Genomic DNA, 65,613 nt, shown 5'->3' with positions numbered 1-65,613 from the left:
GATATCTTCGATATAGAGGTATGCCATTTGAGGCACCGATTTGCACTTGACTTGTTACAAAGGGTCTAAGGATGGAAGAATGTACCCAATAATGTTTGCGAGAGTTCCAAAGGCCCTTGGGAGTTGGAGCTCCTAGGGAATGAGACCTTTACACTAGACCACGAGGAAGTTGTTAATGTTAGCAACGATGGCAATGCAAGTGATGATGGAGACGAGGACGAGGAAGCTCTAAATCAAGTTCGTGTTTCACCACCAGATAGCCAGGATTAAGCTTTAGTTCAACCATAAAACAACCAAGATTTGAATCAGGTTCCATCAGTAAATAATAATGATCAAGTGGTTTATAAAATATTAAGTCAACCTCAAGGTAAGCAAAAGTGAATTTTACAAAATAAAGGTGGTAATACATATTTTTTGCAACAATGATTGTTAGTAGTAATTTCATTCTAGCTCAACGAGATGCTCGTGAAGAGGAGTTGGAGGAACTCTCATTGACAACCTACCATATGACAGTAGCATATTATTTATTGCTTTTTTCATTCACTTAGTTTTTTTATAAGTCCATCCTAGTATTGTGGGTATCTTCATTAGCTCTTATAATAGATTGTTGACATCTGTTATGGAATATGATATCAACATGGATATACAACACTAGTTTAACCGTTGGTGCCAAAAGATATAAAGGCCCTTGCTCCCAGTTGCACACTTCATTCTCTTCAACTTTCCAGATGGTCTTGCAGATATTAATGGGAAAGTTGAGGATTGGAACTTTCTCACACCTGACCACATGCGTGATGCATTCCTCTTGTCTGAAGCACTTATTCTTGAAGTTGGCCATGTCGTCTTCAACCTACCGAACAACCCTAACTGGATGTATGAGCTTATGACATGCACAGCAAAAGTTCATTTCAAGTCATTCTTTTCCATGTGTATCTTGGATCCTATTGGCGTCGATACGAGGGGTGTCCAAGGGAAGCCTGAAAAAGTGAGTATGTATTTTATATTTTTATCTAATTTCTAAACATTTTTATTTTCCAGGTTATGATGTGGACCTATCATGCCTTTTGTAAAAACACACATAATGGGTTTTGTGACAGTGAACGTGCAACACATGTTTTGCCTGGGTACGACAGTTCCACTAACATCATACCCAACCTTGTGGATGAGCAGATCCACAAGACGTTTCCAGAGTACCAATTTTGAACTCTATCAGCGACGCAAGTCTTGCTTGAGCTCTATTGCCCACTAGATGGTGTTGTGATTGATTGCATACCAGATAGTGGTTCTATGGTGGAGGCAACATGTGACTTTGGTAGGTTGGTGTTTGCTATTGAAGAACATTATTTTTTTAAACACTGGCTCAAAGGATTTCGTGAGTTGCCTCCAACCTCAAGGAGGTAAATTATATTTATTAAAATTTCAATAGATGTTTAATTCTATTTTATAGATCACAATCACTTGGAGTTTCTAGAATTAGAGGCTTGGGAAGTCTCCTTGATTATGCAAAAGCCATGGTTCAACATATGCAAGATGAATCTTCCCCATAATACCAATATAGAAGGAAGTATAAAAGAAATCAATATGTTGATGATGAGGCAGAAAAAAGTTAATTGCATCCTTACATAAAATGAAAATTTTGTTATATGTCATATGTCAGTGAAAGTGTCAAATGTCAATTCAGTGTCAAATATTATAATTGCAAACTATCATTCTCACTTGTCACCATCACTTTGTAGCACTTGTATGTTGCCATCTCCTCTTTCAACATTTTGTAAAAAATTGTATATGATATGATAGTACCTTTTAGAACAAAGTATGTTACCTACAACTAATATCATTTTATTATATTTTTTCTTTTAATAGTGATAATATTATAGTATAGTAAAGTAATTCTAAATCTTACATTCCACTATAGGGTGGCCTAAAAACCCCATATTTTGCACTAGCTAATGCAGTGTTTTCCAAGGGGATATTATTCCTCATCACAAAGTGATATTGGGTAGGTATCCATAACTCATTCTTGAATTTATTGTATATTCATACATGCACATTTTCCAGACCCGCCGTTGGGCAATTTCTATAGTGCTCAAGAAAAGTTCATAAACCCATATAACCATTTGTTTTGTCCAAGAAAAAGTAGCATATTAAACACCGAATGTAATAATATTTTGTGCTTTCAAGTAGTCCCACCATGTCAAGAACAAGATCTTGCAAAAACATGTGATATTACTCTTGAAGCGCTAGAGGCAATCTCTCTTTAGTAGAAAGATTTGGAATTTCATATATAAAAAACTCTAATTCAACTTCACTAGAGCCCTTAGTAGAAAAAGGATTATTATATGGAGGTGAAGCTGGAATGTTGGTAAAACTTGGGGATGGAGGTGGAGATTAATATGAAATGCTGAGGGCTAAGTACAAGTAGTAGTGACTTTCTTTCGAGCCATTTCAATACAAACTTCCAAGGAACTCAAGGAGAACCAAAAAATTATAATGACTATAACTTTTCTAGATAGTTTATATATTAAGTTTTAGTCTCAAAATGAGGTTTATTTATTATGACATTGACAATATTCAGATTCTTTAAATGTCAGTTTTGGAAATGGGGCTTCATAATCATAGCTTACTTGTAAACATAAGAGCTTCTAAAATTTTAAATTATCGTGTATACACATACTCTATCATTATAATGAAATCCTACTTTGCTACACATATATTCTTTTCTACACATGCCAAATGTCTAAGGAAATAGACTGCAAGGAAATATAGACCACATTATAGTGGTAGAGCACGTTGGCACACTACTATTCTCTTGTGTGAGATTGTCTTTCAGTCTTGGAAATGTAGATAAAGTTGATTCTTTGATGTGATATTACTTTTGAGTCTTTCAAAAGATTTCGATTTCTTTTATTATTATTCACAAATAACTCCCGAAAACTTTTAATGAGGATTCATTGCAAAAATATACCTTGGTCTTATCATATGAGAGGATTACAATATAGGTAGGCAACAGAGTTTTTAATATGAATTAATATGTAAATTACAAATATCATAGAAAGCTTTATGGAATAAATTTCTTGAGGCTTTCCGCCGTGCTATTCATTTCTTCATTTCTTTTGCTTTGGACTATTGTTTCAGAAGTAATAGGAGCATTTTTATCAATCATGATAGTGGTTTCCACATTCCCAGATAGATCATAAAAACTAGGAGTATAATATAAAAATTGTGGTAGTGAAACAAAATTAACATTCTCACATTCTTTTGCACTACAACTCTTACTCACAAATCTTGTATTTTCCTTGCTTCCCATCTTCTCAAGAACCTTAAAAAATCTTTTGAATGAAAGAATAGTATCTATAGCTCTAAAAGTATTTAAAATATTAAGTAGTCAAATTAAAATATGCCAGCTGTAATAGTAGTCATAATAAAATAATATAATTTTATGAAAGATAGGTTCTCGTGAACTTTGTCTTTTTTAAACAATTCAATCTTATAAAAACTTTTAACTTAGATATTTACGTATTTAAATATTTTAAAGTTTGCTTGAACCTTTATTTGTTCAATTTAGATTTCCTTTGTAAGACTTCTAGTTGACTGTGTTGACTTGAGTTAACTTGTGTTGAATTGAGCTTAACTCGTGAGCTCAACTCAACTTTGGACCATCCCCTAGCAAATTAGTAAATTATTGCATTACACTCATATATCCAAGTGTGTGTTATTCAAATTGGCACAAAACTCTCAATTTTTCAACCATGAAAATAATCTAGAATAGAAAATGCACACATTAGCACGTGTATTAGATAAATAGGCACAAATTAATTACTTACTTACATTCACTCCTCACAATAAACTCATTGCAATAATCACAAAGCTGAAGGTAAGAAATAAAAACCTAAGAAAGTGTTGTTGCTTTGCAGCATGGCTGAGTGTAACAAATTATACAATGCCAAGCTAATGCTTTAAAGTACTTACTCATAACAAAACCACTATACTCAACACTTGAAGCATGATGAAGCTAACTTAAAAAAAGGCTTTGCACCATTGCCTAATGCCTTTACCACAACTAGCACACATTCCAATTGTTCACTCTCACCCACTATATATAATGCTTGAAGCACTATTCAGCCTATATTAGGGTGTGACTATGGTGCCATGCTCCAAACCTCTCAGCTGCTAAGGGAGTGCTAGTATGTGGGAAGTGCAAACACTATTGCACGAGAAATGTGAGTACTCTTACACAAGACTAAGAGTGCTTTTGAAAAGAGAATGGCACAGTTTAACAAGCACAAAGAGAAAATTCACAATCAAGAGATCACAAATCAAAGTGGAAAGAGATAAGAATGAATATTGTGGTGACATCATATTGTTTAAAATGATGTGGCATCAGACTTTGGCATTCTAGGCATGACAAAAATATAATACACACAATCACATTTCAATTGTTTTTTAAGCAATCTAAATATGATTGTCTGCATTATATTTTTGTATGCAATTGAAAATAAAACTATATATCTGCAAATGTGTAAAAAAAAAAGATGCACCTAGATTAGTTGGCATAATTGTTGACTGGAATATAATTTTAAAAATAAAGAGCTACATATTAACACCAATAACACAGAGTATGGCATTGGTTTTATAAAAATGCTTAAGTTAAAAATAATTTGTTACACATTGAGCAATGCTTGGTTTGCTTAATAGTAGTATTATTCATATCTATTAATCCAGTTGATCAAATAAAAGTTTATAATCATAAATATGTTTATAAATTATAAATAAAATATTAATCTAAATGAATAATAACTGCAAATATCTTAGAATATCCAAACATATTCTAAGTATATCTACAGGTTTGGTTAAGCAAACCAAAAATCAAAAATAACAAAAAATACAGTTGTAAAACAACAAAAAAAACAAAACAAACTTCTATAATTAATTAAAAAAGTGGTATACACAGCTATAAAGTACACATAAAACCAAACATGAACACAGACTAAGCATTTTACATAAAAACATGGAAAAATCGCACACTATACTACTATAAAGATTAACCACAGCAACTAATCAAGATGAGGTTGGGGGAGCTTGTAAGGAGCTAGCTATGTCCAAATTCTTGGACATGGTCCCTAGGCTGTTCCTCGCTTTATTTCTATTTTCTAACCACAATCCTATTGTAGCGGATCCCGAGTTTCAAGCAAGACAATATGCATTGAGGTTCGGATATGGTGATTCTCGCCTGATCTCGAGGGCCATTCTAAAGCTCATCCAGTCAATTTCAAGGGAGAACTATTACACTTATGGAAGAAGCTTCACATCAACATTCATGGCTGCATCAAATTTCAACTTCAAGGTGAGTGTTAGGCTGTGGCTGTTTAGCGTGCACGGGAACGATGGAATGTGCTATGTCACACCAGATTCTTCTCAGGTCATAAGTTCCCAGGCACTAGTGAATGCATTCTTGGGTCTCTATAGTGTGACCTCCCAGGAGATTGAGAGCAGAGGCTATGGCCGAATTCTCTGCGTCTGGAAGATGTTTGCCATTGACTATGTATCTTGGTATGGAAGGTCAGAGAACATGGCTTCTTCGTCTCTTGAATTGACAGAAGACCTTCCAGACGAGCCAGTGTTTGATCATTCTCGTGACTTTAACCGCACTCTCTTCGACATTACCACGGATCCCAGCTGGAAAAACTGCTGGCCTTCTCAATCCAACATGATCGGAGGAGCCGACGCTGCCTTGGGCTCATACATTGGCAGGCAAGGCACGCTCGTATCTCACAATGGAAGATACAGGGCAATTATGCAACAAGATTGCAACTTCGTTCTCTATGATTTGCGTAGAGACGTGAACAAGGTGGTGTGGGCAAGTGACACTTTTGAGAAGGCCAAGGGTTGCTACATCAACCTCCAAATGGATGGAAATCTAGTGATGGTTGATTCCACTGGAAAGTGGGTTCTATTTGCTTCGAACAAGTACTGCCCAAATCAGCCAAATTGTGTGGTTACTGCTGGCCTCTCTGTCACAGATGGTGGCTACATCGTCATCTGGGAGACTGACTATCAAACTGAGCTATGGCGGGAACCCAAGTAGAATCCTTCAATCAAATAAAATCAAATAAAAGCCAACAATGTTGAATTCACTGCTGTGTATCTCTTCCTCCGGAAAATTGCCTGTGCTATACTTTTTGAAATCCTTCAATCAAATAAAATAAAATAAAAGCCAACAATGTTGAATTCACTGCTGTGTATCTCTTCCTCCGGAAAATTGCCTGTGCTAATTATCGAGCTGCATGAGTGGATGATAACAAAGTGATAATCGATTTTTGGGCATTTCTTAAAATGTGGTTATGAAGTAGAAGAAATATCTACTACTATAAGGAGCAAACGCCGAACTTTGTGGGCCGCCGGATCTGGCCAATCGGGGCCGTCGGATGTGGGGTAAACTGGTAAATATCAGTTTCTTACCACACGTCCTTTTGAAATATTTTTGTGAGGTTATGGGCTGGCCAGTGGGCACGCGGCATGGCCCCGGCCAGGGGAGGAGGTGTGAGCGACACCCGTCTGCTTGCCTGGTAACGCTCTCTTTTTTTCACCACGGCTCCTCCCAGCCACGGGGTTTCCAGGGGAAGCGAGAGAGGGGGCACTGCTGCCCAGCAGCAACCAAGGACAGGGGATCGCTCGGCATCCCTTTTCCAGCAGAAGGAGCCCAAATCGTCCGAGCAGGATTTTGGCGACGAGCAGCTGCAATGGCGTGGCCGGAGGCATCGACAGGGAAGCAGCGGCCAGGGATTTTGCTGGAATGGATGGCGAGCAGCGTTGCAGAGCCTGGAGGTGTGGACGTGAGGCACAGGAATTCCTATTTTTGATCCAGCAGGGGATTCGCTTTCATCACGTACAAAAGTGTTGACGACCCGAGGAAAGCTATAGATGATCCCAACAAGACAACAGTGGTAAGCTTACCCAAACATACCATGGTTTTTACTGACGAGTCTATTCTTCCAGGGAATGCACGTAATTGTAAAGTGAGCAGCAGATGGTCGGCTCCAGAGCACGCGACGAGCAAGTGGTACATCGTTCCATCACTCACCCACACAACACACACAATAGTGTTGCGATGGGACAGGGAGCACAAACTCACGCAGTAAGCAAAGCATTATCACTTCATTATAACGTTTAAGACACTAACTAGCACAAACATACATATAGCTTTTACAACAGTAATATCAAGAGGCTATAGAGTATCGACATCAAACAAATCTTAATAATCACATTAAACAGCAGTCAATTTCGAATTCCTATTTGCCCTGTTCACCTCAGATTTGCAGCACACTTGCTAGCAATTACCTATATAATGATACATCTGTTTTGACAATGAATATAGGTCCCCTATCATATATTTGTAAGTATTGTCATGCCTCACACTTTGCCAATGAGAACAAGTTTATTTGTTACTAGAGTGGATAGGTCTACCTGCCTCCAATACCTTTTCTGTATTCTGTATATAACTCACACAAACACTCTAATTTCAAGAGTAATATAAGACAATGTAATAGTGTTGCTTTCGCATCTATGGGAGCTAGCATTGATACTTTTACGGGTCATGGTCCATACTGCTATAGAATTCATGGACAAATCTATCACAAAATTATGCCATAACATCCTTCAATACATCAAAATCCAAGTTACAGTCAATTGTACATGCTAGATTCCAATGAGGCTACTGATATTAGAAAACAAAACCCTTTTAACATTAACTGTGATTATAATTTACTGCTTCAACTAGATATGATACTTTGACATATTAATCCATATGCACAAGCTTTTAGAATGATGTATGAATTGGAATGAGAAAATATTTCAAGAACTATTATTTATGGTAGCAATTTACGTGGAGTATATATGCTCATTAAAAATGAAGGCACAGACCATCGTCGATATAATACTCCACAAACTAATGATGTTGCAATAGTTTTCCAAAGTGAAGATGGTATGCCACCTTTTGACTGTGAAATATGCATTCATCCAAAATCATCAAAACCACAACATATATCTATTTTAAATGCTAATTGTGATCTTATGGTTTATCCATTGCTTTTTCCACATGGAGATAGAGCTTGGCATGACAAGCTTTCTTCTAACAAGCATGTAACACTCTTTCAATATTATACATATCGTTTGTCCAAAAGAGATTCAACATTATCAACCTCTACAGTTACATATGACCAAATTTTACATATTGGAAAACTCACCCAACAATATATTATAGATGCCTATGTTAAAATTAAAAGCAACAATTTACAATACTATAGATCTAATCAAAAAAATATAAGAGTTGATTTTTATACAAGTTTAATGGATTATGTTGTTGGCAAAGCTACTAATGCAAATGCTCAATCAGGAAAAATTGTTATTTTACCTTTTACTTTTACAAGAAGCCCAAAAGCTATGCAACAAAATTACCAAGATGCTATGGCAATTGTAACAAAATACTCAAAACCTGATATTTTCATAACTTTCATTTGCAACCTTAAATGGCTTCAAATATTACAAAATTTGCACCCTAATGAAGGACCTGAACACCGACCTGATTTAGTTGCTAGGGTTTTTAACATGAAGCTAAAATATTTTCTTCATGATATTACACAAAATAATATCTTTGGAAGATCTATTGCATTTATATGTGTCATTGAGTTCCAAAAAAAAGGTTTGCCACATTGTCATTTTCTAGGCATATTATACAATGAAAGTAAAATTAAAGACCGTGACACTATTGACCAATATGTATTTGCTCAATTACTTGACCTTTTATCAAAACCCGAATTATTTGAAATAATCACATCACATATGATACATAGTCCATGTGGATTACTAAATCCTCAAAGTCCATGTATGGAAAACAAAAAATGCTCCAAAAACTATCCCAAAAACTTCAATGACGGAACTACATATTGTGTCGATGGGTACCCAGAATATTTTAAGCCAAACAATACCTTCCTTAAAAATGATGTTCCAATTGATAACAGATGGATTGTCCTATATAATAAATATTTATGTAAAAAATACAAAGCCCATATAAATGTAGAAATATGTGCATCAAATAAAAGTATTAAGTATCTTTTTCAATATATTTATAAAGGATATGATTGTGCAACCATTGAAATCCAAACAGCTACTCAATCTGGAAACGTATTAAATTGTGATGAAATCACAAATTTTATAAATACCCGATACATTTCAGCATCGGAAGTTATTTGGAGGATATTTAGATTTAAAATACATGAACGTTCACACCCTATAATACGTCTACCCGTACATCTTCCTGACTTCTAAAATATGTATTTTTTACAGAAGGCTTAGAGCACAATGCCTTGCAAAGAGCAGCACATAATAGAACAATGTTAACAAAATGGTTCGAACTCATTATTCATTATCCGAATGCAAGACAATATACCTTTGTTAAAATACCTTTACATTATGTTTTCAATAAATCTGCTAATGTATGGCAATGTTGAGAAAAAAAAAGGTTATTCCTCGACTATACTCAGTATCTCCTCTAAATATCGAGTTGTACCACTTATGTAATATTCTTCTTCATAAAAGAGGTGCGACATCCTTCGACAATATTAAAATAGTTAATGATATAGCTTACTAAAGCTTTTAACAAGCTGCTATTGCTATGGGTCTTCTTGATGATGATAATGAGTGGTAACTGTTTACAAGAATCATGCAATTTTCAAATGCCTACACAATTGCGTCAACTTTTTACTTTCATATATATTTTTTGCAATTCACAAGACCCATTATATCTTTGGGATATTTTTAAGGATCAGCTCTCTGAAGATTTTGGGAGAATAAATATTGTATGCCAATATAAACTTGCTCTAATAGACATTAAGTCAAGAATGAAAATACATGGTAAAACAAATCAATTATACAACTTACCTATCCCAATCCTAAATACCTTTATTCAACCAATATTAAACTACAACCATTTATATATAAAAATTTACCATCATATTAGAAACTTGAATGTTGAACAATTAGCTATATTTAATTAAATTGTTACCATTGTCAAGTGCCCGACCAATACCAACCATTTTATTTTATTGATAGCCCTAGCGGTATTGACAAAACATATTTATTAAGTACAATGGTAAAGTATTTTGAGTTCTACAATAAAAAAATGGTTTGTATGGCATTGCATATTACTACACAATGGACAAATGTCCCATGCAACCTTTAAGTTACCAATTCTAATTAATGATACATCTGTTTCTGGTTTAACACCTAATAATAGTGCCAGCAGATTTATGAAAGCAATACAAGTGCTTATTTGGGATGAAATTAATATGGTTCATACACTTGCCTTTTCAGCTATTGACCGCTACTTACGAAACTTGAAATGAAACAATTCTCCATTCGATGGCATTGTTATTGTTATAAGTGGTGACTTCTGTCAAACATTACCAATTGTCCCACACAGTCATTAAGCATAAATTGTTTCCACATCTATAAGAATGAATAGTCTATGAAATCTATTTAGAAAGTTCTAATTGCAAACAAATATGCAACTTGGCCCCAAGTTCCCAAACTGGGCAGAATAGCTATTGAAAGTTAGTGATGGAAATAATTACACACAAAACCCTATTTTACCACTTGATTTTATCCTTTTTCCTTTAGAACTAATTAAAAGTACCTTTATTACTAATTTCGTATTCCCATGTATCGAAGACATTTCAAATGTTCAAATTGCAGCAAATAGAGCCATTTTAACACCTCTCAATGATGATACATTTCCAATTAACAACAACATCATCTCTCAATTACCAGGTCCACCTCAAATTTATATTAGCATTGACTTTGTTGATGTTGAACACCTTGAAGATTTCCCAATTGAATTTCTAAACTCTATTACTCCCTCTGGACTACCACCACATAAATTAATACTAAAAGAAGGTTGTATAATTATTCTTCTGAGAAATATGTCTCCAATAATTGGATTATGCCATGGGCAGCTTTATGTTGCACTCTCAAGATGCACATCACCACAACAACTTGCAATTCAAATTGACACAACTCACACAAGGTTGCTTAATTCCATTCAATTCATCAATATTCACCATCAATATTGTATATAAAGAAGCTTTATATTAACTAACTCCTGTCCTACTACACCTTAAAACATAAAAACAAATTATAATAAACTTTGTTTATGTTTTAACTTTCTCTATGGCCCAATGGATAGCAATGGACCAGTGCTAAAGATGGAGGAATCATCTCACAAGGAAATTGTGAAATGTGAGCAAATTCGGTCACAAAGATATTTGTGAGTTTGAGAGGCTTTGCCCAGCATTGGCTGGGCAAATACTAGTGGTGTAATAATTTCCTAGCAATTAATTTCCGCTATCATTGAGTAAACATTCAGTAGACACTATGTTTTGAACAAAAATATTCAAGTGCACGTGGCAAAATACAATTCTTCTGTAAAAGTCAAACACACCAAAGTTAGATTTAGTAAATGCTACTAGGTACAATAACCTTACAATCAATCTCCATTTTTGCAAATGTAATTATAATTAATGGCATTTAGTGTTTTCTCATCCACTCCTCATCCACTCCACCCTAAAGCCTCAACTCCCCCACCCCCATCCCCACACTGGGGATCTTATTGTTGTAGAACACTCACACCAGCCTCACAAAGGAAGAATTTAGAATGAGGTGATCGTGTTTGGGTCTGGAATGGCTGGCGAATCTCTTAAACATGATTATTAAATAATTAATTGTGTTTAAATGTTACAAACATCCCGAAGGAGTTTATCATGCAGAATTCTCAAGCTTCACACTGACAAAGAGAACTCTCGAGGGCTTCATGAAGTAGCCTCTCTGGACCTGCAACATCCAACTTCCATAATCAGAGTAGCAAAAGGCTTACATGAACTCGTCGAGCGGAAGAAGCCTCCGAGTTGAAGCTTCTGAAACTTTGCTTGCCTACGACTGAAGGGACCTCTTCAATCTCTTTGCGGAAACTAAGAGCACGTCATACGGTGTTTCCTCGGACACGTTGATCAGAATCGGGAATTCTTTGCTGAGTACGCTCTGAGTTCCATCGCGTGCCATCGTGTCCGGCTTGTTTCCTGGCTGCCTGCCGATCGAATCTAAGGCCAAGCGCTGCTTCTTCCTGATGCAGTAGCGCAATCTGCACAGGAAACGAGCAAACTTAATACTTCGCACGCTCTGAACAAGATCCAGACAGATTTTTCACCTGCGCTTTGTTCTGCTGGAGGTTGTCCCACAGCGTCGTCATTGCAGGCACAAGGCTAGAGAAAGAACCCGAATGAAGAGTGTAAAAGGAAACAGAAAAACTGCGAGTACCAGAGTTCCATAAGTTTCAAAAGGGACGCCTGGTGTGTCACGCAGTGGTGTGAAGCTGCCAAAGGATGGATTCGCTGCCCCCTAGAGAACCAAGAAGAAAGAAAGAGAGAAACAACTTGTCAAGAAGTTGAGCAGGAATGACTTAACTGTTTGCTTTGATGCATCGCTTTCTCAAACGCAGCCTTTTCTTCGTTAAACACTGTCTGCTGCAAAGAAAGCAGAGGATCGGGAGGAGGATTGGCGAGGTTGAATGTGGACACAGGAACTACTTGCATTGGGATCTCCTTTCGTGAAAAGTCTCCGGAACTGTTTTACGTAGGAAAATTTCAGAACGAGCAGAATGGTATTTACCTCATGTCAAGACTTGAAAGATGCATTGCTTCTTCGATGCCTGGCGAAAGCCGCTGCTCGATTTCATTGCTTGACGAATCCGATATCCTACGAGTATAGTTGATGTCCACAACTGTCTGTAAGAAGAAAAAAGAAAAGAGTTGTGACCCTTTCAACAAATGCTCAAGTACCGAGAGAGACGAGGAGGCTTCATCCACGGAAGACCGTTCCCCGTTGGAACCAAAACCAAAACTGGAGTGCTGAGCGGATGAACTCTGAAAAGATCCCGAAACCTTCCTTTGGCGACCATTGGTAGATTGAAATGCTATGGATTGAACTCGACCGACCTGTTAGAACTGATATGAGGAAAAGGAGCAAAGCAAAAGAAGATGATACCATGTTTGCGTCGTCGTCGAAGCAGGAAAATATGACTCCAATGAACCCAGGATCCAGCATCTGGAAAGACTGCTGTGTTCGAAGATCTACACCAACAACGAAGAACGAAAACTTCTTTTTTTTTTTTCTCATACGCAGGAAGGAGATGAAACTCACCAACATGAGAAGGAAGAACAGTGATGTGCGGATGTGAATGATACCAGCCAATAACTCTGGTCGTGTTTCCAATCGTCCTAGATAATCTGTGCTTCCAGAGTGAAGGAAAAAACACCAAACTGAAAGAAAATAATGTCCTTGAGGATATCTCAGCCAGAGCCATGGTGCTCCGGAGTAGTCTCCACGCGATCCTTGCGTCGATCGGAGCGAGCTTGCGGCACAGCGCCCCAGACGAGAGCATCCACCGTGCCTTTGCTCTTGTCCTGGATGGATCATGGAAGAAATGTCGATCCAGCTCCTGGAGATTGTGAATGGGGAGAATTTCACCTCTTTGATGTCGCCGAGAAGCAGCCCCATCACCTCCTCCGTCTCCGTCGATAGCGCGTGTGTGAGGCAGCTCCTCCAGACCTCATCGCCGATCTTCACGCCCGTGAGCGCCATTCGCGCTAGAACCCTAGATTCTCATTTTATTACAAAAAATAAAAACCAAGAAACGAATATAAAATTAAAATCTTGAGATTTTCCACCAATGGCGGACGTGCCGGAGTGGTTAACGGGTTTGACTCGAAATCAAATGGGCTCTGCCCGCGCAGGTTCGAATCCTGCCGTCCGCGAGACCTAGTTAATAGGTCAAGAATATCCTGGAACATATTTTGATTTTTTTTTTGCGAGGTTTAGGGTTTATCACTGCGCTTGGGATTTTGGCGATGAGCGCGCGCCCTCGCCAATGCTCGCCCTCCGCCGGCCGCTCTCCAGGTTAGCATCGTCCCTGCTCCTCCAGGCGAATGCGGCCAGGCAAGAGGCCTCTTCTAGGGTGATCTGGGCGCCCGTGAGATTCTTCTACAAGGAGGAGCTCCCGAGCTTCTTGCTGCGCGCGGACGATGATCCGGCTTTCTTCCGCCCCAGCAAGCTGGGAGAGATCGGCCTCAGCAACGCCGACTTGATCTCCAAGATTCTCTACGTTGTGAGGCGGCCATACTGGTCCCCAGAAGTGGAGAGGGAGCTCCAGCTCCTGGACATCAGGCCCTCGGAGTTTCACATCAACGAGGTCCTCAAGAACATCCAGGAGCCCGACGTCGCCAATGGATTCTTCCAATGGATTCGCAGGCAAAAGTGGTACGTCCCAAGCACGTATTCGTTCTCCATCCTTCTCAACACCTATGGACGAGGAAAGGATTTCCAGGCCGTCCAGAGGGTGCTGTCCGACCTCAAGGCGGATAAGTGTCCCATGACCACGGTGGCTTACAACACTCTCATCAAAGTCTATGGGAAAGCTCACAAGCTGGACGAGGCCTGGGGATACTACAAGGAGATGCAAGACTCGAGGTGTGTCCCAGATATCTTCACTTTCAACACACTCATGAGCCTCTACTCGTACGCGGGGCAGTCCGAGAAGGTGCTCGAGGTCTACGATGAGATGCAAAAGATTGGCTGCTCGCTGGACAGGGTCGGGTACGAGGTGGTGGTGCCTCACGCCGGGAAAGTTGGAAGGCTCGACCTGGCTTGCATGCTCTTCGAGAGGATGAAGGCCGAGGGGCATCAGCCGAATGCTGTGGCTTACTCGGCTCTCATTGCGGGACAGCTGAAGTCGGGAAGGCTGGAGATCGGGACCAAGTACTTTGAGGAGATGCGGAGCTTGGAGATTCGACCACTTCTGGGAACTTTTGCTTCGCTCATCGAGGCTTACTGCAAGTCGGGCAGGCTGGAGACGGGGCTCAAGTTTTTCAAGGACATGGAGGCTTTCAACTACAAGCCCAATCTGTGTATCTACGCTGCTCTGGTGGATGCTCATGCAAAGGCGGGGATGCTGGACGCGGCTCTAGAGTTTTACGAGAGGATGCGGGGCGTGGGACTGTGGCTTCCGCCGCTCATCTTTGCGGTTCTGATTGAGCAGCACGCTCAAGCGGGAAAGGCCGAGACTGCGGTGAGGCTCTACAGGGAGATGCGTGGGGTTGGACTGAGGCCGTCGCATTTTACTTGCCGGATCGTGGTTGGAGCCGTAGCCAAGGGTGGAAAGTATGACGACGTCGAGAGGATCCTATTTGAGATGCAAGAGATGGGACTTAACGTCGCGGACGCTGTCAACGATAGCATCGTCAAGCTGGTGGACGACAAGAGAATCTCCGATGCCTGGGAGCTCTTTCTCAAGGTCACGGGACATGGATTTACTCCTCACGTCAGCCTCTGCCGGGAGATCCTCCACGGTTTTCTCAGCTGTGGCGACATGGAGCATGCGAGGCAGATGCTCTCCTTTATGCAAAGGCCGGGCTCGGCAGTGGACTTGAGGACGTACTGCATGCTGCTCGAGTTTTTTCTGCGTGGTTCGAGGCTGGAGCACGAAGAAGTGGTCATGAGCTTCATGCGAGAGACGAAGCATCCGGCGCACAGCTTTCTGTGCGGGCTCATGGGAAGCAGCAAGCACCGCAATGGCCAGAGTCTGGCCGACTACATCAAGTCGTTCTACTCGGAGCTGGAAGCCGAGGTGGATTTCAAGACGCGACGCTACCTCACCAACGTGCTGCTCAACTATCTGGTGGTGATGGGGCAGGAGAGGAAAGCTCGCAGCTTCTGGAAGGTGGTCTATCAGATTCACATGTACCCGAACTCCATCGTCCTCCAGGGAGACTTGACGTGGTGCCTCAAGGTGAGGAGCATGTCCATCGGAGCGGCGCTCATCGGGGTGCTGTGCACGCTGGAGAAGTTCCGGGAGAGGATACTCAAGCGCAGGTTCGTTCCTCAGAGGATCAAGATTCTAACAGGGAGCAAGGCGGACTCAGACGCCATCGCCGTCAGGCAAGCTATCGAGGCGATGATGAAGCCGCTGGACTCGCCGTTTATCTTCCAGGACGAGGACCTCGGGTCATTTTGGTGCCGGGGCTCCTTCTTCGTCAAGTGGTTTAGGCAATCTCATGTGAGGGGAATCTTGAGGCAGCAGCTCCCTCCGGAGGAGGAGGAGGCCGCGGAGGCGAGTACTACCACGGCTGGGAAGCTCCTGCTGGTCGGGAGCGATGATATGCCACTGCCAGCGTCTCCGGACCTGCCGTTCCCGGTAGGCGACGAGGATGTTCTTCCGCCGGGGTTCCAGCACGGATCAGCAGCAACAGCAGCGGCGTTTTGAGTTGGAACAGTTCCAGCACTAAGCAGCAGATCAGACAACGCTGCTCAACAGGGAGGAGAAACGAGGAGATTATGTGGCAGCTGGAAAACTAGCTGCTGGTGCTGCTTATTGATTTCATCCTACAAAGGCTACAACTTGGAGGTAAGCGAAAGTGATCAAAAGCGATGCTCATGTTGCTTTCCTTTGTCTTGCTCTAGTATTGGCGTCTTCCGAGGCAGTAGCAGCAGATACCCACGACGATGACGAGAAGAGCCAGGATCGGCAGCGGTATGATCAAGTAGTTGAAGTGCATCGTGACTGCTGCGGAGAGAAATTCGCGAAGAAAACTCTGTTGATGGCTCAGCCGCTCGGTCAGGAACTTGTAAAGCGCCACACTGCCAGATTCTTTCTTGCTGTCCTCGCCACAGTGGTCCCACGAAAGAAACGAGAAGACGCGATAATGCGCATCGCTACAAACTTTTTTTTTTTTTTTTATGACTTTCATCTTTACCTTCTCCAAGAGCAAGTTCTGTGTCTTCAAAGCAAGTTATGTGCTCTTCGTGATCTTCAAAGAAACTCTGATCGAAACTCTTTGTATTGTCACTGAACTTCCACTCCATGCAAGCACGTCCACTCCATGCAATCCGGCTGAAATGGCATGTTGAGGACAAGGTTCTCTGCTAAGGTCGCGAGGCACTGGCTTCTCGCGAGAAGATCGACCATGCAGCAGTAGTGATGCTTGCAGGGTCTTGTGCCGTGATCCACGATCATCGAGAGGAACCATCTTCGTGCAGTGGAGATCTTACCGCTCCGGCTGCAAGTGATGAGCGCTGACTCGAAGAAATGCGAGGAGTCCTCGTTGATCTCTCCGTGCACCAGTGCGACGCTGTGGAAGATCTCAAAGGTGGAAGGATTGAAGAGCTTTGATCTGGCAGTTCCTGCAAGGTAGCCACTCAAGGACGCCTGATCGCTGCCCAGCGGCATTTGATCGAAAAGGGTCTTAGCTCGTTCAAGATCCCCGTTGAGAGCAAATGCTGAGATTAAAGAATTCCAGGAGAAAGTGTTCTTAAGAGGCATTTGAAAGAAGAAAGACTTTGATATTGTCAAGTCTCCAATTTGCAAGATAGCTCCTAGCATTGTGTTCCACGAGACTTGATCCTTCTCAGGCATAGCCTCAAAGACAGATTGACAAGAACAAAGATGCCCACATTCGGCATATGCTGACAGAAGTGTATTCCAGGACACGAGATCACATCTGGGCATTCTAGAAAAGAATATCTCACACAGCACAATATCGGTTGCAATTCCCGCAAGAACAGTGTTGTACGAGAAGAGATCTCTAGCGTACGGGCATCGATCAAACATTTCCTTTGCTTCTTCCATATACCCGTTCAAAGCGAACGCACTGAGCATCGTGTTCCATGCGATGGTGTCGTGCCGCGGCATCCTCTCGTGAAAGATCCACGCCGCCCTGTCCAGATCTCCAATCTCGGCGAAGCTGGCTATCAAAATCGTGCAGGAGACGAGATTGATCTGCGGCATCCGCGAGAAGAAGCTCTGTGCCTCGTCGATCGCTCCACCGCGCGCTAGAGCCGCGAGCATCGCGTTCAGGGACGCTAGATCCCAGCCAGGCATGGCATCAAACAAGGATCTCGCGAGCTCCAGGCTTCCCGAGCTCAAGATCGCGTTGAGTGCCGTGGTTGTGACACAGGGCATTGCATCCAGAGATTGCTTGGCGCGAACAAAATCCCCAGCTCGGGCATACACTGCTACCAAGGCGCTCCATGCGATCTCGTCGTGCTGTGGCATTCCATCAAAGAAACTCTTTGCAAAAGACACAATTGCATTCTCGGAGTATGCCACGAGCATCACCGTCCACGACACGAGATTCCTCTGTGGCATCTGAAAGAACAGCTTCTCCGTATCCTCCAAATGCCCGTGCTTGGCATTTGCGTTGAGCATCACAGTCCAGGAGACAAGATCCCGCTCGCCCATCTCGTCAAAACATTTTTTGGCTTTATCGAAGCACTCCTCAATTGTGGAAAACAATGAGAGGATTGTATTCCACGAGATTATATCCCACGCCGGCATTTGGTCAAAGAGAGCTTTTGCCTGATCCAGATGCCCGTTACGGGCATATGTCGAGAGCATCGAATTCCAAGCGACGACAGTGCAGTTTTCTTCTGGAATGGAGTCAAATAGATTCTTAGCGTCTATAAGACAGCCATTTCGAGACAAGGCATGGAACATCATCACCCACGAGAAATCGTCCTTGTGGGCAATTGCATGGAAGATTTGTCTCGCGTGTGCGAGGTCCCCGCATCGCCCATACATTTCAATCTGCTTGTTCAGAGAAGCAGTCGTCGATTGATCTTTGCTGTGGAAAACAACGGAAGCCAAGTTCATCTGGTTTCACGCAGAAAAGCGAGAAAAATGCCCATTCCTGGCATATATTCCTTAATTTCAGTTTTGTCAAATCATACCATTGCAACTTGTAAAAATTTTATGTCGACTAGCTTTCCCGCGTAAAATGCGATATTTAAAACTTTAGGGCGCCCGATGTGACTTTATCGCGCATTTCCTCCCGGTGGCGCGGCGTGATGGCACGTCCGATCGTATTCGCGAAGTGATATTTTCGATCTCGGTGCTATTCGTTGGTGATCGTGCTCGCGAGCGAAGCTTTGATCGGGTAAGCGGTCGCGCCTAGATTGCTTGGCTGCTTGGATCCCTTGATATTCTTTGTTCTTGCTTTGCGTGGGGAATTTTCTATAGCTTTCTTCTACAAACTCGTGGCCTTCTGGATTCTGTGAGAAGAAATCATGCTTTGAGACTCTTATTTCAGGATTGGTACGATGGGAGGAGGCGCGGCTGACGATTTCGAGGTGGTGGACGCGAATCCTGAGCGCGACTACGTCGACAATGAAATACCTCCTGTTCTTGGCGATCCGATGGAAGTCGTCCAGGTATCACCTCCAGCGAACGCTCTTTTCAACTTGATCGGGGTAAAGTCGGACAAGCAAGACTTGAGCTTCGTCGAAAAGGTGCTAATCAATCGAGAGGACATCTTTGCCTTCTTCAACGCTGTGGCGCCAGGCTCGGTTAAGTCAACATCTAGCGGCCGCTGGATCTTGGATCTCTCTCGGCTGGACAGCTCCGTTCTAGCCACGGTGGGGCTCTACGGGAGCAAACGCATTCTGGCCAAAGTTCTACTGCAGCACGGCCAACTTCCGGAAGAGACGGTGACACAGCTTCGAGAGGACTCCCTTCTGCCTGGACTTTACGGAGCTCTGTTCGAGGAGAAGAAGCTTGTGCTCTTCTACTGGCATCCGGATAAGAAGTTCTCGGCTGCACGACGGGGTGACATCTCTTGCAACTTCATACGCTACCTCTTGGACCTTTGCGACGCGGTCTACTGCTGCATGGAAGTTGAAGATGGCGGTGCGAATGTTTCTTCAGTGGTGAGGGTGGCGGCGAAAAAGAATCGGATCCAGAGGCTGCAGATATCGGTCGTGAACTCGTCGGAGAATGACTTTGGGGTGCTACCAGGCTTTGAGCTGCGCCTGAAAGGTCTCCCACCTGTGGCGTCTGGATACTGTTCAATGTGGAGTGAAGGCTTTCATCGCTGCGCGTTGCTTGTTCCCGAGAAGTACACTCCGGAAACGAAGCTTGTGTCTGGAGAATGGACAGTTTCTCGATCATACGTGCCTGAAAAGATGGCGGAGTGGAAAGATCTCTGCCTCGACCTCAGTAAGCTGAGCGAAATCGGCTTTCTTCTCTTTGCAAACGCAGCGAAGCTGAATGGTTTTGACACTTTGTCCGACAGTCTCCGTGCGCTCGATAGATCCATGGACGTGGAGTCCAGAAAACTCTCCAACACGGAAGACTACCTAACCGTGAGGAAGATATCTGTGCTACAAACTTTGGCCGAGGGGTTGAAGGCTTACCTGAGGCTCCATTTTCCCTGGGAGGAGATGGCCTACTCGAAAGTCCATGGGGAAGTTTCACCATGTCAGCTGAGTGGTGCAAGTATTCTAGAGTTTCTGGAATACTGTGATAAGCCAGGCAAGTCGACTCGAGATTTGGACACCAAGGCTGTGGAGACTTTGGAGTCGAGGCTGGCCAGCGTGCTCAACAGTCACAGAGGTTCAATCGTGTTCATCGGCTCGAGAGTTACCTTTGACATTTTTGGTGGCTCCTACACCATTCTGTCCGCTGATACGAGAAAGTCAGGTCCGGTGCGGTATGGTGACATGCTTTCTGCGGTTAATGAGAAAAACTCCACTGCCACCTTCAAACTTTCTTCTAGTCGCAGAACCGGTCCAGTGTTCACGAACGACAGATTTACGCTGGCCGTCATAGTTGGGATATTAAACTGGAGAGGGTCGACAATCTACGATGTTGGCTTCACCAAGGTCGATTCCGGGATTCACTCATGGATAGATTCGTTCGCCAAGGAGGTGGTGGCTCTGGAGGGGAAAGTTGTGCTTGCGGACTTTGTGATCTCTCACAAAGCCATGCTGGGTATTCCCGAAGAAGCAGATGACGAGGTTCTTTTCCATTGCGTGCTTGCGGATAAGAACCAGTTCCAGTATGCGTCCAATGCGAGGTTATGCGAGGAAAGGTGGCAAGAAATACGGGCTTCAGCTGGACCATTTGTTTTGGAGGCAGAAGACAAGATACTTCCTTGGTGTGCTGAGGTCTACAGAACTGGTCGGATGAAGTTCTTCAGCAGTATCTTTGAAGGCTCCGAGGAAGTTCTCTTTGGCTTTTTGAAGTCAACGGCCACTTCTGAGTTGACGGAGAAACGGGAGCAACTGAAGCAAGCTATCAAGTCCAAGAAGTCCGAATGCGTAGCAGAGTTTCGAGCGAAACTGTGGGATCCCAACGACACACGTCCGAAAGTCTTGTTGGACACTTGCGTTTCAGAGGCTTACAGCGACCGGGTCCAGATTCGTTTCAGAAGAGAAATCACTCAAAATGAGCGTGTCTCCTGGAAAGCTGTCGAGTTGCTGCCTACAAAGAAAGATCTGGAAGTTCAGATGCAAAACCGCGAGCACTTTATCACCCTCAAGTGCTCTCAAAGGTGTGACGTGGTGGACTTGGAAGCTAGCGAGTTTGGACTGTCTAAAGTCGTCTTCCTGAAGTCTGGACAGGTGCTCGTTTTCGTCAGAGGACTCCAGAATTCGCAGCTGAGCATATACTTATGCCCGAGTTTGGGAGCACACTTGAGCGTTCCAAGCTCAAAGATGCGCGTCAAGACTTTTAGCAGGGGCGTGGATCTTGTTGCTTATGACGAGGTCTTGAGGTTCATCGCTCTATACGACGTCTCGGGAGCAATGATCAAAGTATACCGGTTTGACGAGTCGTTCCGCGAGCTGATGTGGAACGGGGTCACGATTCTACTCAGCAACTACAGTGGCAGCAGGAACATCACCTGGATGGAGTTCATACCCGGCAGAGAGGAGCTCTTAGTGGCGGACGAGGACTTCTGTGTCCGGGTTTTTGAAGCGGTACAACCAGGAATGATGAAGCCGCGAGTCATCCAGCTTCCAACTTCGTTCCTGAGGCCTTGCTTGACAGCGGATGGCCTCTGCCTGGTCGCAGTGTGTGGTGGCCCGTCGGAAGTTGGAGCGGCACTTTCAGCTGAAATTTACAGACTCGATGACGGTTTGGAACGCATGAAAGCAGTGGACTTGGGAGTAGCAGTCAAGAATGGGAGTAACTTCCAGCTTGCAGTGGCGAATTTTGGGACGCAGATGCAGATGCTAATCAGTGATGGAGAGGATATGAATGTGGTGCGGTCGCTGTGTCTGAAAGTAACGGTGTCCTCCCAAAGCTGTCAGCTCGTCAGGGACTCTTTTACCAAGGCAGAAGTGGCACCAGCAGAAAGTGAGGAATCGATGTGTCACGAGCTCGACTACATCTACCATGTCTTCGACAAATATGCAGTGAGTCCTCCGCTCATTAATTCTTCGAGGATTCTCCGGTTTTCTTTGGTGGTAGACGTCTTGAGAGGCGACCCGATGTTAGCAAGAAGAAAGCTCACCAGCCATGCGGAAAGAATCGTCCAGCAGCTGGAGAAGGACAAGGGCAAGGATTTCTCGGGCCTGAGGATCCTCTTCGATCTGCAGTTCTTCAGCGACTCAGGAATGCTGGTGCAGCCAGAGGACAGGAACATGAGCGAGTTTCTGCGTCAGTTGATGTCTCTCGTTCCGGTGCAGATCGCTCGAGCTCAAAACAACAACTTGAGGCCTCTGATCGATGGACTGGAGATGGCAGCAGACGTGAGCTATGGAGACGCTATCCAGCTTGCAGGCATCATTCAGTTCAGCGTTTACGATGCTCTTCTCGAAAGCTGGACGGGGCCTGTGAAAGTTATCTCCTCGATGGGGAAGCAGAGCAGTGGAAAGTCGTACCTCTTGAATCACCTGAGTGGCTCGGTCCTTGACGTTGCCGGTGGACGCTGCACGGATGGCGTGTGGATGACTTGCCGGGCCAGTGAGGACTGCATGTTTATTATTCTGGATTTCGAAGGACTTGGAAGCTTCGAGCGAAGTGAGCAGGAGGATATGTTGCTGGCCATCCTGAATGCTGCCATCAGCAACATAACTTTGTTCAACAAGAAGGTCAGTTTGCATTTGTTTGCTAATGCAATGTTACTAAAATGTTGGTTTTTCTGGTCCAGGATTTCCACCTTGACAAGGAAACGGAGGCCGTGTTCGAACGGTTCCAAAACGGTGTGAGCTTGGTGAAAGACGATGACAAGCTCTTCAAAGGACTGTTTTACATGGCCATCAAAGACGTAGATGCAGCTGATGTTGACGATCTTCGCGAAGAGTTCTACTCGAAGATCCTCTACATTTGCAACAAGTCCAAAGACAACTTCCTGACGAGAATGTACGGGGGTCTTGTGGAGATTTCAGCCATGCCACCTTTCAACCGGAAGGAATTCCACGAGAGCATATCGCAGATCGCTGCGACTGTCGAAGGGCTTGATGCGGTGCACCAGACTGGGAAGAGTTTCCTGAGAGATTTGAAGCTGGTGATAGCACAGATCTGTTCCAAGGACTGGTCTCCTATCGACACCAAAAGGATCGGCTTCAAAGTCAGTATGCTGAGGAAGCACTTGAGGACAGCCATAGCTCTGGGATGTCTCGCAGGCGACGAGAAAAGAGAGCTGGTCGACTTTGATTCGGAGGACAAGTTTGAAGACGAGCCAATTCTCGTGAGTGGTCACACGTTCGACGTTCTCGACACACGTCTTCAGCTTGCCGGATACGAAGAAATGGACGTCGCCAACACAGTTTTGGAGAAGCTGATACCGGAGTTTGAGAAGGTGGTGCCCCGCGAAGAGAGTCTATGTAGCGACGAAGAATGGCACGCGTCCTTGGAGAATTTCCTGGGATCTCTAGCAGAGAGACGCAAGACTCGAGTGGCTAACTGGATCAAAGCCAACACCCGTGACTTCTCATCGGACGGTGATGTCCAGAAGCTGCTTCTGGAAGTTACAGCGGCAGTGGCGGATGTGAAAGACAAACTGGCGCTGTGTAGCTGCAAGTGTGGGCAGTGCTTTCTTCGTTGCATCTTGGAGAAGGCACATCCGGGTCATCACAGCTGCAAAGGTAGCCATCGCTGCAAGGAGTACTGCTCGTTTTGCAAGGAGGAGGCTTCGAGTATGGAGCGCTGCGTGGACAAGGCTGGTCACGAAGGTCTGCACGACTGCAAGCTCAAGAGCCACACCTGTGGAGAGACGTGCCACCTCTGGGAGAAGTCGTCCAACTGCAACAAGGCTTGCACTCTCAAAATCGCACACCATGGCGAACACACTTGCAACTCGAAGCAGCATATGTGCAAGGAGGACTGCTCGCTTCCGGGGTGTAGAAATACCTGCGTTTATCCTCTGGCGGTGATCGACCACACTCATACCTGCCACGAGAAGATGTGCGTCAGCGAGTGTACCATGGACGGGTGCAACAGGAAATGTGCTATGGAGGACCACTTCCACTCGCTCAAGGCTAGAGTCCATCTCTGCGGGAACGAGCACCAGTGTCCGAACGACTGTGAATGCAAGGGTAACTGCGTGGTTCTCACTGAAGTTCTAAAGAAGAGTCGCACATTCCAGGGAAAGCGCTCGACCTTTGAGTACGACTACGTCTCCGAGCAGAATGGGAAGAAGAAGCTGTGCTGCATTCCGATACCACCTTTTGAGCTGGAGCATCCAGGCCAGCATTTGCACACCGTCAATCCGGATGCCGTCCACTTCTGCGAGTCGAAATGCCAGGGGTGTGGCTACTTTTGCCACTTGCCAATCGATCATCCAGGACTTCACGATACAACTCACGGCAACATGACGCAGCAAACTTTCGTAGCCGAAAGTGAGGAAGTCGAGATCGAGGGGCGGAAGTACGAGTGGGGAGAGTCTGGTGCGGCTGAGATGTGCATGATGCACTGCAAAGCTAGAGGCCGTGGACATATCCACCTGGCTGTTTGCGAGAAGGACCAGAAGGACGACGGTGTCTGCGGCAAGGTAAAATTTTTGGAAGGAGCTCGTCACGCGACTGTGAGATATGGTCCAGACTTCGACACTCCAAAAGACGAGCTCACACATGCAACGTACTGGAAGAATATGAAATTTAAGGATCCCTGCTCGGAAGACGACCAGAGGCAGTTTGCTCTCTGCGGCCACTGCTGCCAATCTATAGAACACAACGGCAGCGGTAGCAGCTCAGGTAATCTACGTTTCGAAGCTCTTAGTTCGCATGACTCTCTTTTTTTTTTTCTTTGCAGGTGGCAGTACTTTCCAGGCTGCAGGAAAATCGTATTGCATTGAGAAGCTGTGGCACGATCCAGTGCCCAAAGAAATCTCTTATACAGGCTACGTGACTGAAGACGGACACAAGTTTGCGTGCAACCACTCCAAAGACGTGTCCAGCCATGTCATTTTTGTGGTGGATCGATCAGGATCCATGGGATCGCCGGACATTAAACCGAAGATGGTCAAGTTCCCGGAGAACCGTCTCGGCTGCGTCTTCGAGGCCATGGTTCGTTTCATTCGGACCCGCATAGCCGCCAACCTTCAAGACGTAATGTCAGTGGTTCTCTTTGACGACCACGGACAGATCGCGATGGAGCGGGAGCACATGTCCGAGCCTCAGGTGGACAAGCTTCTCACTTTTGAAGACGCCGGGGGAACTGTTTACTCGTCCGGGATTGCTCGCGTTGAAGAGATTCTAGTTCGCTCGGTCAGTGATCCAGCAGTGGCCGGCAAGAGTCCCGCAGTGGTGTTTCTGAGCGATGGTGACAACTATGGAGGTTTGGATCCCGTGCACTGCGTGAACCAACTCAAGAAGCTGGAACAGAGTCTCATCTTTCACACCATCATGTTTGCGACCGATCCGACCAATTCCGCGAAGAAACTTCTCACCGACATGGCTGATGCTGGCGACGGCATGTTTCAAGTGAGCATTGACGAGATCCAGCTCTCGAGGAGCTTCGAAGACCTTGCAAAGAGTCTACGTCCAAAAGTGGCATCTCTCATGTAGCTGACTCAGGAGGTAGGAAGTCTACTATATCTTTTTGCTCGAGATCATACTGACAATCCTTCTCTTCATTCCAGGATATAGGATATGTCGAGCATATGTCAGCGTCTTTGTTATCAGGAAAGCAATCGTAATTTACATTTCCTTTGTCATGTTTTCACTGTGTGTCTACTCCTAGATCGAAGTAAGTTATCCAGAACTCGACTTAGCGAGCAAGCTTTTCTTGAGCCTGGGCCTCTTGAAGCGAAAGCTCCCGTCACCACAAGTCGCGTACAAGTTGGAGAGAGCCACATAGGCGCTCGAGTGCTGCGGATTCATCTCCACAATGCTCCCGGCAACTCTTTTGGCCCGCTCCTCGTCCCCGTGCACCTCACATGCCGACAGCAGCGTCATCCACGACACCTCCTTGTCCTCGTCCCGCATCGCGCTCACAAAGTATTCGGCATCGCCAATCCTCCCGGCTCGTCCCAGCAAGTCGATCATGCAGCCGTAGTGCTCGACGCCTCGCTCCAGCTCGTGATCCACGGCCATGGACACAAAGTCGTCACCACCTTGGCGGAGGAAGCCGGCATGGCTGCTGGCGGAGAGGATGGTGAGGAAAGTTATGGCGTCCGGCCTCACGCCGTCCTGCTGCATCAGCCACATCGACTTGAGAGCCTCGCGAGCGTGGCCGTTGTGTGCAAAGCCAGCGATGATCCCGTTCCAGGACACGACGTCGCGGTAATCCAGAGCTCCAAACAGCGAGGTGGCGGTGTCCAAGTTCCCACACTTGGAGTAGAAGTTGACGAGCGCGTTCGCCACCACCGTGTCCTTCTCCAGCCCACTGTCGATGATCCGGGCGTGGATCATCTTTCCATGGCGGACAGCTCCTCCGGCGACGCAGGCATTGAGCAGCGTGATGAAAGTCACTCGGTCCGGAAGAACTCCCTCCCTGCGCATCCGCTCCGAGAGATCAAACGCCTGCTCGGCTCGTCCGTGGAGAGCGTAGGCCGAGATCATCGAGTTCCACGACGCCAAGTTCCGGTGGCTCGTATCCTCGAAGAGATGGCGAGCAGTGTCGAGCTCGCCGCATTTGCCATACATGTTGACGATGGCCGCGGCGACGATGGGATCCGAGGAGAGCTCCGGCGTTTGATTGATGACGCGGCGGTGGATTGTCTCTCCCTGTCGAAGAAAAGCTCGCGAGTCACAGACGCTGAGGAGGGACATGAAAGTCACCTGGTTCCCGCGGATCCCCTCGAGGAGCATGCGCTTGAAGATGGAGAGAGCCGAGAATGAATCGCCGGCCTGGACGTAGCCAGTGATCATCGTGTTCCAGGAGATCACGTCGCGGGCGGCCATGCTCTCGAAGATCCCGGCCACCACCTCCATGAGCGACGAAGAAGAACTCGAGGAAGAAGAACAGCTCGAGTAGAGATGCATGGTGGCGTTCGCGACGGAGATGCACGATCCAAATCCACTCTCGACGCTAAGGTGGTGGACTGTTCTTCCGGAATCCAGATCGCGTATCTCGGCGCAGGCGTCCAGAGCCATGAGGAAGGTGATGCGATCGGGAGGAACACGCTCGGCTCGCATTCTATGGAAGAGATTCACCACCTCGCGAGCGAGGCCTGACTGGGCATAGGCCGAGATCATCGCGTTCCAGGACACGAGGTCTCGCCTCTCCATCGCGGAGAAGACTCTCTCGGCGTCTCCAACGCCGCCACACCGGCCATACATCGTCACTAGCGCGTTGGCCACCTCGATCTGGGAAAGAAGCTGGCGCTCTTGGATCATCGCGTGGATCCTCCGCCCCTCCGCCAGCGCCTCCGGGGTCGTGACCGCGTTGAGGACGGTGATGAAGCTCACTCGCGTCGGCTCCACCATCGCCACCGCCACCATCCTCTTGAAGAGCTCGATCGCCTCGGCAAAGTGGGCGTTTAACGTGCACGACGCCACCATCGCGTTCCATGACACGACGTTCCTCTCGGGCATGCGGTGGAAGATCTCTCGCGCGCTCTCCAGGCACCCGCATCGCCCATACATCGTCACCAGCGCGGTGCCCAGCACTACATCGCCCTCCATGCCTCGCTCCAGCACCAGCGCGTGGATCAATCGCCCATTGCTTAGCGAGCGCGATCCAATACAAGCATTGAGCGCGCTCACAAAGGTCACCTTGTCCGGCGCCATTCCTTCCAGCTGCATGCTCTTGAGCAGCGCCAACGTAAACGTGTAATCCCCCGACTCGGCATTTGCTGCAATAGCGTTGTTCCAGGAAATCAAATCCCTCTCACGCATTTCGCTAAATACTGCCATCGCTAGATCTGCTCTCTCGCACTTCCTGTACATCCCCATCACCGCATTTGCCACCGGAACGTCGGATTCCAGCAGCTGGAGCGCCGAGACCCGAGCGTGGATCTGCTTTCCATCTTCCAGGAACTCGGGCGAGTCGCAGGCTTCGAGCAAAGCGAGAAAGGTGACGCGGTTTGGGTCGAGAGAGCTGCCCGCCATCTCGGTGAAGAGATCGAGTGCCTGTCGCTGATGCCCGGTCTGGGCATATGCTGAGATCATCGCGGTCCACGAAACAACATCCCTCTCGCGCATCCGATCGAAGACCTTTCTCGCCTCGTCCAGGCTGCTGCATCGCCTGTACATGTTTACCAGCCTGTTGCCGAAGAAGAGCGATCGATCGTCAGCGTGGCGCTGGACGTGACCGTGGACTCGACGTCCCTGTTCGAGGGCTCCCGAGATCCCGCACGCTCGCATCAGCCTGGCGTAGACGGACTCCTCCGCTGCTCGATTGCTGCATCGCCGCTCCAGCCGATCCACGAATTGGGTCAGTAGCTGGATGCTCAGGACGGTGTCCACGGGCCAGTATGGAATGCCGGAAGAAGAAGTCCTCCCAGCCACCATGAACTAAGTTTCTCGAGGAATCGAGAAGAACACAAGAATGCCACAGTGTGATCATGTCAAAAGAACAGGACTTCCAATGGGTGGAACCAAGAGTTGGGGTATATTCTCTGAGTATCAAACCACTTGGGCCTTACAAACCCCTATCTGTTCAACCATGGCCATCTCTTCAAGCATGGCGACGAGCTTCTTGGGCAACAAACTTGGAGCCCATTCGTTCCCAGGTGAAAATCACATCGCTCGCATTGGAATGAGTAGTTTTGCTTTGTTCGAATAGGAGTTTTGGAGAGGAAGCTCCATTCTCGTGGTACCATTGTGGCCATGGCAAAGGGTGGGAAGTCCAAGACTGGCCGCGTGCTAATTCGCCTCATCTCCACTGCTGACACTGGTTTCTTCTTCGTCTCGACAAAGAATCCTCGCAATTCGCCACAGAAGCTCGAGCTCGTCAAGTTTGATCCTCGAGCCGGCAAACGTGTTCCATTCCGCGAGGCTACTATCAACAAACCAAAGTCGAACAAGAAATAAGAACTTCAATTTATCACAAACTTGCTGAATTTCTTTCCCCTTCTTTCAGTCAAGATTCATCGCTATGAAACACATTGTCCAAATCGTCTTTGTCCTCAGGCTCATCGTCTTCTCCCAGACGAGACTCTGTACTCTCATCCTCAGCGTCATTCATCCCCTGTGATGTTTCAAAGCAAAACAAAAAGAGTTAGAATTTTGAGAAGAAAAAAGTACCTGGGAGGATGAATATAAATCAGGCATTTGATTGTTAGGATGCGAGGCCAAGTTCCAATTCAAGCTTATCTCTCGCTGGTGTTGCTCATCTCCATGAGGCTGCTCCATGGAGTGCTCCAAATTTGTATTTGGATTGTGACTTATGTAGATAATAGGATTCTTATTGTCACCTATGTAACAATGTCCACGTCCATTGGCATTGTCAAAACTCAAACCATGAGTTCCAAATAAGTTGAGCTGGGTAGTTTGATAGGGTATGTTGTTCTGTTGTTCAAAATATAATGTATCTGTTGATGATCCTTCCACTGATGTTTCTTCACTGCCATAATAATTAAACTATCAGATTTTACTATAAACTCTCATAAATTAAAATGAATACTTACGTCAAGAATTTGATAATTTGAGGGTCTCTATCTGACCAATGGGATGGAAACGAATTTATTCCTGATGCATGAAGTGGAAGGTGGTAAACTTGCTGAAAATCAAAATTAGAATAGTTAATATAAATTTATTATTACCTGAGGGAGGAAATGTTCAGTCTGTAATATTAAATATGATTTTTATACATATAAAAAATTATTAGATAAAAATTAAAATATACCTGTTTTTGCCTCATACAAAACTCCACGTCCATATTATGCTGTATTTGATTATATTTGAGTAGCTTAAATTATAATTATAATACTAACCTTTCGAATTCGTATATGATGAAGTGTAGTAGCTAATTCTTCTTCAAGTTTAGCTAAATCCTCATAACTTAAATGTTCTAGAATTTGAGTATCACCCTGATAAAACCTGAAAATTATAATTAAAAATATTATTCCAAAATAATTTGTCACATACTTGAATCGTTCAATTAGTTGTTCATTTTCAAGCTGCAGCCTTGCAATCTCCTCTTGAATCATCTGAAAAAAAAATCTATCATTAAACTAAATTATCAATAATAAATACAAATATATAAATATTTATACTCCCAAATTATTAAAGTCAATAGTATTTCTGAAATAATTATATTAAAAATCAAAATTCAAAAAAACTTTTATCACCTGGAAATTTGAGAACCATCAGTCTCTGACTTGAGTTTCTTGATTGCTCTGCTAAGCTGCTCCCAATTCTCCATTTTTCTAAAATTAAAGCCTCTTAAAAAATAAAATCAAATCAAAATCTTATACCTTTTGCTCCTCTCAGCTTCAGATACATTAGCATATCGAAGAATTACATCCTCCACCCTGAACCTTCATGTAAATACAGAGCTAATTAATAAAAAGACAAATTAAATACCTCATATCTGTGGCATATTGTGTGAGTTTTCCAGAGGGGGAGAACATAATGAGTGCAATATCAATATCACATAATGTTGATAGTTCATAAGCCTTCTTGACAAGGCCAGTGCGCCTTTTGGAATAAGTCACCTGCCTGTTTGTAGCATTCTCAATCTTTTTAATCTCAAGCTTAACCCTCCCCATAATCTGCTAGATAGACGCTCCTATTCTTCATTCCTTATCACCAAAAGCCTTGCCCAAATCTCACACATCATCGATTGGATGGAACAAAATGGTGGAGCTACAGAACAAAGAGGAAGATCTCAGACTGAAAGAGAAAAGGAGAAAACGAATTTGTTTTCTATAATATCACGGACTTTTTATAATTCTTTTTCTCAGAAATCAAGGCGGACACCTGTGCTATTGATCGTGGCCACTAATAAATTTAGACCTGGCCCACAACTTCGGAATGAGCTGGCAAAACAGCATATGCCTATCTTTACCAACTTTACCCCGTAACTATTGCCCAGTTAAGTGGAAGTTTTGTCAGCGAGTTTTACAAACAGTCAGCCTTGGAATCTTTTGGGCAGTTCTTCCTCCTAAGTTGCGGGAAGAGAACATTTTCTCGGCAGCTTAAACTTCGCTTCCTTTTTTTATTTGTTCCTTGCATCCTCAGCCGCGCGCCGCCAAGCAGCCTGGCCCAAAACCATAGACATGAGAAAACCTTTACAAAGATCAGCTAATCACTCACCTGTTCGGCTTCGAGCTTGGATACATGGCGTTTCAAAGAGCTCCCGAAATCGAGGCCACCCCAGGAAGTGGCCGACTCTTGCTCCCTTTGCTTCCGCCTCTGCGAGCTGCTGCTGCTGCTACCCGGCCTTGGAGCTGCGAACGATTGCTTCTCCATCTCCAGCCTCGACGCCTTCTTCACGGGCTCTAGCTCCGCGGCGTTGGACATCTCCGCTAGCGGCTCTCTGGTCTCTGGTTCATCCTGTCTGGCTGCAACCATCGTCGCCGCAGCTGCCTTCTCGGCTTCTAGACGCGAGACATGCTTCACCAGCACATCGCCGAGCCCGGCCTTGCCATTCTTCGCGTTAAGTTCCTGCTCGTAGCTCTCTTCCTTGAGGAGTGCATTAAGGCCACGGCTTGCGACCATGGAGGCTAGAGAAGCACGCTGTTCCGGCTGTAGGCTCCTCACCCGGTCGAGCATGAGGCATGTTAGAGGACTGGCCGTCGTCTCGTCGTTACTATCAGCTCGAACCGAGTCTTTGAGATGGTCGGTGTCACCAGCCTCAAGAGAATGATCACCGGCTTCTGAGACGAGAAAGTGAGATATGAAGATCGAAGGGATGGATGACGTTTACCTGTCGCAGGCTCGGAAGTTCTCTCGATCTGCTCAAGGGCACACTTTAGAGCGGCTGCTACTTCCTCGTCAACCTCGAAAGCGGTGTCAAGGGATGCTGTGACTTTGTGCCTGGACGACGGTGTCCCGGCATTTGCCTCTGGCGCCTCACCTCTCAGATTCTGGCTGTTCGTTCTCAGCACAACGCCCAGAAAAGCAGCCTTGTTGAAGGCCTCGGCAGCTTTCTTCTCGGCCTTTTGAAGCTCCAGTGCGGCCGACATGAATGGTAGACTGCTCACAAAAGAACAAACAATTGGTGGTCACGCTCACAAAGTTCCGAAGCGATGAACACTGAAAGAGTTTCTAAATGAATGCTGGTATACGTCTAACGAGCAGACTTCAAACAAGAGAAAAGAGAGAAGCTTTCTAGAGAAAAATGCTGTATGAAAACGAAGAACGAGGAAGAACTCGAGAAAGAAAGGAAATTCCTGGCTGACAAGTAGCTAGAAGAACGAACTAATTCACATACCGGGCAGCTTTGAGAATGCGGCACCACGACGCTTCCACGAGGGCGCTCTTCCGGGTCTCGGTAGCCTCCTGGGCAGCCGCTACTGCCGATCGCTTCTCCTTCTCGATGCGTGAGAGATGGCGGCTCCCTAGTAGAGTCTCATCGAGGGAGGTTGTCATCCCTTGCGCTTCCTGGAATCACATCGAACTCAAGTCGTCTCGCGACCGGCCCATGAAAGCATCGATCAAAGCAAATACCTGGTGAAGCAGTCGAATCTTGCGCTCCAGATAGGACTCCTTCTTGCCCCTGGGGAACCATCCCACCGGCGACCCCTTCTTGCGCCTCGGAACATCGCCGCAATTGAGATTCTCCACATCCGCCATCGCGATTCCCAGCTCCCAATCCAAGCGCGAGCGAGCGAGCGAGCGAGAGACCGAAGATCGAAAAAATTCCCCACACCGATTCTTTAGGGTTTTGCACATGGAGATCAAACGGCCAGATGTTTAAACGGCTCAACGGTCTGATTGAGAATGTGAATATTCCCCCGGCCCCACAAGGGAATCGAACGCCAGACCTCCATTCCCAGAATCGAACACGAAACCTCTCAAGCATATAAGTCAATCACTAAGTCAACTTTATTCAGCCCTAAGTCAACCATACATGGCTTTCGAGTACGTCAACCTAGTCCCCGGTCAAGTCAGCGTCAACGGCGAGGTCAATGACGCTGACCTTGGCGATGGAGTCGACGCCACAGGTATAGTGTGCCACTCTTTCAGCGAGAGCAAAAAGGTTGACAAGGTTTACTATCAATCCAAGCGGGGCACCGAGTGGAGGCTACTCCCAAAGCCTCCACAACCGGATAGCGTGATGGTATACCACATGAAGAGAGTGTTCTTGCTCTCGCGAGACAACCAAGTTCACGTTTTTGATCTCGCCACTCTCGGCCGTGAAGAACCGGCGGCATGGCGGAGCGTTTCCAGCATGCCGGGCTTGATGGGCGAGGAGTATGTTTGGTTCGCGGGCTTCAACGGCAAGATCTTCGTGGTTCCGGAGTCCTGGGGATCCAGCAAGGTCTACGACATTGCCACCGATACTTGGGAGCTTCTCACCACGCGAGGCTTGCAAGTCCAGGAGCGTTACAACTTCTTCCTCTTCAATGGCCGGCCCCTGATGGTGAGCGAGATGGACGACGACCCGGATGATCTGCTCGACGTGTCGGGGGAGTTTTGGGCTAGCGTGAATCTGGGCACTTGGCTCAAGGAGGACGTCGGCCAGTTCGATGTCTCGACCAGGTTTTGCTTCGATATCGAGCTGTGGGCGATCGAGGAGTATGATTTCGTGACGGACGAGGTGACCAGGAGGTTTACTTGCGCGGGAGTTTGTACCAGTTTGATGGAGATCCTGGCGGACCTGGTGTGCGAGGTTGGAGGGTTTAGCGTCCGTGGTAGCAAAGCGCTGGTGGAGATCTACTACAGCCCCATCAAATCGATTGTGTTTGAGGGTACTTTGGACATGGAGAAGAGGATTGTGAGCTGGGAAGAGGTTCCTTTGCCTCCAAATTCTCTCAATGTGGCTCTTACTGCTTAGAACACGCTCTCTTTTCTTTGATTTGCTTTGATGAGGATGGAAAGAAAGATGTTAGATTGATATTCACAGAGGACTAATGCTCACAAACATCGATTATAATGACTCTTAGATTTTTCTATGTATAATCAATGGTCAAAGTTTAGCCTTCTGTGGACGGCGCTGGGAGGGGGACGTGGTCTTGCCACCATAGCTCTCCCGCGCTTTAGCGGCGCCATGGGAGTGACTGGAGCGGCGGGAGTGGAGGAGCTCGCCGGTGGAGTTCGCGGAGAGCCCGGTTCTTCACCTTGCTCGTGGTGTTCTTCGTGAAACTCTAGTCGCTCTTCGTGATGTAGCAGCACTAGCTCCCCCCCTTGTTCTTCTTCGCCACGCAGCTCTACCCTCCTCTCCCTCACGAATTCCTCCAGCGACGCAGCCACAGCATCGAGATCCTCCTCCTCGTGATCTTCTCTTGTTTCCTGTGAAAGCACGGCGGTGGAGGAAGAAGGCGAAGAGATAGAAGAAGTGAAAATGGAAGCCGGATCGCCATAGATATCCGTGAGCTTTCTCGAAGTGGTGGAAGTGGTGGCGGCGGGGCGCTTGGCATTCGTTGCCCGGGGAGCGTCGCTGGGTCGTCGCGGAAGATCTCTACAGCGATAGGGAACGGGAGATTTTTGCTGGCGCTTGGAGCACGGCGCCGGAGAAGAGATCGGCGCGGGCCGCTTCCCCAACAAGGACTCGGACTGCGATTGAGATTGCTTCTGCGAGGCAAGACGAGCGAGAGTAGAATCGCGAGAACCAGGAGAAGGATTGGACGCTACCTCGGCGCTGCTGAAGAGACTCCTCCGGCTGCGCTGCTCCTCCTCCTCCGTCATAGCCATGCCCTAATAAAAAAAAGACGTTGCGCTCTAAAGCAACATCCACCGTCCACGTGGCTGCATGATAGCCGTCGGTGTCCAAAACCCGTTACGTACATCGTCACCGTTAAATTCGCTTTGAAAGGTTACAGTCTAGTCTCACGAGTTGAAGAGCTTTCTAAACGCTCCTTCTCGTTTGGCAGCTCCTTCTTTCGCGGACTCGGCCAGCGCGAAGAATCGTCTCAGTCCTGTGCTAGAGACTGCGGCCGCGGCGGCCGCAGATTGAGCCATCGCTCCTCGTCCGAGCGCTGCTGCTCGAGCCATCATCGCTTCTCTGCTCGCAGCGCTTGGAGTGAGTGGCGATGAAGGTCCCGACGCCGGACTAACTGGCAGCAAAGTTCCCATCCCACGCTTGGTGAAGTAATCCAGCAGTGGCTGTTGGTCACTTTTCTTCAGTCCCTGGATTTCCAAAGAGTACGTGAGAATGTAGCTCTATAACAGAAAGAGCATCACAAACCTTGAGATCGAGTAGACGCTGGAAGTCGGCACCAGAGCCTTCAGGCAGTAGAGCATGGTAAGTGTCAGCGATGGATTCAATCGGTGACAAAATGACCTGCCACCCGAGAAGTGGTCATTGATTCAGTCGGAAGAAGAAATTTTGCGCCTGGCTACTTACCTTCAAGAGAGCCTCCGCCTTGCCGATTTCACGAGTGACATACTTGGTGTAGCTTGCCGGAGCAGCTGTCTGGCCTCCCAATGCAGGGACTTCGAGTAAAATTGTTTTTACCGCTTGTGTATCGAGTAGCATCTAAAAGAGAAACAAAGTTAGCACGAGAGTTTGGTAAAAGAAAACTTACCTGCTGAGCCCCAGTTTCTGTGATGCGTTTGCATTTGTATATATTCATATAAAATCGAGGAGCGAAGGACGCTGCTAACTGTCATATCCACACAGGTATATAAGATCACAAGTACTATGGGTAATGAAGTACCATACCTTGTCTAGAAAAAACTGGAAGTACAACGGAGACAATAGACCAGATATAACTGGAATGCTACTAGACAGAATCGAGCTGATTCCATTAACATACCTGTAACAAAAATACTAAAGCTCGAGTCTGTTTTTAAGGATGATATACTCTTACTCGGATTGATCGCCAACACCTTCAATCGTCCCCCATGGCACTCTTGTCATAGCTGCCAGCTCGTTTTCCAATCGCGTTTCCAGTCCCATCACAAGGGATGAAAGCGCTTTGGTAATCACGCCGGAGAATTCATCCTTCATAGCCAAGCTCGTAAGAAATCCAACACAAATGGAAAGATACCTGTTCTTCCGACAAGTCGATGCTTTCCGCGAACTGAGAATCAATTACTCTGGAAATGTTTTCTCCTAATTGACCAGCCTGATTCAAGAGACAAAACATGATTACAAGTTTTAAAGATTTTAAGTACTCACAGTTTCATGGCAATATTCTGCAGTGTTGACAATATAGCATATGACCCTTTCGTCTTTGTCCGAAACCTGTAAAACTGGAAAGGCTTGATTATTATCAAAATAGAAACGAGTTAGATAGTGTACCCGTAAATGACTTTCCATGCCTGTCGCTACGGCAACAAGTCCCGCGCCAGCTCCAACCTTTGGTAGTCGTCCAATCAATTTACCAGCATAAGCCCTGAGTACTCGTTGAAAGACCTGCCAAAGCGTTCAGTTTCTGATAGAGTTCTTTAATCGAGATACCTTATATAAGCTGAAGAGCGTTTGATTTTTTGTAAGAGCTACACAGCGTTTTAAACTTTTCTTGATCACGAGAAAAACCTGTAGAAAAGTTTTCTTAAGTATATCCGGACAGCTATGTAAAAAACCTTCAAACCTGTGTGCTGCTTGTAAGAATGTTAGTTTGACTACCTTCTTCAGCCTCCCAGCTCTCCTCCTACACATGTATCAGTCAATTCCTAGCTGCCGAGGAAGTAAAAATAGATACTTACCATCACAAGTTTTTCCAAAGTCTCGAGCAGATTCTTTTCTTCTAATTCAACATAAGGACCTAGGTGAGACTCAAAGCATGACGATATGATGCCACGAAAGCTGAAATTAGCTGCTGTCTGTAACAAAGAAACTTGAGTGCTTAAAGATAGTGAACTCGCTACATACCGCTGACAAATATTCAGGTCTTTTTTCTTTTTCTGTTCCTTCGCCATCCTGTCAAATGATTTAGACCACTTCGCTCGAACATGAAACTTGATACTTACAGGGTAAACTTGGCTTGATCGACCACCTTTTACGGCCAGTTGCTTCTCATATTTTCTCCGCAAAGCGGAAGCACTCTGCTCGTCACCTTCACCTTCATCCTGGTCCTCAGCTTTGTCGCTCCCCATTCCAAAGCGCTCAGCAAGCTCCTCCTCAAACTCCAAGGTCCTTTGCAGTGCCTATTGTATAGCCAAAATGAAGTGTCCGTCGCTATTGCAATATCATTTTACCTGAAGGAGAGTTTGAACATCTGGTTGTTCCTTCAAACCATCCAAAATCTCTAGTAATTGTGCCCTGGATACAGAGACCGAGTTCATCAAGACCGAACATACGAAATCCTGCCTTACCTAGTTACTTTACAAAACTGCATACAAAGCAGAAAGGCGACGCGCCAGTGCGCAGGAAAGATCTGCCAGATATCTTCGTTTGCACGGAGCTGTCGTTTTATCCAAGCATAGCGGCGTTCCACCTTATCAAGTTTTGCAACCTCTACAGAATGTAGAATTCCAATCAGCATGCCTGTTCTGGAAAGTTTTACCTGTGCCTTGGAAAATTTGCTGATAGGCAGTCAGTTCTTTACTGCAAATATTGACGATGAGCTCCTCGCGGACAGTCCGCTCCAAAGCATCAACAACGAAGCAAGCATCGGCTAGCTGTTGCATGAGGTTTCCATCTTCTTTCAAACCAGCAGTGCCTAAGCTGCGAAACAAATACAAAAGATGTTAAACATTAAATTGAATTGAAAAAAAAGCCATATCACTTCACACCTTGAAAAATCGTTAAAAACGTGAGCCTTTAGAGTCTCTTTAATGGTCTTGTAGGTACCTCTGAGCTCATTGATCTTAGGAACATCCTTGTATGCCTCAAAATGACCACAAAGCTGGTTCACAGCCTAGCGAAGAAAAGGTCACACAGCTCAATACTTCGTCTTGATAATTACAAACCTCTAACTGTCCGGCGGCTTCTTTGTACTGTCGCTTAGATGCCATTCCCTGAAGTTGCTCCACGGCCGAGACTGCGAAGAACGGAAAACAAAACCGTAAGATAACCAAAACCATTGAAAAACCACAAAATTTACCAAGCATTGACAAACGATGTAGAGCAGTGATAGTTGTTGTGATGTGCTTCTTTGCAAAGTCGAGCTTCTTTATATCACGGCATAGCTCTTGAACCATCACCTCGCTTTGTTCCGCTTTGGACTTGATCTCCCGGATTTTGTTTGCCAATTCCTGGCAAATCAACAAAACAATTCGCTCCTGACTGAAGTGACAGAAGAAATACCTCGATAGCACGCATGGCATCGGCAAGATCTTCTTTAGCTTTAGTCCCTGAGGAGCTCTGTGTGGATATTACTCAGATCCGAGGACAAGCCACTGGATCTAGAACGAACCTGTTGCCGGACAGCAGCAAGGATTTCGGCATCGCCGCGACGAATTTTGTTCCTCAGCTTCTGGATGAGCGGCTCCACAGCGATCAGCGACGCCTCTGCAGCTCAATCAAGAGCTCAAGTGATCGATCTATGCAGCGAGCGGCATTGCCATTGCCTACCGTTCGGGAAGACGTTGTTGATGAAGTCGAGAATGGGCGCATTCTCCACCTGGGGAGCCGTCATCGCCATCGCCGTCGCCCTAGCTCCACCAGAGACTGTGCCCTAGAGCTTAGCTGGCATATTCTCTACCGTTGAGAGGCATATACTCTTTCAAGCAGCGCGAGCAAATTTAGGAAAGCTCTGGCAAGCGAGTGGCTTCTTTTTATCCGCGGCTGTCCTCGTTTGTCGCGAATTTCTCCTCCTTTCTTCCTCACCGATCAATGTCACTCGATACCAGGCTATGGATCTCCTCCTCTTCCATCTCGGATGCCTCCTCTTTGCTCGCAGCGTTCTCGCGATCGCCACTCCAGATTCTAGCAATTCTCTTTGCTCCACGCAGAGATTACCGCTCCGCCACAATCGAATCTGCCACTGCCTCCCGGAAATCTCCTCCAACAACGCGTCATCGTCGCCATCGCAGCACTCCTCAGCTCCATCGCCGGCTCCATCCCCTCTAGCAGGTGCTCCAGCATCGCTAAGCCCTAGAGATTCTCCACTCCATGGCAGCTGCTGGATCCGGCCGGGGCCCTGGAATCACTCCTCGTGGTGCATGTGTAAGGATCGAATGGAGGCGGGGCGCGCTCAATCGGCATTCTTGCGGATCTCGAGCAATCTAACTCTGGATCGCATCGCGGCACTCTTCGACCATGATCACACGCCTGATCGATTGTGCGCGCAATGCTTGTGTCCCATTCTCAATCTATCCTCTTCCTTGGCAGCTCCATCTTCTCCTCCCGTCGATTCTATCGTCGAGGGTTTGTCCCCGTGCGTTTGCGCGAATTGTAGCAGTGGTGACGTTGGACCGCCACCGTGGCATCGAAGCCTGCCAGATGGAAATGCGAGTTCGATTCCTGGGAGCAGCGTTTTCAGGGCCCATGGCCAGCCCCCTCCACAAGTGACAGTTAAAAACATTCATGAGGCAAAACAAGCAGTGTTAACATTTGTTCTTCCACTCCTCGGCTTTGCGGCGTGTGTTATGGTGTTCTTGGGCGTCTTGCTGGGGAAAAATGCGCTACTAGTTTGTGGATCGTCTTCTAGTTCTTTCAGCCATCTGGAAAACTCAATCTGATCACCTTGTGTTTTGGAGGTCTTAAAACTTTTGAAGATCGTCATCTATTTCTTTCAATACTCAATTTGATCTAAATATTACCACTTCACATCACAGCTTGTAAGAAAACAAAAAAGAAAAATCAGTAGATTCGGAAAAATCAGCCTGTTTTCATTTACTTCTCAAGCAAATCCTCATTGAACTTAAGCTAGAGCAAGAGCAAAAAAAAATCCTGCGTTTTTTAAGCAAAGGAAGAGTGGAGGTGGAAGAGAAAACTGGATGAACTCTCAAGCAAAGAAAGAGCAAGAAAATTGGAGATGGAAGAATGACCACTTATATGTGGAGTGCCGCAGCGATGGAACCAGCCAGTGTGAGAACTTCGAAGGGTGGTTTGCCAATTACCTCCTTGACGGTCTCGGGGCAGGAGTCTGTGATCCAGAAGTGCGAAAATTCTTTCTCGCTCTCTGAAATGTTATCGTGTCAAGTTTCCTGTAACGAAGAGAAGAATGGAGTCTCTACGTACCTCCTGCCGCGTGAAGAAATCGCTCCCAGGTTTGCTGAGGGAAGACGCCGTGCGTGGCGTAAGCACTCACTTTCGTGGCTCCATTCGCTTGTAGTACTTTCTGAAAGACGAAAGATACTGCCTAAGAAACGATGAAGAAATCTTACAATGCACGAACCTGGCATTCCTTGAGAGTGCCTCCAGAGCGCACCAAATCATCCACAATGACGACGTGCCTTCCAGCGGCCTCGCCTTCCTTCAAGCGAACGATCCTTTTGTTTCCATCTCTAACTTTCGTACAGATTATCTGTGATCCACCATCGAAACACAGTTAGAGATCACTCGACGAACTCACGAACTTTACCGTGGGGAAGTGCTCGAATTGCTTGTTGAAGCGCTTCCAAGCTCCCTCGTCGGGGAAAGCTATAGTCACCTGCAAGAGATTTTTTACATCGTTGCAAGCTCTCTCGACTTAAGTCTCACATTTGTGGAATCCGGAAGCTGGTGTAGGCGGTGCTTGAGCAGCGGGATTCCACTCTCGAAGCAGGGAAGAACGCTGTCACCGAAGTAGAACCTCTCCTGTTTTACAAGTCCGGGTGAGCGAGGCTAGGAGAAAGATCGAAAGGAAAAGAGAAAGCAAACCTGGAGTGCGTGGATGTCAAAGATGACGAGACTTGTCGGGCCACCCCTCGAGATTGGAATGTTGGAGAGGATCCGAGCGAGAGTGAAGGCCGTGGCAATGTCACCCTCGTCTTCCATGCGCTCCGACGTTCCAGTCGGGAAGAACGGCACCACCACCGTGAAGGAGGCGATGAACATCCTGGGAAGAGCGTAGATCACCGAGAGCTGCTCAAAGATCACGGCAGGGGAGCTGAAAGATGCGAGGAATGCAACGTGCTGGCCACGGATCCCATGAGCATTTGGCACAAACAAGTTTGGAAAGCCATCCTCGAATGTGCTGAAAGAAAAAAGAGACAGCCATCCATCGATCGCTCAAAGAACAAAGCAAGAAATCCACTTACTTCCAGCGGATGGATTTGAGCTCGATGGAATCCGTCTCGGCGGCGATCCTCCGTGCCAAATCCTCGTACTCGCTGCAATAGAAGAGCTTCACCTCCTTGCGGTTTGGCCTGTCGAGGAGATTGCACGCCAGCTCCGCCGCTGGAGACGCCGCCAGGGCAGCCGCCATAGGCAGTGTGTGCATCCCTAGCGCTGGCTCCCCCGCCGCCACTGCCGCGGGAATTTCACGCTCCATCTCAGAGACCCTAGCCTTACCGCCGATCCGAATGGGGAGCCCCAGCGATCGAGACGCTGTACTCGATCCTCCCGAGAACCCACGTGAAGCACAAAAGGAAGGGTTCTTCCATTGTAATGTCATAATGCTAGGGAGATATCATAAGCTGTCCTTTATATTCGTCCCCTGTGACAATTCAGATGATGGGACTTCTCCGTGTAGCCAGTCGTGCGGACTTCAGGATTTTCACCTGAAGCAAAGCCCTGTTCTCTTTACAACTAATCTTCCAGATAGAAAAACACACCATACCATTCATGCATAATATCTTTTAAAAATGTAAAACATTAATATTATTATCTTACACATATTTACTTAAGTTAAACTATAATAGAATATTCTAATATAATGTTCAAACCAATTCAAAAGCTTTTAATTGTCAACTAAATAATTTCTTAAAAGTTTAAAACATTGACATTATTTGAACCCTATTTATTTTGGATAAAATAAAATAAATAAGTAAATTTATCAGTTTTTGGTTTGCTTAAGCAAACTTGTAGAGGACTGGGATGGTAATGGATATATTTAGAATATATTTGAATATTCTAGGATATTTTACGATCTGCCAGTTATTAATCATTTAGATTAATCTTGTATTTATAATTTATACACATGTTTATAATTTATAAACTTGCTTAAACACTTTCTAGTATATTTTTTGTTTGCTTAAGTAAACCTGTAGGGGGACTAGGATGGTAGTGAATATATTTAGAATATATTTGGATATTCTAGGATATTCTACCATCTAACAGTTGTTATTCATTTAGATTAATTTCTTATTTATAATTTATAAACCTTCTTAAACCATTTCTAGTATATTCTTTTTTATTCTATTATCTAAGATTAATCTTGTGTTTATAAATTACAAACAAAACTTTATTTGATTAATTGATCTAATGGTTAATATGCAATAAGATGAATTTTGTGTTTGTAATTTATAAACTTTTATTTTATCAATTGGATTAATAAGTAGGAATAACACTACTATTAAGCAAATCAAGCATTGTTACATGCAACTTGTAGAAAATTATTCTTATTTTAAATTAAAAAAATTAACCTCTTTAAAAAATTAATTATTTAAGGTTAATTAAGATTCACAAATATATTAAATTATTGAATGTTAGTAAAATACTTAGGTCATATAATATTTTATTATGATACAAATTTTATTCATTTTATTAATAATAGTAACAATAATTATTCATTGACTTTGTGAGTGCATGGAATATGGAAAGGGAATACAGAAATGTGCATATCAATTAGCCCAAAAACCCTAGCTTATATACAGGAGCGAGTGGTTCGGATTGAAACCAATCCGACGGCTACCAAAATCCCACTACGCTAATATTAGTATACGGCATCGTAGCCGTACACTTGCCTCTCACATCATCCCCTCCTCTCGGAATAATGGAAAGCCATTAGGGTTCTCTTGTAGATGGGCCGGGATCTGGAGGAACGTCAGGAGGAGGCATCGGTGGATCTATAGACGGTATTAACTGCTCCTGATCCCTTTGTATGAAGCATTTTAACTGCTGCACATGCACAATCTCTAGAGGATCGGCCTGCTGAACGTCATGCCAAACCTCATAAACTTGTGGTCCAACTTGCTGCAACACCCGATACGGTCTTTTCCACTGCGCAAGGAGCCCCTTAGATAAACCACATACCGTAAGATGGGGAAAACGGACTAACACCAAATCATCCACTTTGTACTCCGCAGGTGGACGATGATGGGAATTGTAGTGCCGTTGTTGTCCCACTTGTACGCGGCCTAAGTGTTCAACAGACTCTGCTCGGACAAGTGGAAGAATGTTTGTCAAATATTGATCCCATGACCTAGCATCAGGAGCTCGTGGCAATCGCGAAGGTAAACCCAGCTCTGTTGGTAATATTGGATCATGACCATATAAAAATTTATATGGTGAAGCACCAATAGAACTCAGCACCCCTGTGACATAGGCATACCGAAGAGATGGCAAATAACCATCCCAATCCGAATGCTGAAAGTTCACATACTTCGCAATCATCCCTTTGAATGTCCGAACGAGCCGTTCCACCAGACCATCTGATTGTGGATGATAAGCACTCGTAAAAGTGTAGCGTATCACCAACCGAGATGTCAAAACATGAAATACCTCAGCCATAAATGCAAGACCATTATCCGAAAGAATCCGCTTTGGACAAAAATGCTGGAACACCACTCGATTGAGGAGAAAGTATCCAACAACAGTTGCAGAGGCACTAGCAAGAGCACCAACTTCCACCCAACGAGTCAAGTAGTCAGAAGCAATAATAACATACTCATTGCCAGCAGTCAATCGTGGAAAAGGTCCCATAAGATCAAACGCTACCAACTCAAATGGACGAGAAACTGCAATTGACTCCAACCGTCCTTCTGCAGCACAAGGGGGAGTATTACGAGCTTGGCACCAAACGCAGCTACGCACATACCGGATAATATCACATCGCATCTCTGGCCAATAGAAAGATCTGCGCAGCTTCTCGGTGACACGACGGTGTCCCATATGCCCACCTAGAACAGGAGAATCATGGTAGGCATGGAGAAACCGCGGAATAAACACCGAAGGCACCACCAGCCATAAATGATCATCAAGATCCGTCCCTACAAAATAAAGAAGGCCATCTTCAAGGGGATATTGAGAATGTAAATGCCGGAAAGGCAAGTCATCAGCAAGTGATGCAGGATTCTCAAACCCATCTCGAAGCTTTCGAATCCACGGCTCAATCTTTTGAGCCTCGCGAACCTCATCAAAAGAAGGTAGATCTTGTTCTGTGCCCTATGGACATTGAACGTCAAGGACAGCAACCGCCGACGGCACAGAATCCTCATCTAGAAAATCCACAGATGCTGGAACAACAGGTTCGTCAGAAACATGAGAAGTGAGTGAAGAAGGAAGAGGAGCTCGAGAAAGGGCATCAGCATCAGCCATAGAACTCCCTGGGCGATGAACAACATCGAAATCATATATCTGAAGCTTCAAAGCCCATCGAGCTGTATGACCAACCAGGTTCTTTCGCTTCAATAATGAAGTAACAGCAGCATAGTCACCTTCAAGTAACGTCCGAGAACCATGTAGATATGCATGAAGTTTCTCAAAACCCGAGACTGCTGCTAAACACTCATTCTCCGTCGTGGAGTAGTTCATCTCCACTGATTGTAATGTACAGCTTATGTATGCAATAAGATGGTGCTGACCAGGCACACTTGAGCTCTCTTGCATCAACACACCTCTAAGACCAATGTCAGAAGCATCCACGCGCAAAATAAAAGGTCGAGTGTAGTCAGGATATGCCAAAACCGGAGGAGTCGTCAATAGCTCTTTGAGATTCACGAACGCCCGCTCACAATCCGGAGACCAGATGAAAGATGACGTTGATGACTTCAGCAACGCTCGCAATGGTGTAGTGCGATCGGAAAGATGATCCACAAAATGACCGAGATACTGCACCTTACCCAAAAAGCGCTGCACATCATTCACACACTTCGGAGTAGGGAACTTTAGAATAGCCACAAGTTTGTCAGGATCAACTTGCAAACCTTCACGAGAAATACGGTCCCCAAGATAAGTTGTGTCCTTGGACCCAAACACGCACTTTGACCACTTCAGCTTTAAACTAACGTCGCGTAGCCGATCCAACACTTTACAAAAATCACGAACGTGCTCCTCCCACGTCCCCTCCGAGTGGATCAAGACATCATCAATGAAGTCAGCCGTCACCTCCGGCATATCGCAAAGAACCTCGTCCATCATCTGCTGAAAAGTTGCTGGAGCATTGTTCAAACCAAACGGCATCACCAAGAACTCGTACAAACCAAATGGTGTACGAAAAGCAGTCTTAGGAATATCTTCTTCGGCCATCGGTACTTGCCAATACCCAGAAGCAAGATCTAGCTTGGTGAACCAACGACTTCACCCCAAACGATCCAAGAGATCAGCAGTGTGAGGAAGAGGGTACACGTCCGGGATCGTCACTTCATTTAACGGACGATAGTCGATGCAAAAACGAATACTCCCATCAGACTTCGTCACAAGATGAGGTTCACATGCCCAAGGACTCCGCAACTTCTGAATAACACCCTTCTTCAACATCTCCTTGACGTTTGCACGTAAAATCTTGATCTCCTTGGGTGACCGACGACGAACAGGAACCTTGATTGGACGAGCATCCCCGGTTGGAATGGGATGACGTGTGGCAATCTTGGCCCCAGACGATAGGTTAAATTCAAAGAGATCAGAATACTCCTTCATGAGCTGGTCAACAGCTGCAACACAAAGATCATCGGAGGGATCGGAAAAGGGAAGAGCAGAACAAAATGGAAACACAAGAGGAAATAGTGGGGGAACAAAAGTAATGGAAGCAAAGGTAAAAGTAGAGGGATGAAGAGGTACGGAAGTGAGAGGAATGGATGAAACATAAGGAAGTATAAGACATGGGGGAGAAGCCTCAAAGTTACACTTGGCATGATTGCGCTGCAACCAATCCATACCAAAAATGAGGTCAAAAGCTTGACTCGGCACCACCCGCAACGACTGCAACTCAAGCTCGAGATCGCCTACACGCACAACTAGGTCCGCCTCATCTCATACACATGCATGTGTACGGCCGTTGCCATAAAGAATGAAAACTGGATCCGCCGCACAACGCAAGTGTAGATGACAACGTGTGGCAACAGGTCGAGCAATAGAAGATAAACTCGAACCTGTATCAACCAACACGGATAAAAGAATAGGAGACCTATGTTATAAAAACGAGCTTGGAAAGTAAACACTGGATGAACCGATGCCGAGTGAACCCCTTGATGATACTCCCGAAAGAAAGATGGAGGGGTCACTAACTTATTCGCGCAAGGTCCCTCCATTACTCGCATGACTCTTCGTTTCCCAAATGCACCTCGGTATCCAAACCTTCCACCGCAGCAACACCAACGGGACGTTGCTGACGCCAAGGTCTCCACCCAGGAAATGGAGGTCGCCAATCCGGAAAGCGCCAACAATGCCGATAAGTATGACCAACTTCATCACATGCCCAGCAACGAACATCACGGCCACGACCACGTCTTCGCCCTTGTCCTTGGACTCGAGTAGCAGCAGCATCAACCTCCATGGGAACAGGACCATCACTCATAGGAAGTGGAGCTGAAGGACGTGTAGCAAGAAGTGGAAGAGGCGACGTCTCATAACGTTGTGCCAAGCGAAGAGCATCGTCAAGAGTGGCAGGAGCAAGTGCATGCACAAGTCCGACAAGATCTTGACGAAGTGCTGGCCACAACATTCCTAGTTTGATCCACTCCGATATATTTGGCTCCGCACGAAGCAAAAGACTTCGGAAATTGCAAATCGCCAAATTGCATCACTGACTCAGATGGCCCTTGGCGAAGACGATGCAATTATTGGAAGGCATCATCACAATCGTCAGCGTGTCCGAAGGCACGTTTGAAGACGTCCGGAAGAACACTCCAATCGCCACGAGTGGCTGCGCTCAATCCATTGTACCACTGCAATGCCGTCCCTTGGAGACATGTGGGGAACTCACGCAAACGTCGAGCATCATCCCAAGAATGATATGTGGCAATCACCGTGAAGTGATCAAACCAATGGTATACATCATCCCCAGGATTCCCACGAAAGAACTCCGGCCGAACGCGAGGATTGGCACCAAGAGCAGGAGGAGTTGTACCATGTGCCGTGAACGCCGCCATCAATTGAGTTTGGTTGTTCAATTGCAAGCGCATAGCATCAAGCAATTGAACCAACTGCTGCTCTAGAGTCAAAGGAGGAGATTGTGGATCGCCCATGAAAATGAATGAAAAAAAAAGAGCAAAAGAAGAGAAATGACAAAAAGCTGGAAAGAAATGGTAGATCTACACAATGCAAAAAGCTAGATCTAAACCAAAATCCTGAAAGGAAAGAACAAAAGAAAGAAAATGGAAAAAGCTAGATCTAGACAATGCAAAAGTTAGATCTAAACCGAAATCCCAAATCCAAGCACTCCCAAGGACAATCAAAAGTGCCCCTCACCTCTACCAATGTGAGTGCATGGAATATGGAAAGGGAATACAGAAATGTGCATATCAATTAGCCCAAAAACCCTAGTTTATATACAAGAGTGAGTGGTCCGGATTGAAACCAATCCGACGGCTACCAAAATCCCACTATGCTAATATTAGTATACGGCATCGTAGCTGTACACTTGGCCCTCACAACTTCAAATATATTTAATATATGTTTTTATGGCATGGAAAATTTTTCAATTCAACTGTTTACTAGGTTAAACAACACAATTGTATCAACCTGTCATCACCCAAGATGTAATGCAATTGCATTCGACTTATTTGGGTCTTGTGTGACCCCATGCTTCTCTGCCTATGCCCTTATGTTCATCTTCTATGCCAACAGCTAAATCCTATCCTTTAAGGTTCCACTATAATCATAAGATGGTAGAGTAGGGAAAGTTAGAGCACGTTCTCTTAATCCTTTGTGTTTAGACCTCAAAATTGCAAAGCCTCATGAGTGTGTTGTATTGTGGTATATGGCTCTTCCTCGAATCACATCTTTAGAAGTTTTGACAAGATCATGCCCAAGAATTTTTCTGGATATTCTGAGTGAGTGCAACATATTTTAGATTGACCACTACTTGGGTTCTCGCCATAACTCAGTTTGAGTGTCAGTCTGCCAGATGACAATGTAGCCATTATCTGTGACGGAGAGGCCAGCAGTAACCACACAATTTGGCTGGTTTGGGCAATATCTATTAGAGGCAAATAAAACTTGTTTTCCAGAAGAATCAACAAGCACTAGATTTCCATCCATTTGGAGGTTGATGTAGCAACCCTTAGCCTTCCTAAAAGTATCGCTTTCCCACACCACCGCATTCACGTTTTCTAGATATGCTTCATAGAGAACAAAGTTACAATCTTGCTGCATGATTACCTTGTATCTACCATTGGGAGATACCAGCGTGCCAACCCTGACAATGTATGAGCCCAAAGCAGCTTCAGCTCCTCCGATCATGTTGGATCGAAAAGGCCAACAGTTCTCCCAGTCGGGATCGGTGGTAATGTCAAAGAGGGTGCGGTTAAAATCACGAGAATGATCAAACGCTGGCTCATCTTCATTTTCTTGCTCTGTTAATCCAAGAGACATATACTCTGGCTTTCCATACCAAGATACATAGTCAATGGCAAAATTCTTCCACACGCAGAGAATTCGGCCATAACCCATGCTCTCAATCTCCTTTGAAGCCACAGAATTGTAGAGACCCAAGAACGCATTCACTAGGGCCTGGGAGTCTATTACATGTAAATGATCTGGTGTGACATAGCACATTCCATCGTTCCTCTGCACACTAAACAGCCACAGCCTGACACTCACCTTGAACTCTGATGTAGCCATGAATGTGGAAGTGAAACTTCTTCCATAGGTGTAATATCTCTCCCTTGAGAGCAACCGGATGCGCTTCAGAATTGCCATAGAGATCACATGAAAATCTCCAGATTCAAACCTCCATGGATGTTGTCTCGCTAGAAACTCGGGATCCGCTCCAATAGGATTGTGGTTGGAAAACAGAAACAAAATGAGGAAGAGCCTAGCGATCATGTCTAAGAATCTGAACAAAGCTAGAAGCGCGTGGTTAATTTTATAGTAGTATAATTCATTGTGTGCTTTGTCTTTATTCGTGTTTGGTACTTTGTATGGCTACAGATGGATTAAGCCATACAATGTTTGCTATGGATGAAAATAAAAACAAAAAAAATATTAAAATATCATCAAAGAATATATAAAGGTCCTGGGTTCAATCTTCTTTTATGAACTATTGTTAAATCATTTCAAACAGAACACCAAAATTATGTCTGCATGCATTTTTTATGCCTAATATAGAAATTGTCAACACCAAAAACAATTCATTTGCCACATCATATGAAATTCCAACTTACCACATTATATGAGCCTATTAATAGCATGCAAATCCTCGCCCAAATCAAAGTATCAAAAGGATGGGCTTGCACTGCTCAATGAGCTCGAGATCCAAGCTCCACTATACTTTGAAAAGTTAGCATTTATGCCTGCAATGGAAAATGATGATGGTATGCGTGCCATGGCACAGAGATACAACAAGCCGCATGGCTGGGTTTACATGATCAACTTCCAGGATCAGCAAGGACTGGGATCAGCGAGGAGCATTACAAGGATGCCAGCATCCAGCTCAGAAGGAAAAATGGTGTCTAGTTCCAATAAGCCAAAAACAAATAAATGAGTAGCAACAACACAGTTTTACAATCTCATGAAGATCTAAGCAAGAAAAATCTCATCTTTGGCATTAGCATTGGAAGAAGAACTTACCACTAGGCCGGAGAATGGGGATATGAGGAGCACCATAGGACTCTGGCAAGAGCTTGAACAGGGAGATAGTAAAATCTCTTCTTCGCTAGCTCTTAAAGCTTGCAACTTTTGATCATAGGTCTCTGGCAGAAGAATGGCAAAAGGTCTAGCATTTCTTGACATCAATTCCGGAAACTCACAACTTGGGAAAAACAACAAAACCAACAAGCGATTCTGGAAATATCACCGTTTTCCTCCAAACCTTTTCTTATTGCCGACGTTGTTAGAGTAGATATTGTTGTTTATGCAAATAAATTTGTGAAAACAAAAGCTTACAGGTAAATACTCACCAGGAAGAGCAGTAGTAGCCAGTCAGGAGATCGATCTTGGCGAAAAATGAATACCATTGGGGGCAGCAAACTCCAAGCCATTACCTTGTATTTTGTCCTCGCCATCTTTCTACTTGCGAAGTGCCGCACAACATGTCACCTCGCACCATCCAACAAAAATGTTGCGTGTCCGATCGCTTGCTATCGGTGTCGACACACTAGAATCAGAGCATAGAGAGTATAGGAAATCAGGAAGCTAGACATGAATCGCTTTTTTTTTCTTTGGAAGTCGCTATTTTCAAGGGGAAATGGGGTGAGAGTGAAGCAGCGCAATGCTATAGAGTGGATTCCATACTTTGCATTGATCTCATGCGGCATCATCCAAGCACTCGTCTCCATTTCTCCCACGCGGCATATCAACTCTGCTCAACGAACACTAAGTTTTATGCCCGCCCGGGATCTCGTCGCTTGGAACGCCTCGTTTTCACGCAGTGCCAAAATTCCAAAACATTCTCTCCACAGCATCATTCACGCTATGAGAAAAAAGCACGCAAGCGTTCAAAGGTGTGACCCCACGCACGGAATCGTTGTCACCATGCCATAACCCTCCCAGGCTCCCATTACAAAACCGCTGAATGGAGAATCCACTAGCGCTTGCACAGTGTTCTTGGCTGTTTAGTGTGCTCGTGGAGCTCAGTCACCAGATGAGAGTCTTGCGGGATCTCGGCATTGGATAGAGTAGCAGAGATCGGGCTAGCTTGAAAAGGAGTAAATTTGGATCTATGGATCTACCTTGTCAAGAGAAGATTGAGCCCGATGGAATCGAAGCCTTCTGTTTGCTCCTATTCCCGAATCCACTTGCACGAGGACCTGAAAATTTCCAAGGTATGATGATGAACATCCAGTAGACTCGTACCTTGTCGTTATAGCTTTGGAGATCTTGCAATGCCTGCGCAATCGACCGATGATCATCCAAAGAAACAAGAAAACGTTAAGGATCTAACCGGCGGACGACAAGGAGGAGAATGGAGTCTTAGGGTTTGAGCGGAGAAAAAGATTTCTACGCTCGAGCGATGGCTCCTCCCTAGTGCCGCCGATGATCTTCTTGATGGAATGCTCCTCGTCATCTGGACGATCGCATGAAAAGTGCCTCAAGCATCGATATTTCGGAAGAGACAAGAACAAGAATTCCCACTGCCGATCGATCGCAACACATTGCCTAGCTCTTGCTTAAACCCTAGAATGTGGGAGGAAGGGTTTTGATCGATATCGATCGATCGTCCATGGCGGCCGCTGTGCTGTGGGGATGCCGCCGCCAGGCCGCTGCCGCTGGCGCCGCAATGGCGGCGAGATTGCTCCTCGTCCGGCACTCGGGATCGGTGACATTCAGGGTGGACGCTGAGGCCGCCAGCCATATGGCCTCGGTGGCGGCGGCGGATGCCAAGGATCGCGGCCTCATCGCGGGCGCCGGCGTCGATGCTCCAGGCCAGAGGATTTTCAAGTCCAAGCAGCTCTATCGCGAGAGAGTGGTGCCGGCGCTTGTGGATGAGTTTGGATACTCTTCTATCGGCAAGGTTTGTTTCTCTTTTCTTTCTTTCATTGCAAGATTTTCCCATGGTTTTCTCGCGTGAATTCCCGGGAATGTAGGTTCCTATCATCGAGAAGATCGTTGTCTACTGTAACTTCCGGCTCGATCGGACTGATGCGGTGGTGCTGGAGACCACCGTGAGGGACATGTACATTCTAACCGGGCAGCGCCCCACGATCACGAAAGCGTCAAAGCCCGTCTCGGGATCGGCCTACAGGGTTGGAGATCCGGTTGGCTGCAAAGTAACGTTGAGAGGAGAGGTATGCGAGCATCGTTTAGTAGTTCTTTCTCTCACGAGGTCTCGGTTTTGTTGATGCAGTTGATGTATCCTTTCATGGACAGGCTTTTGGAGCTCGTTGTTCCAAAGACCCGGGGTCCGCAAAAGAGCGCCTTCTACGCTTTCCACAAAGACCGGTATGATCTCGGAACCAAGGACTTCAGCTCGCTCTCGGCGAATAGATTTGAGCACATTCATCAGAACAGGGGGCTTAAGATAGCTCTGGTGACTGGAGCCGAGTCGAGGCTAGAGGCAAAGCGGCTGCTGATGCTCATGGGACTCCCATATCTGGGGCAGACGAAGCGAGCCAAACCAAAGCAAGTGAAAGGAAGGAAAGGCGTGCGCATGGTCGCCGGTGCTGGAGCTGGGAAGAAGGCCGCTGCTGGGAAGAAAGGAAAGGGTGGTGCCAAGCAGCCCGCCAAGAAGAAGAAGTAGATCTTTGGAGGGTTGACTGACAGGCACTAAGTTTCTCATCGATCGGACCGGGAGCTAGCAGCACAGGGTGGTATCGAAGTGAATAAGCAGCGCGGAGCTAGAAGACTGAAGAAGCAAGTTTGCAGCCTACGCCGTTCTTGCAAGAGTGTGGCGGAGATTCAGCAGCTCCATGCGGCAATCTGAGGGGACGCTTCTTGGTTGAGATGTTTGGAGCTGCGAAGGAAGCCGCTGCGGTGTTTGATAGCGTCCAGCAGCTTTCAAACGTCTTCTCGTGGAACAACATGGTCACGGTGTATGCACAGAATGGCTGTTTGGAACAAGCGCACATCGAGTTCGACGCCATGTCCTCGCTCGAGGATAATCTTGACGAGCTATGCCCGCAGTGGGGTATTCTCACGCAGGCTGAGGCTTTGCTCGAGAAAGTGCCACCGTAGGTGCCTTGCTCGGTTTGGCCATACTACTTGGACTGGACGTGCCAGTCCGGGCATATCCTTGAAGCTTACAGGATTTTTGAGAACATACTAACAGGTATGATCGACTTGCTAGAGTCGAGAACGAAAAGACGCTGTGTGATCGGGTTCCAGATGCTTGTCTTTGACGGCCATGGCGGCTGCTTATGCCATGAATGGGCATACGCGAGTGTTGAGCTATGTTTGATGGCTTTGCAAGCGGACGAAGTGAGGAGAATTTTTGGAAGAATGCCTTACCCAAACTTGTTTCTTTGTTTGCTAGGAACCATGAAGCCATATATATGACGAAAATTGATGAGCTGTTAGCTTTTTTTTAAGTTTATTTTTAATCGTTTATTTTAAAAAATTAAGCCATTTATTCTGAAAAAAAATTATGGCAAAATTAGTACATCACCTGCTACCCGGCCCTCCACGTGTTGCTTTGGCCTTACACTACCGCCTTAAATATATATATATATATATATATAAAATTACTTGGCCTAGCATTGTCCTGGATGCTACTGCATGCCATCGATCACAATAAAATTCAAACCACCCGCGATGACGAGTTGCCACCAGACACGATGTTTTCCAGCCGAGTTTACTATAGTGTCTGCTTAGTGGTAGGGTGTGCCACATTTTGTTTTTGGCTTGTGATGATCGATGTGGTGATCACCTCAGTGTTTAATGCTAGCTTTTGTGCATAGGCCCATGATTTGCTTCCAGAGGCCCTTGGTAAGTGCTCACAAAAAGAGGATTGTAGAGCCACCATGAAGCTCTTGAAATGGAGCTTTTCTACAGCATCAATACAAGCATATTTGCTTGATGGGCTTCACGTTTTTCATTGGAGAATGCCACAACTATCATAGACTAAACAATGTGTGCTCCACTATAGTCTATATTCAACCATGACTGGTAAACCTATAACATGCTATGCAGATCTTTATTGGCTGCTTTTCAATTCAGTTGTAATAGTCATACTTCCTACACTTAGAACCAAATTTGCAAATATTCATAAGAAAGATCTTCAAATGAACTAATACCGTCTTCATAATTTTCTTAATTTGTTCTTCACTAGCTTACTAACTCTCTCTCTCTCTCTCTCTGGTCAACATAGCTAGAGTCAAAATAAACCTTCTTTAATTCTTACTTGTCATTTAATATATATATGTAAAACAAACTATAAATATTAAAATATCACCTTCTCTTTTAAAGGAAGTACAAATAAAATCAATTTTCACGATGGTAGCAGTAATAAAATTTATTTATATTATACTATGTTTTTTTCCTACATGTATTATAGCACCAGTTTATAGACCAAAGTTTGGAAGACTTGGATATTTAAATCCCCAAGATATAGCAAAAATAGCTACAGTTTTTAGAAAATTAATATCCAAATTAGATGATAGAGATCCATATCCTGCAAATTATGCAGATGGTGAATTAATTAATACTTCAGTAGGAATTATAGATTTAAGATTTAAAGCAAAGTATGAATGCTCAAATCAAGAAACTCTTAGAGGTAGTACTTTGATAGCTGGATTCCAAAGACTCTTTTATGCTAATATTAATGAGTTACAAGTTAGTTGTCCTGATTATTTCGAAAGTGAAAATCCAGGATACTTTTTACAATATAAATTAGTTCAAGAGTGGTTATTTTCTAATAACTTAAAAAATAATTATAGTGAAACTTCCATTTCTATATGTTTTCTTGTGCAACATACATTATATAATCCACAAAAACTATATCAAAATGAATATTTGATTTCTCCAAATGGTAAAGTTATATTGATGGTGACATCAAATTGTCAAGTTGTTCTTTTCTTACAAAATAAAAAAATATGGGAAACAAAAATCTCTAATGATTATATTAATATTTGTGTATTAAAACTTCAAAATGATGGTAATCTTGTTTTGTATAACAATAAAAAAGTATTATGGGCAGCTAACAAATACTGTTCTAATTCACCTAAATGCATAATTTCTTCATACTTAACTATTCAAGATAATTGTAATATAGTAATTTTTTTAGCACATTATCCTAATACTATTTGGTGGATATTACAAAGTAGTTATTTATGTGGGTAGTTAATATTTTTTAAAGGTTGTAATTAACATCCCAACTTTTCATAAATAAAATTTTATACTGTAAGGTGTAATGGATATTCCTAATATATTTTAGAAATATTTCTAAATCCAATGGCTGTGATTTTATCCTCTTAAACTTTTCTTTTAATCAAAAAGTTTGCTTCAAAGATTTTTAGGGCAGACTTTCTCTTGCATTCCAGTCAAAGATTGATTTCTATGTGATCTGGAGTGTGCGTTCCCTTGCAACACTACACCAACAACCTGATGATCCCTCCCTCTTCTTCCATGGCTGCGTTGAATATAATTAAAGTCAGCTCCCAAGACTGAGGAACACCCTCAGCCTCAAGACGTACTACCAAGCCGGTGAGTTGTCTTCAAGCCTGCTTTTGTTCTTCTCATTTTTCGTCCATTGCTTTTGTTATGAAGTATTCATGCTACTAGTGACTTCACCTTTGCTGGCACTAGATTATCGGCTTTGATCTATGGGCCAAGAAAATTATTTTCCAGTGTTTGGGGCTTGGGTCGGAAATTATAGCCAGTGGAAACCGTTCCTTCCATCCTAGACTATTACATGCGAACCTGCTAGAGAGCTAAACTTCGTGGGCGACTGGGCCAAAGAGTGGAAATGGGGTTGTTAAGCTCTAATTTTTCCTTGCTACAATGGATGTTACTGGAGAGAAAAAAATATACCAGGATTGCCTTGTGCGTGCATGCATCCGGGCCAACGAGCATCACATCTGACAATAACAATGGCAACTCAAGAGTGTATTGGTCCCAGACATGTAAGGATTCCTTCAGCCCAGAAGTCCTTCTGGCCAAACCAATTACGAAAAATGCCAGGAATGGATATTTGCGGAAGGCCAGGATGATTTTTTGAAGGATGCCATATAGGAACCCAAGGTCTGGGAGCGCGATGATCGATTCATATCATGATGTGGGAGGGGTTTGCTCCAGATGAGAGTGTACGTCCAATGATAACATACAGTGAAATGCTTTAAGCCAAAATCTTTAACAAGCACCACTTAAGATTTTGTTTTCTCATTGCCCATGAACCATACTTGGTTGAATACTGTGGAGAAGTATGTTCAGGAGGTGAGGCTCTGCCGAGACAATCGGCTCCTAGAATCTGGGAAGAAACTCCACGCCGCTTTGGCCACGAACACGCTGCTCGCATCAGACAGGTATCTAAACAACCATCTCATAGACATGTATTGCAAGTGTGGGAGCCTGAGTGATGCCCGGGAAGTGTTTGACAAGATGCCCTCCAAGAATTTGTTCTCGTGGACGATGATAATCTCGGCATACACGGATGATCTTCACGGTGGTCTACTTCACACCGAGGCGGTGGAGCTCTTCCATTGGATGCTCTTAGAAGGATTGAAGCCCAGGGATTCTTTCGTTTTCACTGCCTTGCTTGGTTCCTGTGCCCAGGTGGGCGATTGTAGAACAGGCTCTTGGATCCATTCCAGTTTCTTGACAGGCCGTTTCTTTCGAGATGTTGTGGTAGGCACTGCGCTCATCAACATGTATGGCAAATGCGGGGCTGTCCGTGATGCCTTTATTGTGTTCCAACATATGGAACACAAGAACTCGTTCTCGCGGAACGCCATGATCGATGCTTTTTGCCGCTCAGGGGGCGTTCGAGAGGGGCTGGATGTCTTTCGAGGGATGCAGCTTGAAGGCGCGAGACCGGATTCTATCACTTTTGTTCTTCTCTTGGATGCCCTCTCGGGCGATCCAGAAGCGAAAGTGATATACCACGGGAAGGCTTTGCACAAGCTGATGCTATCGTGTGACTTTTTTGTGGCTTCCAATGTTGTTCTTGCGACTTCTCTCATGAACATGTATGGAAAACTTGGTTTTTTAGAGGATTGTAAAAATTTGTTTGACTGGATGAGCGTGAAGACGGTGGTAACTTGGAATGTAATACTTTCTGCGTATGCCCAAAGGGGGCATATAAAGAGTTGTAAAGTTTTGCTCCACACGATGGAGCTTGAAGGTGTAAAACCAGATGAGGTTACGTTCACCACGTTAACTGGGACTTGCTCGGATGTTTTAGCTTTACGATCACTGCACCAGCGAATCTCTATGGATGATCTCTTAACTGTTCGTGTTTCAAATGCATTGATCACAATGTACGGAAGGCTAGAAGATGTTGTCTCTGCAAGGCGGGTGTTTGATGGTAATCTAGAAAAAGATCGAGTCTCTTGGAATGCACTGATTGCAGCGTATGCCCGAAACGGCCATGGTACACTTGCGTTCCAAATGTACCGGTTGATGAACTTGGAGGCTTATCGTCCAAACCTCGTCACTTTCGTGTGCGTTCTTCGAGCTTGCACTTGTATAGAAGAAGGTAGAACGATTCACCGGCATGTTGCAGAAAGTAAGCTTGTGTCCGACACAATGGTTGGAACTGCGCTTGTGACAATGTATGGCAGCTGCGGAAGCTTGAACGATGCTGTAGGGATCTTTGAGAGTTCGATCGTGAAGAACGAGATTACCTGGACTTCCATACTGGTCGTTAGCGCCCAGCATCATCACCATCACGACGTTTTGGAGCTCTACTCGGCCATGGTCTTGGATGGAATCGATCCAAACCACGTAACTTTCGTTGCACTGCTCTTCTCGTGTTGCCACCATGGACTGCCGAGCGAGGCCTTGAGTTTCTATCGATCCATGACTCCGGATCACGGGATAGAGCCAAACCTTTTCCACCTTGCGTGTGTTTTCGACACGCTTGCAAGAGAAGGATTTATCACTGACGTGATCAAAGATTATCTGGACCTATCAAGTAAACGCTTGAGAGATTGCTCCAAGGAATGTAACGATGTTCTCTGGACGAGCCTCTTGAGTGGATGTACAATCCATGGAGACAAATACAACGCCAAACAAGCTGCAAGATCGGCACTTAGATCCAATGCTAAAAACTCGGCAGCATACTCATTCGTTTGTGCCAATCTCTAAGCTCTCATCATGAAAATAGCGATTCAGACAAGGAATTATCATGAAAGTAGCGGTTTACACAAAGGAAGCTGTTCCAAACGAAGGACGTGGAACAAAACTCATTTATATTTAGTGCATCCTAACCTTGGCTCGTAAATCATGGAATACCCTTTAGAAAAAGGCAATAAGAAAACCTCTTCTTGACTTGGGATACTGTGACGAAGAAAGCCATACAGCAAAGTTGTCTATATACTCAAGCTTAGCTCAATCCTGCTACCTGGAGTGCCTAAAACCTGAGCCTATCTTTCATCTTTGCAATCCTGGTATCGCATTAGTTGTGATCCATTTCTGCCTATCTACTAAGAGAGAAATAGTTAATTCACAGGCTTTGAAAGACTTCTGCAACTCTAACTTAGCCTTTAGTGCTGGCTCTAACTGGATGCTTTCTGTGACTTGTTATGGAGATGCCATTGCCAAGCTCCTGCGTGAAAAGCTGTTGGCATTGCTCACGCAAAAGCCCGTGATGGAGGTCGACTGGAGGTCTATGAGCAAATTGCTGGGTTAAAGACCACAAACTCTAAGTCAGCGCCCGCTACAAACTTATCCCAGAAAGCAGCTGGAATTATCCTTCAAGTCTCGCTAGTGCTCTTTATCAAGTAGAAAAGCATAAGGCGGCTACAAAGCCAGGACCCGTCAACTTTTGGGTGAGTTGTTGCGTTGAGACCAGTAGGTGAGGCTGGTTTGGAGACGAAAGTGTCCATTACACCACTGGCAACATCCTCTCTCCTCGCTACCGGTGTACGAAATTACACTACTTCGGCACTTCCAGCATGACCATGTTTACAGCTACGAGGCCAAAGTGCCAGATCTGCACCCCATACCATACCAGAAGCTCTTCGAATTAACCCCGGAGCTGAAAGATGCCCTCTCGCTGTTGAAGCGCGCCAAGCTCGCGGGCGTGCTCCTCGACCCTATCGAAGAGGTGGCGGCCAGGGTCGCCCTGATGTCTATGCCATGTATCTGCTCAAGGAATCTGGGCTTCTGAGCGACGCTGCCATAGCCAGCTTGGCAAACAGGGAGAATCGTCAGGCCATACCCAAGGTGATGCTCAGGAACAAAAGGTGGTGCGCTTTCCCACTGAGTATAATCGAGGCCATGCTACGTGAGGGCTCAAAAGATGTGGGCGTGGCTCTAGCCAGCAAGAAGTAAAGTCAAGAGGTGGTCAAGCAGCTGGGCCGAGGCCTCAGTGGGAGGTGTGACGAGGGCACGTTTACTAGAGGCGGTAAAAATGCAGCCATGGTAAAGAGGATTTGTAAGAAACAGGCCATGTTACAAATGTAAGCTCAGCTTGAAGAAAGGCAAGTTTGAGTTCCAAGCGTGATTTATCGTCAGTTGCAAGTATGACCACAATAGAATTAAAATAATTGTCTACATTGTTTAGATTCTTATGGATTGCATTCATTCATATTTCACTACCCTAGAAATTTATAAAATTTAGCTGATCTTGGTACGCTAGATAACCATTGCCGTGATTATCGCCATTGATTGTCCTGTGGATGTTCTCACTCAGTGGCACTGGCACATGGAGCAAAGGGTGGTGTTAGGCTGCTTCTTCCTGAGATTGTAATTGGGAGGAGCTCGTTTCGATGTCTTATCTAGCAGCCGATGTCTCTTCGATATCTCATCCAGAAGCTTGTGATCCTCCTCATCCAAGCAAAGCTTTCTCTTGAAACTTTTAGCATTGCCCACATCCGGTCTCTTCTCCGGAAGTTCCTCCACAAGAGAAAAACTTGACATACCCTGGATCTCCTCCCCTGTTCTCGTTTCCTTGCCAGAATCTCCTGGAAGCGACTCGTAGAGCAACTTGGACACCACATCCATGAGATCCATCAAATCCCTGGTGCGGATGGGTAGCCTCTCTGCCGATCGTCGCAGCTCGTTCAAGACTTGCTCCACTGGAACATACCCATCCTTGTGATTCGCCATAAGTATGCTTTGAGGCCTTTGATGACCTCGCAATCCTTTTTATACTCCGGGGAAAAGGGTCGTAAATCCTGGAATGTGCCGAAAAGGTTTTTTTTAGAAAAATAGGAAAACCTTCAAGTTTAAGTACCTTTATGTGATATCCTGCGACTTGGAGTGCCTGGAATACCAAAACCCGAGCCTGCTTTTCATCTTTGCAACCTCTGGTGCCGCATAGATGTTGGAGAGCATCACGTACGACGACGATGTCTCCGGGTTCCTCTTCAGGGGCTGCTTCCTGGCACGAGTTGAGCAGTGACAGCCATGGAACTCCACCCGCCTGTGGAAACCTCTTGAGAAACTCCTCGGCCTCCTCCAGCCTTCCCAGCCGGCCCAGCATATCCGTCATGCAGCTGAAGTATCCCACTCGATCCCCCTGTCCGTCTTGAGCAACACGAACTGCTTGCAGGCCCCGTCCAGTAGCCCTGCGTGTGTGCACACGCGAATAGCAATCCGGCGTAAGTCACACCGTTCGGCTCCACACCGTCCAAGTTCATGCGCTCGTACAGCTCCAACCCCTGCTTCCCCTCCCCGTTTACGATCATTGCGTTCCACGAGACCAGGTCAAGTCGGAACCGTCGAAGATCTTCCATGCTTCGTCCAGGCTCCGCACTTGCAATACATGCTGACGAGTGCTGAGGAAACGAGAGCTCCGTTTTCCAGGCCGGCTCTCACTATCCCGTCGTGGACGGACCTTCCTTCCGCTACAGACTGCATGTCACCACAAGCACCGACGATAGTAACGTAGGTGATCTCGTCGGGCTCAACTCCGTCTGGCTCCATTCTCTGGTACAGTCTGATGGCTTCCTCGCTGTGCCCGTGCTGACCACACGCCGTTATGTCACCACGGTTCTCGATGTTGTCAAACACCGCCCGTGCGTTCTCCAAGTCTCCACACTTGCCATACAGTTGACGAGCGCAGTGGAGACGTAGACATAGGAGTCGGAGTTACTGGAAACCATCCTTTCGTGAATCTGTTTCCCCGTTCTTACTGCATCGATCCGGCTGCAAGCTTCCAGCTTCAATCCTTTGAGGTCCATCTTGTGGTAGAGTTGCAACGCTTGCCTCTCGTGTCCGTTCTGCGCGTACGCTGCGATCATCGTCGTGCACGAGCACACATCTCTCGTCTCCATCTCCTTGAACACTCTGCGTGCGTGGGCGACGTCGCCAAGCTTTCCGTAGACGTTGACGAGATTGTTCCTCAGAACACCGGACGAGTGGAGGATACCACTGGCAGAAAGCAATCACGCATTCGTGGACCTGCTTTGCATAGCGGTCCTTGCTGCAAACTCCAGTTATGCCAACGAATGTCACGTCGTTTGGCTTGGTACCATCTAAGAGAAAGAGCTGGATCGCATCCCTGGAGCGTTCTTCCTGTAAGTAAGCGGGGATCAGCGTGTTCCACGAGGCCTTGCTCTTTAAACTCCTGTCGAAAACGTCCCTGGCTTCTCTGGCTTCCAGATAACCACACCTGCTGTACATGTTTACCAGCGCGTTGCCGATGATGACATCCGAGTCGAGGCCCCCGGCCGAGAGCCGGCGATGACTCTCCCTTCGGACAATTCTTCCAAGTTGGTGCACGCTCGGAGTGTGATGAAGCTCACAATGTCCTGCTTTACACCCTCGCAGTCCAGCCGATGGAAAAACTCGAGCGCTTCCCTGCTATGAATGACCTCTCTGAGCACAGGCTCCAATGATCGCAGTCCACGCGAACAATCCTTTGCTCTCAAGCCTCTCGAAAAGCTCCTCCAGCCCCTCGCATTTGCTCACCATCGTATTCCCCAGCTCCTGCTCTAGACCGCTATCTACAAGGCAAAGCATGGGCCGACGTCGAGTGACGCGCACGACGAGAGAAGTATTTGCCTGTCCGGTCTCAGGCCTTCCCAACAGCAATCTCCCAAACAAACCAGCCACTGCCCACTTGTGATCCCTCTCTTGAGCTGCCGCGGTGATCACCGTCCCGAAAGAGAAAGAAATCTTGTGTTCTCTGCCTCGCATCCTCCCATCTCCCACACTTGGCGTACATCTCCACCAGCAGATTCCCCAGAAACGTCTCCCCTCTTCCGGATTTGATCGTGCACGCGCCGTCCTTCCTCGAGCGCCTGCCGATCCCTGACTAAGCACGTATACCTGTATGAGCACGACGCCCCCTCCCGGAGCCTGAGCACCTCCTCCACATCCCAGGCATTGCCGCCATCGTCGGAACCCTTGTGTAGCAACGGGCGATGGATAAATTTTAAATGAAGAATATACTAAAAGATGCTCTTATCCACGTCAGCATTTAGGGCTCCAGGCGACCTTTGGCTCTTCTCGTCCCTTCGAAACGTACGAAGCGCGATCGAATCGATCGAGCTGGTGGAATGTGGGTACTGGACATCGGCCTGGCGTTGCAATTGGTGGCGCGCGGCGGATGGGAGTGGCAATGGCACTGGCGCGCCGTGTCTAGGGTTCTTGGATACCTCTCCCTCGTCATGAGCTGAGAGCGAGGCATTGGGATCGATCCATGGAATATGGTCTCTGCCGCAAAAGGTATAAGAAGAAGAAGAAGATCCTCCAGGAGAGGGCGGCCGGAGGAAAAGATCCAGTGCTGTCGCTCTTTCGATTCAAGGACGCCGAGGCGTGCACGGGCGGATTCTCGAGCGAATGCCTCGTCGGCAGATCCATCCTCGCCTCGCTCTACAAGGCCATCCTCAATGACGGCACCCCCGTGATCATCAAGCGCGGCATCGCCGACCACTCGGCCCGCCACTACCCCGCCCAGATCGCCATCGCCAACGAGCTCCGCATCCACGCCACGCTCAACGCCGACGCCAAGACCAGCAAGAGCTTCGCCAGGCTCATCGGGCTGAGCCACAGCCTCGATCGCCCGGCGGCGCTGGCGGGTGGCGGCGATGGTGGCGGCCCTCCAGCGGCGATCGTCCCCGGGGAGACCCTCCTCGTGCTGCAAATGCCCGCCCGCGGCACCCTCTTCGACGTCCTCCACCGCGGCGACACGGTGGCGCCGCCGCTGTGCCTGGCGCTGCGCATCCACCTCGCCTTCGCCGCCGCCAAGTGCGTCAAGACACTCCACTACGGCCACGAGATCGTCCACCGCGACCTCCGCTCCACCAACTTTTGGATCGAGCGCGACTGGAGCGTCCGCCTCGCCAACTTCTCGGTGGCCCACGTCATCCACTGGGAGGATCAGATGCCCGGCTGCTCGCTGGGATCGCTGGGGATGCTCGACCCGGACTGGCCCCAGGATGGCTACCTCGCCGCCAAGGTGGACGTCTTCTGCTTTGGCCTGCTCCTGGCGGAAATCATCAGTAACAGGAAAGTCCACGACGTTGGGAAAGTACCCGGCGATCTGGTCGGGTGGCTTGTCCCGCTGGTGAGGACGAACCATGTCCTCCCCATCGTGGATCCCCGGCTGAGGCTACTGCCGGATCACGTCAAGGTGCCGCGGGAGCTTGGCAGGATCGCGGCGATGTGCTTGAATCCCGTGGCCCGGGTCCGGCCAACCATGTCGGATGTTTTAGAGCGGCTGAGACCGCTGACGCAGCAGTTCCCCTTCCGGTAGATCTTCCCTTCTGGCAAAACCGAAAGCTTTTTCTTCGCGTTCTCGCTTCGCGTTCGTGAGGTCCGTGCTTCTGTAGCTCAAGGTTAAGAAGTCGGCTACACAAGAGCTGGTTAAGTGGAAAAGACTGTTCTTACCCCCGGAGTTGAATCGAGCATTTGTTTCCTCCAAGGTTTCGATTTTAACTTGCAAACTCGAGTTTTTCTACATGGATTTCTTGAGACTTTCTTGATTTTGGTTATCCTGAGGGTAAAAAGTAAGTCTCGAAGAAAGAATGCCAACTTACTTGGTTCCTCACTCTTCCTCGGAGCTTTGCTCCTCGTTGTTGTAGTCCGAGGCGTAGTCGTCCTCGAGCTGTGGATTTAGATCCAGCTGCACGAACGGCACCTGGATTACTCCGGTGCCGCTAGAGCTGGAGATGGCGGTGCCACTTCCGGCAGTGGAACCGGATCTCCGGGCTTAGGCATCGGTGGGAGCTTGATTCCGGGAGGCAGTCCGGGAAGAGTAAACGGAGTCTTTCCTACTGCTGCTTCTTTCGGTGGTGATTTTTCCACCGTTGGCGACGGCAGCGATGGCGCTGGTGGCAGTGCGGCTGCCGGAGCTTTCAACACGCCCAGATCCATGTCGCTGAAGTGGTAGAGCTGCGAAGCTTGCATGCTGCTCCTGAGGAGCCGGAGCCAGAGCCAGCACTCCGGGCTGACCGAGAAGAGAATCGGGAGGAGCAAACGTCGTGTAGCTGATCCTATGAGCGTAGGAGACGAGCTCTGACACGTCCACCTCGGCGTCCATTGTCTTCCTCCTTGGATGGCTGCCTGTACTCCTCGAATTCCTCCAGCGTGAGCTCCAGCACCTGCTCGGCGTCCCTGACGCGCTTGGCAAACTCCCGGATCAGCGCGTCCTTGGCCACCACCCCCGCTGCTTCTGGGGAAGAGGCTCTTGAGATGGCTGCCTTGCCGCCTGCATTGACCATGTCTCGATCTGGAGAGGAAAGAGAAGCAAGACGCTTACTTACCCGCTAGCCCGAGAAGGCGCACTGTGAGGCCCGCCATGTCCTGGAGCAAGGAAGCGCCTGAATCCAAAGGCAAAGGACCTTCTTTCTTATTCAATATAAATATTCGATATCAAAAGTATATGACAGTGTCCAGCCTTCTCACTCACCATCGGTCACCACAAACTCACGAGAAAAATCAACTCGGATCGCCGCGTCCTTGGCCGCCACCGCCACCACGATGCGCTGCTTCTCCTGCTCCAGGCTCTGGAGCTCGGCAATCTCCGACACCGCGTCCGACAGAAGCGATTGATGCGAGTCGAGGAGCGCCAGGACGTCCGACCAAGCCCTCGGCGGGCACGGGAGCTCCGGCCAGGAAAGGGGGGAAGAAGGCTCTTGAGATGGCTGCCTTGCCACGATTTGCATTGACCAAGTCTCGATCTGGAGAAGAAAGAGAAGCAGGACGCTTGCTTGCCGGCTAGCTTGAAGGCGCACCGTGAGACCCGCCATGTCCCTCTGAGGATGCCCTGTGGTAGACGAAGCTGTGCTGGTGTAAAGTCGAGTCGAGTTTGTCCCGTATATACATGTTTCTCGGAACCAAATCCCGAATCCAAGACAAAGGAAAAAGAAAGGTATGACAGCTCACTCACTCACGCCTGGTGACCACAAACTCACGAGAAAATTCGACTCTCTTGCTGATGCATTTGGCTTCTCTGCGCAGCCAGTTGCTTTTTGGGTACCAGAGGAGATGCATGTCGGCCTCCAGACGAATGTTGAACCCGAGTTGAAACTTGGAGGCCGTGCTCACAGGCAGATGCCACACAATAACAGGAAAGTCTTCCACGCTGATTTTTGTTCGTCCTCCTCGCAATGGCGGCT

The 65,613-nt window shown here is 46.3% G+C and overlaps 13 protein-coding genes, 1 long non-coding RNA gene, 1 other non-coding gene and 1 pseudogene across 15 annotated transcripts; 7 read left to right on the top strand and 9 right to left on the bottom strand.

Moving 5' to 3' along the window:
* Positions 1–6,569: 6,569 nt before the first annotated feature.
* LOC112350275 lies at positions 6,570–7,303 on the top strand. Its single transcript, XR_002993702.1, has 2 exons — positions 6,570–6,944; positions 6,997–7,303. It is a non-coding gene; the product is annotated as an uncharacterized LOC112350275 (long non-coding RNA).
* Positions 7,304–11,747: 4,444 nt separating this feature from the next.
* Positions 11,748–13,693, bottom strand: LOC9646985 (lys-63-specific deubiquitinase BRCC36). The gene is made up of 10 exons (XM_024686223.1): positions 13,576–13,693; positions 13,397–13,511; positions 13,249–13,336; positions 13,093–13,178; positions 12,888–13,043; positions 12,718–12,833; positions 12,514–12,672; positions 12,367–12,447; positions 12,257–12,311; positions 11,748–12,190 (listed from the first exon to the last, which is right to left on the bottom strand). The coding sequence occupies exons 2-10, from the start codon at positions 13,487–13,489 to the stop codon at positions 12,032–12,034; spliced, it is 993 nt and encodes a 330-aa protein (XP_024541991.1). The 5' UTR covers positions 13,490–13,511; positions 13,576–13,693; the 3' UTR covers positions 11,748–12,031.
* Positions 13,694–13,777: 84 nt separating this feature from the next.
* On the top strand, positions 13,778–16,891 carry LOC9657962 (pentatricopeptide repeat-containing protein At1g79490, mitochondrial). Its single transcript, XM_002981142.2, has 3 exons — positions 13,778–13,797; positions 13,927–16,507; positions 16,564–16,891. Exons 1-2 carry the CDS (start codon positions 13,778–13,780, stop codon positions 16,364–16,366), a joined length of 2,460 nt encoding a protein of 819 aa, XP_002981188.2. The 3' UTR covers positions 16,367–16,507; positions 16,564–16,891.
* On the top strand, positions 13,781–13,862 carry TRNAS-CGA. Its single transcript has one exon. It is a non-coding gene; the product is annotated as a tRNA-Ser (tRNA).
* LOC112350231 (pentatricopeptide repeat-containing protein At4g02750-like) lies at positions 16,560–18,751 on the bottom strand. Its single transcript, XM_024686062.1, has 2 exons — positions 16,950–18,751; positions 16,560–16,758 (listed from the first exon to the last, which is right to left on the bottom strand). The coding sequence occupies exons 1-2, from the start codon at positions 18,749–18,751 to the stop codon at positions 16,560–16,562; spliced, it is 2,001 nt and encodes a 666-aa protein (XP_024541830.1).
* Positions 18,752–25,093: 6,342 nt separating this feature from the next.
* Positions 25,094–26,040, top strand: LOC112350273. The gene is made up of 2 exons (XM_024686178.1): positions 25,094–25,899; positions 25,962–26,040. The coding sequence occupies exon 1, from the start codon at positions 25,105–25,107 to the stop codon at positions 25,885–25,887; it is 783 nt and encodes a 260-aa protein (XP_024541946.1). The 5' UTR covers positions 25,094–25,104; the 3' UTR covers positions 25,888–25,899; positions 25,962–26,040.
* Positions 25,178–28,807, bottom strand: LOC9646984 (pentatricopeptide repeat-containing protein At5g27110). The gene has a single exon (XM_002980999.2). It carries the CDS (start codon positions 28,774–28,776, stop codon positions 26,074–26,076), a length of 2,703 nt encoding a protein of 900 aa, XP_002981045.2. The 5' UTR covers positions 28,777–28,807; the 3' UTR covers positions 25,178–26,073.
* A 59-nt stretch (positions 28,808–28,866) lies between these two features.
* LOC9657961 (50S ribosomal protein L33) lies at positions 28,867–29,363 on the top strand. The gene is made up of 2 exons (XM_002981141.2): positions 28,867–28,997; positions 29,051–29,363. The coding sequence occupies exons 1-2, from the start codon at positions 28,931–28,933 to the stop codon at positions 29,296–29,298; spliced, it is 315 nt and encodes a 104-aa protein (XP_002981187.2). The 5' UTR covers positions 28,867–28,930; the 3' UTR covers positions 29,299–29,363.
* On the bottom strand, positions 29,284–31,052 carry LOC9657960 (agamous-like MADS-box protein AGL3). Its single transcript, XM_002980998.2, has 11 exons — positions 30,793–31,052; positions 30,684–30,740; positions 30,558–30,635; positions 30,483–30,510; positions 30,355–30,416; positions 30,201–30,306; positions 30,113–30,151; positions 30,030–30,050; positions 29,895–29,986; positions 29,512–29,830; positions 29,284–29,455 (listed from the first exon to the last, which is right to left on the bottom strand). The coding sequence occupies exons 1-11, from the start codon at positions 30,975–30,977 to the stop codon at positions 29,348–29,350; spliced, it is 1,095 nt and encodes a 364-aa protein (XP_002981044.1). The 5' UTR covers positions 30,978–31,052; the 3' UTR covers positions 29,284–29,347.
* A 110-nt stretch (positions 31,053–31,162) lies between these two features.
* Positions 31,163–33,081, bottom strand: LOC9646983. Its single transcript, XM_002980997.2, has 5 exons — positions 32,881–33,081; positions 32,645–32,814; positions 32,138–32,406; positions 31,525–32,087; positions 31,163–31,468 (listed from the first exon to the last, which is right to left on the bottom strand). Exons 1-5 carry the CDS (start codon positions 33,004–33,006, stop codon positions 31,427–31,429), a joined length of 1,170 nt encoding a protein of 389 aa, XP_002981043.2. The 5' UTR covers positions 33,007–33,081; the 3' UTR covers positions 31,163–31,426.
* Positions 33,082–34,249: 1,168 nt separating this feature from the next.
* Positions 34,250–35,083, bottom strand: LOC112350269. The gene is made up of 2 exons (XM_024686170.1): positions 35,008–35,083; positions 34,250–34,947 (listed from the first exon to the last, which is right to left on the bottom strand). The coding sequence occupies exons 1-2, from the start codon at positions 35,065–35,067 to the stop codon at positions 34,336–34,338; spliced, it is 672 nt and encodes a 223-aa protein (XP_024541938.1). The 5' UTR covers positions 35,068–35,083; the 3' UTR covers positions 34,250–34,335.
* A 74-nt stretch (positions 35,084–35,157) lies between these two features.
* LOC9657958 (vacuolar protein sorting-associated protein 53 A) lies at positions 35,158–38,937 on the bottom strand. The gene is made up of 23 exons (XM_024686169.1): positions 38,837–38,937; positions 38,679–38,773; positions 38,570–38,626; positions 38,367–38,517; positions 38,233–38,303; positions 38,056–38,180; positions 37,827–37,987; positions 37,636–37,777; positions 37,519–37,582; positions 37,291–37,467; positions 37,193–37,240; positions 37,027–37,143; positions 36,912–36,971; positions 36,779–36,856; positions 36,620–36,733; positions 36,497–36,562; positions 36,366–36,443; positions 36,186–36,319; positions 36,038–36,131; positions 35,901–35,978; positions 35,720–35,851; positions 35,561–35,656; positions 35,158–35,502 (listed from the first exon to the last, which is right to left on the bottom strand). Exons 1-23 carry the CDS (start codon positions 38,904–38,906, stop codon positions 35,203–35,205), a joined length of 2,508 nt encoding a protein of 835 aa, XP_024541937.1. The 5' UTR covers positions 38,907–38,937; the 3' UTR covers positions 35,158–35,202.
* A 1,135-nt stretch (positions 38,938–40,072) lies between these two features.
* On the bottom strand, positions 40,073–41,885 carry LOC9657957 (ribose-phosphate pyrophosphokinase 4). The gene is made up of 7 exons (XM_024686210.1): positions 41,449–41,885; positions 41,069–41,384; positions 40,910–41,005; positions 40,791–40,859; positions 40,605–40,733; positions 40,448–40,547; positions 40,073–40,388 (listed from the first exon to the last, which is right to left on the bottom strand). The coding sequence occupies exons 1-7, from the start codon at positions 41,802–41,804 to the stop codon at positions 40,258–40,260; spliced, it is 1,197 nt and encodes a 398-aa protein (XP_024541978.1). The 5' UTR covers positions 41,805–41,885; the 3' UTR covers positions 40,073–40,257.
* A 9,738-nt stretch (positions 41,886–51,623) lies between these two features.
* Positions 51,624–53,249, top strand: LOC9646981 (50S ribosomal protein L5). Its single transcript, XM_002981139.2, has 3 exons — positions 51,624–51,962; positions 52,036–52,236; positions 52,296–53,249. The coding sequence occupies exons 1-3, from the start codon at positions 51,672–51,674 to the stop codon at positions 52,686–52,688; spliced, it is 885 nt and encodes a 294-aa protein (XP_002981185.2). The 5' UTR covers positions 51,624–51,671; the 3' UTR covers positions 52,689–53,249.
* Positions 53,250–56,272: 3,023 nt separating this feature from the next.
* Positions 56,273–59,377, top strand: LOC112350229 (pentatricopeptide repeat-containing protein At2g34400-like). The gene is made up of 3 exons (XM_024686061.1): positions 56,273–58,171; positions 58,554–58,697; positions 59,015–59,377. Exons 1-3 carry the CDS (start codon positions 56,273–56,275, stop codon positions 59,375–59,377), a joined length of 2,406 nt encoding a protein of 801 aa, XP_024541829.1.
* Positions 59,378–63,763: 4,386 nt separating this feature from the next.
* Positions 63,764–65,244, bottom strand: LOC112350228 (annotated as a pseudogene).
* Between the last annotated feature and the right edge of the window lie 369 nt (positions 65,245–65,613).

The sequence above is a fragment of the Selaginella moellendorffii genome, unplaced genomic scaffold (assembly GCF_000143415.4).
Source record: "Selaginella moellendorffii unplaced genomic scaffold, v1.0 SELMOscaffold_47, whole genome shotgun sequence".
In the NCBI taxonomy this organism is placed as follows: Eukaryota; Viridiplantae; Streptophyta; class Lycopodiopsida; order Selaginellales; family Selaginellaceae; genus Selaginella; species Selaginella moellendorffii.
The sequence above is the reverse complement of the archived record's forward strand: the minus strand, read 5'-3'. Positions and strand labels throughout refer to the sequence as shown.

Excerpts from the sequence above, each read along its gene's own strand:
- LOC9646985 (XM_024686223.1), bottom strand. The coding sequence starts at position 13,489 with ATGCTCTCGTCTGGGGCGCTGTGCCGCAAGCTCGCTCCGATCGACGCA. Across the intron at positions 13,179-13,248 it reads TGTTCTTCCTTCTCATGTTG|ATCTTCGAACACAGCAGTCT; the intron begins GTGAGTTTCATC and ends TTGTTGGTGTAG. Across the intron at positions 12,834-12,887 it reads AAGCCTCCTCGTCTCTCTCG|ACAGTTGTGGACATCAACTA; the intron begins GTACTTGAGCAT and ends TTCTTCTTACAG.
- LOC9657962 (XM_002981142.2), top strand. The coding sequence starts at position 13,778 with ATGGCGGACGTGCCGGAGTG. Across the intron at positions 13,798-13,926 it reads ATGGCGGACGTGCCGGAGTG|GGTTTATCACTGCGCTTGGG; the intron begins GTTAACGGGTTT and ends TGCGAGGTTTAG.
- LOC112350231 (XM_024686062.1), bottom strand. The coding sequence starts at position 18,751 with ATGAACTTGGCTTCCGTTGTTTTCCACAGCAAAGATCAATCGACGACT. Across the intron at positions 16,759-16,949 it reads TTGCATGGAGTGGAAGTTCA|CAAGAAAGAATCTGGCAGTG; the intron begins GTGACAATACAA and ends TGGCGAGGACAG.
- LOC112350273 (XM_024686178.1), top strand. The coding sequence starts at position 25,105 with ATGACTCTCTTTTTTTTTTTCTTTGCAGGTGGCAGTACTTTCCAGGCT.
- LOC9646984 (XM_002980999.2), bottom strand. The coding sequence starts at position 28,776 with ATGGTGGCTGGGAGGACTTCTTCTTCCGGCATTCCATACTGGCCCGTG.
- LOC9657961 (XM_002981141.2), top strand. The coding sequence starts at position 28,931 with ATGGCCATCTCTTCAAGCATGGCGACGAGCTTCTTGGGCAACAAACTT. Across the intron at positions 28,998-29,050 it reads TGGAGCCCATTCGTTCCCAG|GAGTTTTGGAGAGGAAGCTC; the intron begins GTGAAAATCACA and ends TTGTTCGAATAG.
- LOC9657960 (XM_002980998.2), bottom strand. The coding sequence starts at position 30,977 with ATGGGGAGGGTTAAGCTTGAGATTAAAAAGATTGAGAATGCTACAAAC. Across the intron at positions 30,417-30,482 it reads TTGACTTTAATAATTTGGGA|ATGATTCAAGAGGAGATTGC; the intron begins GTATAAATATTT and ends TTTTTTTTTCAG. Across the intron at positions 29,831-29,894 it reads CAAATTATCAAATTCTTGAC|TGAAGAAACATCAGTGGAAG; the intron begins GTAAGTATTCAT and ends TTATTATGGCAG.
- LOC9646983 (XM_002980997.2), bottom strand. The coding sequence starts at position 33,006 with ATGGCGGATGTGGAGAATCTCAATTGCGGCGATGTTCCGAGGCGCAAG. Across the intron at positions 32,815-32,880 it reads AGATTCGACTGCTTCACCAG|GAAGCGCAAGGGATGACAAC; the intron begins GTATTTGCTTTG and ends ATGTGATTCCAG. Across the intron at positions 31,469-31,524 it reads CCAAGCTCGAAGCCGAACAG|GCTGCTTGGCGGCGCGCGGC; the intron begins GTGAGTGATTAG and ends GTTTTGGGCCAG.
- LOC112350269 (XM_024686170.1), bottom strand. The coding sequence starts at position 35,067 with ATGGCTATGACGGAGGAGGAGGAGCAGCGCAGCCGGAGGAGTCTCTTC. Across the intron at positions 34,948-35,007 it reads GTCTCTTCAGCAGCGCCGAG|AAGCAATCTCAATCGCAGTC; the intron begins GTAGCGTCCAAT and ends CTTGCCTCGCAG.
- LOC9657958 (XM_024686169.1), bottom strand. The coding sequence starts at position 38,906 with ATGGCGATGACGGCTCCCCAGGTGGAGAATGCGCCCATTCTCGACTTC. Across the intron at positions 38,518-38,569 it reads ATGCCATGCGTGCTATCGAG|GAATTGGCAAACAAAATCCG; the intron begins GTATTTCTTCTG and ends TTGATTTGCCAG. Across the intron at positions 37,778-37,826 it reads GCAAATTTTCCAAGGCACAG|AGGTTGCAAAACTTGATAAG; the intron begins GTAAAACTTTCC and ends TACATTCTGTAG.
- LOC9657957 (XM_024686210.1), bottom strand. The coding sequence starts at position 41,804 with ATGACATTACAATGGAAGAACCCTTCCTTTTGTGCTTCACGTGGGTTC. Across the intron at positions 41,385-41,448 it reads CTCAAATCCATCCGCTGGAA|CACATTCGAGGATGGCTTTC; the intron begins GTAAGTGGATTT and ends TTTTTCTTTCAG. Across the intron at positions 40,548-40,604 it reads GCACTCTCAAGGAATGCCAG|AAAGTACTACAAGCGAATGG; the intron begins GTTCGTGCATTG and ends TTCGTCTTTCAG.
- LOC9646981 (XM_002981139.2), top strand. The coding sequence starts at position 51,672 with ATGGCGGCCGCTGTGCTGTGGGGATGCCGCCGCCAGGCCGCTGCCGCT. Across the intron at positions 51,963-52,035 it reads GATACTCTTCTATCGGCAAG|GTTCCTATCATCGAGAAGAT; the intron begins GTTTGTTTCTCT and ends CCGGGAATGTAG. Across the intron at positions 52,237-52,295 it reads AAGTAACGTTGAGAGGAGAG|TTGATGTATCCTTTCATGGA; the intron begins GTATGCGAGCAT and ends TTGTTGATGCAG.
- LOC112350229 (XM_024686061.1), top strand. The coding sequence starts at position 56,273 with ATGAACCATACTTGGTTGAATACTGTGGAGAAGTATGTTCAGGAGGTG. Across the intron at positions 58,172-58,553 it reads ACTCGGCAGCATACTCATTC|GCTTTGAAAGACTTCTGCAA; the intron begins GTTTGTGCCAAT and ends GTTAATTCACAG. Across the intron at positions 58,698-59,014 it reads CGCAAAAGCCCGTGATGGAG|CTACGAGGCCAAAGTGCCAG; the intron begins GTCGACTGGAGG and ends CCATGTTTACAG.